Below are 53,155 nucleotides of genomic sequence, written 5' to 3'. Positions count from 1 at the left end.
AGTAAACCTCAGTTTTCAATTTGTTGTGTCAGATGGGATTTTTTTTTCATTCTGACATTGAAATACTAGAACTATATTTAGCAAAAACCCAGACCTGTAGCACAAGCTGTCTGTTAGGATTCTTTGTTTTTTTCTGCTCAAGCACTTATTATACGGACCACCAATAAATCCAGAAATAAAGTTAGTTTAGTTAGTGAGGAAAATGGAATTAAAGTGGAATTCTGCATTTACTGATGTTTTGTTTTGTTTTGTTTTGTCCCACAAGTTCACAGTACTTCAGTAAGGGAACGCAACCAGTGTAGTAAAGGCCTAATTATATCTAAATCAACTTCACTTATCAATTATTTTACACATACAAAGATTGAGATCAGTATATTTTTCATCATAGCTCATGTATGTCTGTAAATATTGCAATAAGGGTTATAAAGCACAGCTTTTGCTGAAATCGAGTTAAAGAAGAGCTGATTCAGCCTGAGTTGTATTCCATTACACCATACTGATGTGTATATGTTTAAATTTATACAGGCTATTTATCAAAGCTGAATGACTACTTTATTACTTGATTGGTCTAATTAAAGGAAATGAATCAGCAAACATTTTTATTGAGTCTGCTTATCTCGTCTTCCCTTTTAAAGAAACACCCTCTATGCATGTCAGTAATTTTTTATACTCTGTCTTAGATTTCTGACAAAATATGTATACCATCATATTATAAAATAATATAATAGCTAACCAGCAGTAAACAAAACAAGCAAACAAACAGCATTGTTAGCCTGCTGTAGCACTAGCTAGCTAGCTTACATTTCTGGCTAACTATCTGTGCTGATTGGTGATTTTGCATTATCTTTATGTCAGGAATTTAAATATTAATGATAATAAAATTATAGCAAAGTTGTGACTTTTGTCCTAGACCCATCATTTTAAAAAAAAATCTGCAATAATGAAGCCATCTAAAAAAACAAAAACAAATGAAAAACCATTTCTATACGTGTTATCTAACACTTAAAGTAAAAAAATATGAAAACAAAGTAAATGCTGTGTTAGTAACAGGGACTTCTTTCTTTCTTTCTTTCTTTCTTTATTAAAACCAAAGTTGTAGTCCAGTATGATTTACTTAGACATTCCAAATGTGTTCATTTAAGCATGCTTCTTGTTTACATATAATATGGATATTGTGTGTGTGTATGAGAAGAAAGATAATGTGCCTTCATTTATTTCATCCAAAACAGCCAAGAAAAAGCTGTAAAATGCTGCAGCGCCCTTTTATTGTCATTATCACATCAACAGAAAGTGTTCGTCCCAGAAACTTCTTCTTTTAAAGCAGAGATAATTAATGACTACTTACAGTTATTATCTCCGTCTGCATATATTAAAAAAACACATTCTCTAGTCCATAAATCTCTGTTCAGTTCTGTGTAATAAATCTAAATTCCTACATCTTTATTTAAACACATTTTTTCTCCAGAAACTGTCTCTCTATATATATTTATACAAATATTAGTTGGCAATAATCTATTACTTTTATATAATGTTCTTTGTCATTTAACATGTATGTTGCAGCTATAGTGATTGCAGCTTGACTGTTTTTTTTCTTTTGATGCTAATTAACTATATATTTTTTAACATACATTTGTCCACTCCAGCACGTTTACCCGCCATGCTGTTCTTCACATACACTGTACATGCAACAGCTCCTCAGTCACGGTGCTGCTCTTCTTCTGGTTCCTGTTGTTCAACGCGACATGTGAGTTCTTCCATCAACTCGCGAGATCCTGCGGCTCGCGGAGCTTCGGCTTGGCACGTGTGCTGCTCTTTTTTTAAGTGTGGCTCTCAGCTGCCGAGGCGGATGATGATGATGGCGGAGCTGGTTCAGGGACAGGCCTCGGTGGCTCAGCCCGGAACGAAAGATGACTTCGCAGACACGATACGCCGGGTCCGACAGGTAAAACGCTCTTCAGCGAACACGAGTGCGGTGCTTTCGGACCACAAACAGCGTGTCTGCATGCGAAGCAGGCCGGGACTTTGGTCGGGGCAGCCGGACCCCCTACTATAAACACTCCTCATGCAGCTAGCATGCTAACATTAAATAGCCCGAGACAGCATAGCTGAGCGGACAGATTAGAGTTTGCAGTGGACAGAAGACGCGTTAAGTCCGTGTCAGAACTGTCCAAACGGCCACACATGTCATGTCTGACGCAAGACGCGGAGGCCTCGTATGGTGTCGAAGTTTGTGCTACTTTAGTAAGTTAAGTCGATACACTGCAACCTGTTGTCAACTCACAGAAGTTGCAGTTAGCTTAGCTTGCTGACTTACTACCACAAGTTGGATGCCCCGCAGGTTGACCCACAACGTGACTGGAGCTAACATTTACTTTGGACACGAAGTCTGAGCAGCTCAACTGTCTGACACGCTGTCCACAAGCTAGCTGGCTAGTTTGAAGTCCCAAGTTAGCTTCAGTGTAACTGGTTGTTGCCCCAGTTAAAGAGACACCCGGAGAGCTTAGGAGCAAACGCACGCGCTGCTAACGTTTAAACCACCTAATTCCCCCCTCCTCGACTCGATCATAAGCTCGCGTATGAAACATGTGGCGTCTGTCGCACAGAACAACAACAACTAGTTAGTGAGTGTAGCTGCTGCTAGCTAAGCTAGCGTGTGTGTGGTACTGTGTGTCCTCGCAGGCAGCGTTGGAGTTAGGCCATGTAATGTAACGTCATCTGTTGAAATAAGCCCCCCTTTCCACTCCTCCTGTCGAGCACTCTTGGGTTTTTCCATTGCTGCCTGATAAACACCTGAAAAATACATGTCAATAAACCACCATCAGCATTTCACTGCCACCTTTCTGTGAGTGGCCATGTTCAGTGTCACGTTGTGGCCCCTGCAGACATGTCACTATGCTTAAGGGCTGCCATTAAGCTGGTCAAAAGTAGAGCTGTGTGTGTGTTTGCTGTGGAGGATAAGTACATCACTGACAACAGTTGCTAATATGTAAATTGGACTTTAGTCATATAGCTGCTACTGCTTTAGCTTCCGCCTGTGTGGCTTTGTCAACTTGCATGTTTTAAACCTTTAAATTGTGTCTGATGGGCTAAAATAGCTTGCAAAATTGTTAACTTTCCTGTAGGGCTAGGCGATATAGTTGAAGTTTAACTGTAATTAATCATTTTTAAATGACCTGTTTTACCAAAGGGCGGAGGGGAAAATAAAGGTTTATTTTGAGTTGAACCACTTTAGCTTATTTATTAAGGTACACAGGTAATAATTTGTATGTTAACACAGCAATGAAAAACAAATGCATATAAATAAATTTAGACATTTGTTATACAGATAAATCAAGAAATTCCAGAGCAATACAGAGAATGAGTACGGTGACGGTCCTGCACATTGGGCGAGGTTAAGGTTCACAGTAGATGGCTCACATGGCATCCCAACAGGCTCATCAGGCTGCCAGTAGTGTGTCTCTCAGGTGGAGGTGGGTGTTTGCAGGTGTGGACGGAGGTGGAGACAGGCCCAGGCAGTTGCGGGCTAATGGAATAAGGTGTTCCATTATCAGGGTGTGATGTGCAGTTTTTGAGCCGAGCAGGGAGCTTGGTTTCGACTTGGGAAAATCTGACATTATTATTTCTCTCTTTTCTAAATAATTTTTAGTCGCCCACCTGTCTTGAGCTGCTGCAGCGACTGAGTGAAGACAAGAGGGTTCTCTGTGCACAGCCACATAGCTAGCTTCTTCAATAGCCTGCATGCGAGTTGTTTTGGTAAATTGTGGCATCTGTCTGTAAGCAGGTGTGCAGGAAGTGAGGTGTTTTGGGTGCCTCGCGAAGACGCACTAAATTCAGGATAATCGAGATCTTAGTATTGATCAGTATAGTGGTGATTAGCATTTAGCATTAGTCATGCAGCCTTAGTCAGTTGAATGGAAATATTTTGGGCTACAGAACGAGTTTGACCAGAAACAGGTACTCTGTCAGCAGCGCCTTGCAGTTGTTGCAGCTACACGAGGCGGCGCGACGAATTATTTCAACATCTAAATCAGTATCACAAATCTCTGTATGACAAGTGCAAAGGCAGATCGGAATGTCGTACAATGCACAAAACATTTTTGACACCTTTGCCAGTGTTACATTGACTTTTAAACCGTGTTTTCCCACTTTCTTAAAATTACGTTCCATTTTCGTTGCAACTACGCTCCCCTTCAAAATCACCCCGATTATTTTGGAACAATTAATTCTTTCCAAGTTGACTTATTTGGGTCATTCAGTGATTTATTTTTTTTCCCATATTGCTATAAGTACTGGAGAAAAACCAATTACCACAGTGTCAGTTGTTCCCACTGTTGTGCGGTGCTAATTTTCTGTAACTTCAAATACACTATGATTTAGACTAAAAATAAGCAAATAACACAACAGGTATATTCTACTGTCCCAACAGCTGCTGCCATGGTGCCTATAAAGCCTCTAAGTTAACCTCCTGTCCTCCACTTGTTTGTGTGTCTGCTTACATCTTGTTCACTGAAACTCTTTCACTGAAATAAGATCCTGCCACAAGAGCAGGAACAGTTGGCTGCATAACAAAGTATGATTTGAAAGTTTTGTCTGTACGGGCTTCAGTTTCACTTCTCTGTCAATAATTGCAAAGAGCCACAGACACTGGTGTTCAAAGTCAACGATAATCATCACAATAAATCATAAATGAACCTGTATAAAAAGCTTGTTATACCTGGCACGCTGCGTTTATGGCTGATGTTAACTTGTGGGTCTGGGCCTGCACCTGACATGTGAGTGGCACCGCGTACTCTGTAGAAAGGAGAAGTCGTCCAGTGGGTTTTCAGTGTATCATATGACACTGATGTGGCATTAGCCTGAGATGTAGGAAGTGGAGGCCATGTTCTAGTAGTTCTTTACATTGTTGTGTGTGACGTGACCACAGCCACACTTGTATCAGTTACTTGCTTCTTCCTGCTCGAGGGCCGGCCTCTGAAAGCCACTGACACTGAAAGCTGCATGAGCTGAAATTGCTTTTTGGTGAATTTCATGTTAACAGCTTGTTGTTGTTGTTGTTTTTATTAAACAGTCAAACAAAGGGAATACCCACAATCATGTTTCAGGTCCATTAAATCCCTTGTCTAATTCACCTCTCATCTGCCAGTGTCTCAGTGTCGCTAATTGTACCCATCTTGATCCTGAATATAATCATTAACACTGACCCTCACGAACCGATAACAAACAGACAACCCACCAGCTCTTGTCAAATCAACAAAAATCACTGAGTAGAACCATGAACAGTATGGATCTGTCATACCATAGGGCTCGTGGATTTGGTGTTTGTGGACCATAAATCTAGATTTGAGAACAAATCTTGCGATCTCATTTGACATTTGAGAAAATGTTTAGGTCTTACTGTATAAGACCTTGCATTCAAGAAGTGAAACCGTCTTGGGGGGCCAGTCCAGCCCACAGTCGTGTTTACTTAGCGGCCCAAGTTAACACCGAGGGCATTCTGCTGCTGGACCGTTTGGATCAGACAGTTTCCAACAAAATCCCTCAGACTGCTTGACTGTAAACTCTCATTTACCCACTGCAATGAAGTTGAGAGATTTAAAAAAAAAAAGAAATGTTACAGACCCACAACAACCGCAAGTCATCATGACAAAGGCTTAAATCATCACATTACCGTGGGCCTGCATTTCCTTTCCACCTCATTTTTACAGATACCTCAGCTCACAGTGGAACAACGAAATAGGAAGATGGAAAATGTCTTTTTCTCTGCAAGTTTTTTCCACCTTTCTAAGATCATCTTTAAAGCACCTGATTTCACAGTGTAGTAGTTCTTGTGTACATATTTTTTACAGTTTAGTTGTCACAAAAATATCTGAAATTGTGTTTTAATTGTCTTACAGTTAATGTTGACGAGCTTTTAAGCTGCTGTGCTGATAAAATCCTTGTTTTGTAATCGTCATGTTGTCCTGCAAAGAAGTGAAGTAATGTAATGATAATGATACGCTGCTGCCAGTTTGCCCATGTTGACATTAAGCGTGTTTGCTCCAGAGGGGCAAAAGTTAAAGCGCCTGCCTACTAAAACACAACATTGGCAGTTTCACTTATCCATTGTGGACATTGCTTCTGAAAACCTCAGCTTTTGAGCGAGGGAGAACATCAGTTTTAGTGACAACGGAGGCCTTAAGCAGATAGAAAAAGACGTGCTTTAAAGTGTAACTGGATTAATGTGATTGTGCTTTTCCGTCTTCTTCACACTGAGCCGCGTCTGTGAGGCAACGCTTGCTTGAACACCGTAGCGACTTTGACTTGACTTGAAAATTGATGTAACAGGATTAGTTATTTTCTGAGCAAACTGGTGGAACTAAACTAAGTGCATCAATACTGTCAGAGCCGTGACAGCCTACCTCCGTACTGTGAGGATTTCATCAGCCAGGTGTTTTAGGAGATACTTGTCAGATACCTGTAGTGAATCAAAACTCAGAGGCGCTGATTTCACATTAAGCATTTTTCTTAAACGTTGACTTTGTCTTCGATGCTTTTTTTCGTGTTGCTTGACATGCACATAGCTGCGGCGATGTCATGGAAACAGCAACTCCACACCTGCTTCCTTTTATGCCTGCTTATTTCCATCGCACCCCTCTCGCTTCCACTGGTGGGCTCTGAAGTAGATAATCATCCCTGAAGGTGATGGGAGACTCTAATTTCCATCACTATATTTTCATATTGTGAAAAAAAAAAAAAAAAAAAAATTCCAGTCAGGCACAGATGTCAATTTAGTGTAATTTTCTGAAATGCTATACTTTGTGTGGAAGGAGAGATGGCAGATTAATGGGGAATGGAAAATGCTGTTGGTGCTCTCATGCAGCGTAACTGAAGATTTAAATGTCCATCATCGCGGAACGTGAGCATCTACTTTAGATCGACAAGTGACTCATTTTGAAAGTAGAGACGGATTAGTTTATACCTAAGCTAGAATGCAAATAGCTGCACTCTCCTTGTAGTTGTGTGGATGGGTTTGAACGCTCAAAAAGATGAACAGAACTGTCTGAGGAGAAATGTACAGGCCGCTGATCATTACTTGGGCCTGATCATTTAAATGTGTATGTTTATATATAGGTGTGTTGTCTGAGATGCACTAATATAAAAAAAACCTTCTTTTTATAGCACATAACATAATGCAGAAAGGAGGTGCTTGCTGGAATTTAAGCACAGCGCTCCAACTCCATCCTTGACGATACTTTCGGCACTGTCCGCAGCACATGTAGCAGAGTACACATCATAGCTCGGTAGACGGTGGTGCGGAGTCAAGCAGCATCTTTATGCTAATCTAGTTAGTTAAATACATTGCTGAAAAGATAATAAGCAGTGACGCTATCATCACCATAAAACTGAATTGGCACCGTTTTGGTTTTAGTTCGAACAAAACTAAATGTAAAATGTAGAATTTATGTTAGCAATTGTTGTGTAGTGTGCTTTTTGTTGTTGTTTACTCAGTTGTACTTTTAGTCACTCTGCAACTCACTGATGTTCAGGCACTTATTCATCCAAAAATATGTCTGTTCAATAACAAAAAAAAGTTTATATGAAGTTATATTTTGTTGTATTGTTGTTTACCTTCTGTCCACCTTTGCTCATTTACATACCCTCCTACTACTACAACACGTCAGATTTGAATATGGAGTTGGAAAAGTATTTTTTTTATCCGTTTTCAGTCGATGTCATACCTGTTGTAACTTTCAGGAAACTAATGTTTTGACAAATCTGGACAGGTCAGTTAGTTGAGATGTTTTTATATGGACTGTGATCTGTATCGTTTGTCAGTGAAAGCATGAAAAAAAGTTAAGTCAGATGTTTCAAGGGAATCATCGCCATCAGTAGTCTCAACAGGAACTGTAGCAGACTGCCTCAAGCTGCTGTAATATCGTACCGAGTGCAGTTTTCATGTGCTGTCAGAATGATGACACCCTGCACAGCAGATGGCTTTGTCGAGGCTGAACTTCACTGCAAACTCGATGCTTTTAAGCAAGCAGGACGAAAAAAGAGAGAAAGCGTCACACTTTCGCGCGGAGTTGTTGTCCGAGATTATGTCTCGCAACGGAAACGGCAAATGTTCAAAGAATTTTTAGCACTTATCCACTTTTCACCTTTATTCCATCTGTCCTTCTGTGTTGTGTGTGTGTCTCTCCAGATGGCAGCCAAGATGGGAGGAGACCAGATGCCCAACCTGAACAGTTCGTCTCCAGTCTTAGACCCCTCCCTCTATGGCTTTGGAGGGCAAAAACGTTCGCTAGACAATGGAGGTAAGCCCTTAGAGTACACACACACACACACACACACACACATACACACACACCACTGTGATATTAGATTTTATTGCACAGCCTCTTTTCTGTGGCTTTTTTTTAGCCACATGGACATCCCATTTAGCACATTATGCTGCTTCACAAGAGCTCTAAATGTTCATCAGTGTCACCGTAGAAAGAAGAAAGTTGTTATCTCTACAGCTTTCTGTCATGTTTTGCTCCATCCACCACAATCAGGCTGCAATGACAGAATGTGTGTCTCTTCATTATCCAATCAGGAGTGAGTGACACGTCTCTCCTTCCAGCATTTTTTAAGCTGACAAAGAAGCCGCAGCAGTGGTTGTTAGAAGCAGTTAATCGCTGTTTTTATTGATTGTGAGTGCCCCGGTGGCCAAACAGTTGCAGTTCATGCCATGTAGCTGTGATCTTTTTTTCTTTTTTTTCCCCCCTAATTGCTTCTTGATTAATGTCTGTCTATGAAGTGCCAAAAAAACTTCAGTTTAATTTTTTAATAATGATTAAAGAAGGGTGTCGATTTACATTGTGGTCATTTTCTTTCAATATTTTTGAGGCTCTGGCAACAGAACAAGACATCTGTACTCTCAATCATTGCTTCAAAGCTTTAGTTAATTGGTTATTCTTCTAATTCTGAAAGCATCCAGTGAATGCAGCATCAGACTAATTATAAAATAAATTGGCATGTGGGCAGTCGGGCTGCAACGATTAATCGATCAGTTGGGCACTATGAAATCAATCAGTGGACAACTATTTTGATAATCAATCAGAGCTTTTTAAGAAGAAAAAAGCTCTCTTATTGTTGCCTCATAAATTTGAATATTATCCATTTTTTAGATTTGGGTTATGGACAAAACATGACATTTAAAAGTCATCTTGGCCTGTGGGAAACACTGATTGACTTCTTTTATTTTAACAGACCTAACAACTGATCAACAGGTCAATCAACAATCAAAATGAGAAAATAATTAAAATGAAATTGAAATAATTGTTAGTTGCCGTTATAGTTGGCCGTGAATCGGAGGTCTGGAACAAGGAACGTGTAAAGTTTTGACATTTTAATGTGAAGAAAACCGAGTCACGGCTCACTGGATATCGACTGATATTAAAACTCTTTCCTCCTGTCGAGCTCCTTCACTGAGTGGTGAACAACTTTGTTTTCAGTCCCTCGTTAGCCACTTGAGCATCTGGTACGAGTTGTTACATATGATTCTGTGTAGATGTTGCCAAACTGTCAGTGTACATTAGAGCTATGAGAGAACACTGTAATCTGTGAAGTGAGAGCCACGGTTTTGTATTTGTGTGTTTGTGGAGGATTAAGTATGCGACACTGCAGTGTAGGGAAAAAAAATGCCATCCTATTCTGCTGTGCCTTGCAAACAAAACAAGGACTTGATCCATTTCATATCCACAAAGTGGAAACACTAGTCATTTATCCTGTCTTCCTCTTATCTTGTCACAGTTGTTTGTATGATAGTTCAGCCCTGAATGCATGGATAGGAAAATTGTATGCAATTCTGGTTTATGTTTGTTGGATGCACTGTGAATGTTGACAACAATTTGTCCTCAGTTTTTTCCTCAGTCAAGGTTGTCCCCAAAACATGTGGGAGCTGGTACCTGTGTACGCTGCAGCTCGCTCTCAGCCTTTAATTATCAAACAGTGTACAAATACTCGAGGCATTCCCAATTTATCGTCCAGTCTCGCCCTTGTATAAAGTCAGCACACGTCCCTTTTTTATATTCATAGCTGTTCCATTCTCAAGCGTTAACCCCAGTGCTTTTCCAGAAGAAGTGAAATCAGAGCAAACAACCATAAAATTGATTGAACCCGCGAGATATCAACTCAGGTGTTCACGTCCATGGCAGCACATCCTCCAGTGACCCTGCAGGACCCTTGCTCGGTGCTACCTGTCAAAATTCAATTCAGGACCAGCAGCCACTGACCCGGCTGCTGCCTCTCTCTTTCTGAGCGGCTCTGATTGAAACACTCACTCATACACTCGCGGGCCTGATTTCCATGCCGGTGAAAGCCCCCCACTGTGGGTCAGACACAAACATGAAGGATTGGCAGGACCATATCCATCTGCTCCCACCGCTTCCAGCACTGACTCATTCTTTCTCATTTTGCTGCCTCGCTGGCTATCGCTTTAGCAGATGTTTAAAATATTATGTGTTTTTTTTGTTTTTTTTTAAACCATGATCTCAGATTATCGCTCACATGTTAATTGCTTTCCCCTCTTTTTTTCTCAGTGGGGAACCATCTCGGTGCAATGGTACATCAAAGGTGAGCGGAACACACTCAGGAGTCTGCTCATATTAATGCACGTTGACTATATTATTCACATTTTAACTGCCTGAGTTAAGTAGTTTGAGGGCAGTTTTTCATGTTTTTTTTCCCTCTATATCCGTACAATCCAAATTATGTCTGTATCCTTGTGACCAAAGTTGACATTGGAGATACTTGCACGCTAATTTACTCTGTTATCACCAAGTTCTTGCTGGTGATTTCTTTTCATAATGGCTTTGACTAAATTAAATTCCTGATTTATTTCACTTTCTGAGTGAACCTGTCTAATTGTTAGATATCAGTAAATACTCTAAACTAAACGTGAGTGTTGTCACTTCAGAAAACACAGCCGACATATTCTTTTTTTCTTTTTTTTTTTTCAACCCAGCGGCCCAAGAACAATAGAAAAACAAAAAAGACAACAAATAATGAAAAGTGGACCATGTGATTTGAATATATCAACATAGGCAGCGGTCCCCGACCACCGGGCCGCACAGAAAGAATAAAACATTTTATTGGTTTGTTTTTATTTCCAGCGGAGTCTGCAGGGTGTTTTTATTTTGAAAACCGACTAGCTCGTCTTCCCGTCAGTTCCGTCTGTGCTTGTTTGTCTGTTAGTCTTCAGCCATTAAACGAAGCTGTCAGAATAACTGCCGCCGAAATGAATAAAAAAAAGCAAAGGAGAGCTTCTTTGGAAAGTGTGACAGACTCAAGACTGAGACAGAAGAAAAAGTAAAGGCATGTTTAGCAATAAAAAGTAATTTTATTTGTTTATGAAACTTTTAAATAGAAAAAAACGATTAAATTTTCTTATGTGTGCAATGAAAAATTTCTTGCTTAAAACCGGTCTGTGGTGCAAAGACAGTTGGAGACTGCTGCCCTAGAGAATGTAAATGTTTCACTGTCTGACATTTATTCGGCTAAATACTAAAGTAAATAAATAATTCAACAGATTGAACAATACAGAAAATGATCTTTATTTGCAGACCTAATATTTTCAGTTGTGTTTTTTTTTTTTTTAAAGATGTCGATGATTAGATATTGATCGTGTCCTAATCTCTCACAGGGCTCTTACAACAGAAGACTTCAAAGTGCCTGATAAGATGGTGGGATTCAGTAAGTAGCCTTTCAGTTCATTCTCATCTGTATTAATATTTGACACGTAATCCTCAGTATTGACATTCGACTCAGTGTTTTTGGGTCACCGCTCAGGGCGTCGGTCTAAATTCAAAAGAGCTGAAAACTGTCATTTTTCTTCTCCTCCCTGCTCACAGTCATTGGAAAAGGAGGAGAGCAGATCTCAAGAATTCAGCTGGAATCAGGCTGTAAGATCCAGATTGCTTCAGGTAAGTTTAGGCCAAACACATTGCATCAGTGAGGCCCTGAAGGACAGCAGATATTCCTGTTGATGTGCAGCAGTGTTGGAAATAATTAGCTCACAAGGACCTTGGAACATTTTAATCCCTCCTATTTAAAAAAATATCATTTGTGACATTCCTTTTCATATTTTTTTTGAACTGGAACCTGAAGAAAAGTCCAGGTCCATGTCTCATTTTGGCCCAAACCACCTATAAACTAAGTAATCACAGCATATAGTGCTTAAAAAAGGTTAATACAGAGAGTTAATAGAGCGTAAAAGCAGTAAAGTGATAATGAGTTCAGCCTTGTAGGATCTTGTGAGAGCAGCCTTCGTAGTGCTGGCATTATTATCTTCACCATGTTTTAAATAAGAGATGACGGTGGCTGTGTTGTTTGCTGGAAGATTATAAATGAGTAACCGGCAGCAGCTAAATATAAGCGAAAAGAAAAACTTCCTGCTGGCTCCAGCAGTACTCATAACACTCCACTAACCAATGAGATGTTGCTGCCCTCGCTAGCTGATATCAATAATACTTGTCACTTATTGTTGCATCTTATATGACGTCCTATAAAACTTGCCGGTCATTTTATGTTGGAGATAAGCATAGGTTTGTGTGTATGCTTTGGAATATAACCACATTCAACAAAGTCATGTGTTTGGATAGTGGGTTGTTGTCATGCATTGTAAGATCATGTGCCACATGTTTCAGCAGGATTTACTACAATTAACAGTTTCAAATGTCTTTTAGATGAATGTGTTTTAACTTTTAGGCAATTATTGATTAACTGGTGCTCAATCCTTGAACTGTTTTCCAAGTATTTTCTTACTTTTAGATGAGTCTCACTTCAAATTTCCGTTCAATTGACAGTGAAATTAGTCATTAGGAGGATATCTAGAAGGTTTGTTTGATTATACAATACAGAACTTCAGAACAGCTCAAACCTGGTTTTCGTTGATTTTGTGCTTCAGCTGCTCATAATGTCCTGCACCTCTTCCAGGTGTTTTTCTGAAGTCAGTTTATTTTTACAGTATCCATGTTTTTCTGATGTTTGACAACGCAGCTTCAGACATTAACAGTTACGGAAGTGGTTTAAATGTCATCCAATACAAAGGTCCTCAACTCTGTGCAGTTTGATCCATATATGTGCAATGTTTTAACCACCAAGTGTAATATTGCAATCTACCTTGCTGCTACACAAATACTTTTTGCTAAACAACTAATTGTGGATTTCTACTCTTAATGTTTATTTCTATTTTTTTGCTACACTTATTGCCATATTTTTTCTTTCACTTATATTTTGCTCTTGTTTTGTTGTACTTATTTATTAGGCTTTTTCTTTAAAAAAAAAAAAACCTGAGTACTAATTCCGTGCCACTAACATGAATGTGAGCCGGCATGACAAATAAAGTCCCTTGAATCCTAAATCGTACTTTCTAACTTACAAAGTTAGTCTGTTTTAGTTGGTAGAGAGATGTAATCTTATAAACCAGATCTTCCTTGAGATGATATGTGCCTTTCTTGCCTGTTTAGTTTTATTTTAATATCAATCAACACAATTTACTAACGTTTCCTCACCCTCATTCTTTGTATGTGTTCCACATATTGTCTGTATTGTCATCCTGATTTTCTGATTGTGAAGTTGCTTGAGGCCACTTTGTTTTATTTTATTTTTGATGAAGAAAACTGTCTTGAATATACAGTTTACAACACATCTCACATGCTGTGCTTTGTTCCAGACAGTGGAGGCATGTTGGACAGGCCCTGCACACTGACCGGAAGCCCAGAGAACATCGAGTGAGTCTCTTAACGTTGACAGATTTGCTTAAACTGCACAGATCATTAGGGAAAGTGTGCCCTATTGTTGCCGCACGGGGCACGAACTCGGATCTCTTTTCACATCTCATTAGCAGCACTGAATCACCTGGACACATCTTTCACATCTGACAAAGAGGAATGTGACTAAGACAGGTTTTGTGTGACTGTGGTGACGAATGCTTCCTCTCCGCTCCACCCTCCCAGGCAGGCGAAGAGACTGCTGAGCGAGATCGTGGAGCAGTGTCGGTATGGACCAGGCTTCCACAATGAGATGGACGGCAACAGCTCCATCCAACAGATCCTTATCCCCGCTAACAAAGTCGGCCTGGTCATCGGCAAGGGAGGGGAGACCATCAAACAATTGCAGGTCTGATAGTCGACCGCTCTGAAAATGCAGCTCTTAATGCAGTAAAATGAAGAATGTGACAAACTTGTATCTGCAGTCCGCCATCTTTTTTGTTTACTGACCGTCATTGTAGAGATTGAGCAAATGCAGACGATATTAGACACAATAGACTCAAAATTTAGACAAGAAGGATGAGTGTGTTTTGCTCACTGGGGGACAGCAGTATGTTATGTGTTTTAAACCCCATTTCCAGAGGATTTATCTCTTTAAAGGATTTGACTTCAGTATTTTCACAGTTTTAAACCTGTTTGAGGTGCATGCCTGTCATTTCTCATTCAGACAGATACAGTTAGGTAGTTAAATATTAGCTAAATAATGCCAGCAGTAAAATAATACAAAGGTCAGACAGAACATGGTCTTATGGCAGAAGCAGCTGCAATTATGTGTTATCCAGTGGCTGATGAACTAACCACTGAGTCACCCTGACTGCATTATCTGTTTAAGGTATCATCTCAAGCAAGAGTAGATAAGCAAAAATAGATTTCCTCAATCCTAAAACAATGGGATGTGTATGGATTTTATTTCAAATCAAAAACAGAATCCAAAAAAGTATGTCTTCAGTTTGCTGTCAGAACAACACTACAGGGTACTAATGGCCTAATGTGTCTTCGCAGAGGCTGGTTGGACACTAAATTACACTTCCAATTTATTTTTATTGACATTTTGATTAGATTAACACTTCATTTACTTGAGATATTGTTTTAAAATCATCCACACATTCCTTACTACAAATGGGTCGCCAGTACCACACAGAAAATCAAACCTGCTCTTTGAAATGTGACAAAATTTCTACCCTTCGGAGCGAATGGTCTTTTGGGCCCCAGGTAACTCTTTGGTGGTTGTTTTTGCCTCCGTCTGATTGTACCCCTGCAGGAGAGAACAGGAGTGCAGATGATAATGATTCAGGATGACCCGATGCCAACTGGAGCAGACAAGCCTCTGAGAATCACTGGGGATCCCCACAAAGTGCAGGTCAGTGTCTGAGGAGCTCAGTGTGTGCTGCTGGATTTTCTTGTTTACACTCAATTTTACACATTTTATGCCTTCAGTGTACATTTGGAAATGTTTTCTTCAGAGCACTTCAGCAGGACATTTGCTTTGTTTCATTTATTGTCAAAATGCTGATGAAGACTTGTACTGATTTTTGTTTGTTTAATTTTATTTTTTTGTAGCAAGCCCGTGAGCTTGTGGTGAAGCTCATCCGGGACAAAGACCAGGGAGACTTCAGGGCTGGCAGAGCAGACTTTGGATCCAAAATGGGGGGGAGCAGTCTGGATGTAAGAGCCCGTTTCTCTGCTTTTTTGGGTTTTTTTTCCCAATGCTGGACAGCCAAGTTAATGAGTATTTATTAGGGGTGGGACTCCATTTAAAAGAAATGTAATTAATTAGAGGCTTCGTAATTAAATAATCTCAATTAATCGCATAACTATTAAATGAATTATTGAATTTCCCTTCTGGAATAAAAAAAGTATTTTTCATAACAATATTTGCTGCAAGAAGAAAAATGTTTCAGTTTAAATGGATTTTGATGTATTACTAAATCAAATGATAGACACATGCATCCATTAAAACAACAAATCATTGTTTACTTTGCAACAGAGCGGTACTTGGTCCAGTGCGGACTGCTGAAACCGCTCGCTCGTACTCGGACCAGGACTGCTAGTGCTAACAGCTCCGGCGGTTTCTGTGCTCGCTGCAACATGCTTTGCATTCAGGTGGTAGTGGAAGCTTGTTGTGCTTCGGTGGTATGCAAATTCTTTTTTGCACAACTTGCACAAAACCACGCTCTTGTCAAGGCTTCCATCAGGCAGTTTGTTAAAATGAAACTTACCCTCCATCAGTCCAAACAATGCACTCTCATCGGATTCCTCCATGTTTGTTGTTGTTAGTGTAGCACTGATGCATCAGTGTGATCGGTGGACCATGAAATCGGGCGCTGACAAACGTTCTGTGTCGTCTGGATGCAAACTGCGATTAAATGCCTTAATTTTATTAACGCGTTTTTTTGTTGGAATTCATTCATTGTAATTGACGCCTTAAAGTCCCACCCCTAGTATTTATATATTTATTCAGGGACAGGAAAAAGTAGCCTTTGCTGAAATATCTCCTCTGTCCTTACCGTCCAGGTGGTTGTGCCCAGATTCGCGGTTGGCATCATCATTGGCAGGAACGGAGAGATGATCAAGAAGATTCAGAATGATGCCGGTGTCAGAATCCAGTTCAAACAAGGTAAAACTTTATTAAACAAGACCTAATGTTGCCACTTCAGGGTCGGTATAATACAATCCAGTCTTGAGATTTCAAACTGCCGTAATTTCCGGACTATTGAGGCACCTGAATATAAGCCACACCCACTAACTTTAAAAAGAAAACAAATTTTGTACGTATATCGGCTGCACTTGTCTATAAGCTGCAGGTGTCCACGTTGTAACATGAGATATTTACACAGATATTTTTTTTAAACTTTTAATTAAGTACATACCGGTAACATACACAAATACGTAAATGCTTTTTTTCCAAACAGTGCCTGTAACACGGCTGGATAAAAAAATACAGGAGCCTACCAGGAAAAGTCATTGATCGCTATCTTCGTCTTCCTCCTGCGCACTAAAACCACTAAAGTCGTCTTCTTCAGTGTCACAGTTGAACAGCCTCAGAATTACTTCATCACACACTTCCTCAGTCTCTCTGTCGTTGTCGCTCTCAGTGTCACGTCTCGAGGCAAATTTGTAAAATATCATAAAAATCCATGTGTTAGCCGCGTCATTGTTTAAGCCGCAGTGTTCAAAGTGTGTGAAAAAAAAAAAAAAAAGTAGCAGCTTATAGTCTGGAAATTACAGTAATAGTTTGGGCGTTTTCCTTTTACAAAAGTTACAGGAGATGACATTTTCCTCCACAAATAACACCAGCCATCCAGAAGAACTCCTTAGAAATGACAAATTACTAAATCAAACTTCATTGACGGAGTGATTTCTGTGCCACTTTGAACATCGAACATTTCCTAGAAACCATCAGTCGTCACGGAGATCCAAACCTTGCAGCTCATAGAGTTCGAAAAACTTAACCAGGCTTTTGCTCTATTTATGAGCTAGTTTTGAAATCACTTGTCAAAAAATATGCATGAAGTCTTGGAGCAGTTGAAGATCTTTCGTGTCCTTTGTTACTCAGATGATGGAGTCAGTCCTGACCGTGTTGCTCAGGTGATGGGCCAACCCGACCACTGCCACCACGCAGTCCACCTCATCAACGAACTGGTTCAGACAGCTCAGGTATGTGCTCAGCTTTCTTTTATTTATGTTTGCTCATTTGTTTTGACTTGGAAAAAAGGCAGTAATAGGCATTACTACTGTGATGTTCATTTGGGAGAAAGACATGCCACCAAACATAATTACTTTAACAGAAATCAAGCTGATGTCAACTTTCATAAGTTCCTCAAACGATTTTTAAAAGTATGAACAGTGAAAAGTGCCAAGGCTAAATCATTATCAGATAAAGTCTAAATTGGAAACAGTTTAGAGTCGCTTTATAATTTCTATAATTGATTTTTCTTTTAATTGCCTCCCCGTAGGAGCGAGATGGATTTGGTGGTGTAATGGGACGTCGAGGGCGAGGTGACTGTAACATGGGAGGCCCTGGAGGACTGCAGGAGGTCACATATGCAGTACCTGCTGATAAGTGCGGCCTTGTGATTGGCAAAGGTAAGGAACATGGTTTTGTGTGTGTGTGTGTGTGTGTGTGTGTGTGTGTGTGTGTGTGTGTGTGTGTGTGTGTGTGGTTTTTTTTTTGTTGTTTTTTTAAAATTTGTTTTGTTTTTTGAGTTATGTTCACTGATTCAACCCTCTGAAACCCAAACAGTTTCTGGGTGTTTTACTCGCTGTGGGCTTGAACCAATGTGGAAACAGTACAACAATATCTAGGAGTAAAAAAAACTCAAAACTGTCTTCTGTGCAGTATGTTAAAGTTGTCTGTGAAGATTCTAAGTCATCCAGGTCATGGTTATTCTTGTAGATTAATTGTAGCAACTGGACTTGCTTGAGTTCCTTGAAGACATTTCACCTCTCATCCAAGAGGCTTCATCAGTTCTGATTCTGGCCAGGGAGGACAGAGGGTTTGAGAGAGGGGGTGAAAGAAGTCATCTCCGTCAAACTGGAAAGACCATCCCTCAACAGAGGTGGAGGTCTGAGGCATCACCTCTCACCTGTTTACAATTCAGTCCTAAGAACTGATGAAGCCTCTTGGATGAGAGGTGAAACATCTTCAAAGAACTCAAGCAAGTCCAGTTGCTACGATTAATCTACGAGAATATGTTGAAGTTATAATGCCATAAATCATAAAAAAAAGAAAAGACAAAGTTACATTTCTTTAACAAATTAAAAAAATAAATAAAAGTATGAACGATACATTTTTAAGTGGCCACAGGTGTTGCTAGTACTGGGAAAAAATTGTAACTCTGCATACTATACAGTCGTCCTTAAATTTATTCATAGTCTCCCATTGAAGAAGGAAAAAGACAGCTGTCACTGAAATAAGTTGAAATTGACAAAAGTAATAATAAATAAAAAAATTTATGAACATCATGACATTGCTTTTGAATTGTGGTTCAACAGAAATATTTAAAAAACAAGCACAATGGGCCCGTAAACTAATATTTCATTAAACAATCCTTTGAGCCAATCACTGCAATCAAGTGTTTTCTGTAACTCTCAGTCAGACTTCTGCACCTGTTGACAGGTGTTTGGATTTCACTGCTCATCAGCAAAGTGCTCTAATTTGTCCTGAACAGTTTTGTTTGTTTTTGTTTTTTTAAATTATTCTTTTCAACCACAATTCAAAAGCAATGTCTTATTTCACAAAATTATAATTTTGCATTTTTTTTTAAATTTCTTATTACTTTTTTCAGTTTCTAGTTATTTGAGTGACTATTGTGAATTTTTCCTTTTCTTTAATGGAAGAGGATGAATACATTTGAGGACGACTGGAGATATTTAACTGGTCACAGTTTGAATTGGGTCCTTCTGCCCTTTTTAAAGTATCTGCAGTTCAGCTGAAAAGTTGCTGAATTTTTGTCAATAGACTGTTGGTTAAGTTGCTAATTTTCTCCTGGTTGTGAGCAAACTGTTTTTAAATGAGCCATGTGGAATAAAATGATTGTGGTGAAATGTCTTGAATTTAAGCTTGGATTTGGTCAAAATTTCCCAACTGAACATCACATCACAGATGAGTAGTTCAGGGACCATTGGTTAGTTCACAATCTGATAAATTCTGCTTTTACAATTCTAGCTCTGATAGATGTTGTCAGGATGGCGACTCTGTAAAGTGTTTCAGAGGGTTAAACACCTGTTGATATATACACACTTTAATGACCAATTGTGGCCATGATGTGCTTGTATAGTTAGGATTTCCTAGTTTGTATTTAAAGTACAAGCTGCTGGGACACATTTGTCGCCTTTAATTGGTTTCTCGCTGTGAGGTCTTCTCCCAGCTTGTGCTGCAAACTGGCACAACTTTGCTGCCTCAGAGAAATAGTTCATCAAAATGAACACTCTTAATAAGAGTGTATCCAACTCACCAGATTGCCGTTTCCCTTTTAATAACTGGACGCCGTTTGGCTGCATGAAACTGATGAGAAGAGGGAGGGGGGGTGAGTGACCACCCTCCTATTCTCTCTCCAGGGCTCATGTATACAGCACAAGTGGCATTCATTGGCTTCACTAAGGGCTTAATGACGGGGATAATGCGTGTAATGTGACATTAATTGTTAAAGGTGCATAATAACAGCCCTCAATCATGTGGAAGGCTGCCTGGCATCTAATGAGGGTCTTTCAGCCCAATAGAGTGCAGCGAGGGAATGAATAGGAGGAATTAGCTTATTGGCTATTCATGCCCACTCTATTGCCAGCTATTTAAAAGTCATTGACCATTGCATTGGAAGGAGGTGTGTGTATGTGTGTGTGTGTGAGAGTGCAGTATGCTGGCATGCATGTTGCCTTAGTGTGTGTGTGCAGCGGTGGGCGGGTCGATGGGGGCCTCTTTACCTAAGATAAAAACATGGCAATAGAAATGTCAAGTGGCTTTTGTGCATGTAGTGGGGCGAGGGAAACAAATAAACCTGGGCGTTGCGTCCCCCTCTCTGCGCATTAGCATATGAAGTGGGCCAATATGGTGGAGATGGCGGTGGGTCTGGGTGCTGTCAGCCATCCCTTAAAGGGTGCGGTGATTAATATCTTTACGATGCCATATGCAGCCCAGTGCCCCTCTGTTTTGACCCCATACACACACACACACACACACACACACACAGTCACACAGAGCTTGATGAATCAAGCCACCCACCAGCCAGCTCAGACTTTATTACAGCCATGAATTAAGTGCAAAACGCAGAATAAGCATCCTACGATTATACTCCAGATTTGAGCTAAAATATCTAAACATGAGGTCTGTTTACGTGGTTTCAGTTTTATAATACTGCTGAGAGGACAACGGTAAATGGAGTTTGTCTGGTTTAAAGTTGAAAAACTGCTCGTGAATGACTGCTATAGTTGTAAACTAAAGTATGAAGTACTCTGATACTTGAGTGTTTCTCAGATGAGTGAAGAAAGATGATGTTCTGTCTGAGCTGATTGTGATATTTATTAATGGAGTTGTTTTACACATTTGACAAATAAAGGTTTTTAGGTAGATTATAGTTAATCTGAGGTACCATTCCAGCTTTTTCATGTATCCTATCTATCAAAAAAACAACAAAAACTGCCCTAAAAACATTTTTCAATAAGATTCTGAGCTGGCTGCCAATGTGATCATCTTTTTTGCACTTTTTCTAATAGATTCAAGCTCAAGATTCAAGGCCTGTATTGGTCACAAACACAGTTATACATGGTATGAAATGCTTTGAAGCCAGTGTTTACCAGTGTGTCTCTGTCATATTCGATACGACGAGGACACAGCATGGTGAACGGCGTGCACAAAGATAAAAGCAAAAAGATAAATAAAAAACATTTTTTTAAAAAGTTGCAACTTTGCCGGAGCAGGTACGATATTTTTATTGACTCTCTCCATGTGGTCACAGTAGGAGATGAGACGAGTAGGATGTAATGATAGATTAAAGTTTATGTAAAGCAAACCCAATACAAAAGATTACAAGGGAGAATAAACGCAGATCCTCTGATTAATTTCTTGATTATTTAATTAAATGTCACTAAAATGTCAGTCTTCCCATCTTTGGAGGTGACTCATTTTGTCCACAAATACCCAGTTTGTGTCAAGATAGACCAAAAACAGAAAAATGGAAATAATCACAGTTGCTAAGCTTGAATCTATAAATGTTCCAGATACAAAAAGGACAAATGGATGACGTATTGCTGCAGATTAATTTGACTTTGTTCCGTTGTTTCAATCCCAAAACGTCTAATTATCGTGTTGAAAAATAGTCCAAACAGGCGAGTGCTCACTTTTCTAAATGTAATTTTACTGTATAGTGTTTTAATTGTTAGATATTTTAAAAAAAATATGATTCATACTGCTTTTTTCAGCCATATCACCAGTTTATTTCCCACTGACGCCTTTTGAGTTTTTTTTCTTTTCGCCACCAGCAGCTAACCAGTCCCTGAATGCCGTCACCAGTTGCACTTTTGTATCCCCTCCTTTTCTCCAGCTCACTAAACCAGTCTCATTAATAAGGCCCGTATTATCTGTCCTCACTACAGCCCAGTCCATGAAATGAATAGTCGGGGTCTTCATTGCTCTCTGCCGTCTGACTAGAAGAGCTCATAATGGCTTCATTAAGGCAGAAGTTTCATTTGGTTGACAATGGGTTAATGGCCCATGTGCAGTCTGTTGGCAGCAGGAATAGGCTACGAGAGGAGGAGAGCTTTTTGATGAGCGTTTTCATTCGGGGGTCAGCCAGGGTCATCAGAGTGTCAGCCACAAGTGAACAAATGTGTAATTGATGTTGGGACAGCCCCAGTGTCCCCCTCGGGAAGCACCCTCAGCACTACTCCCCCCCCACCGTCTCCCACCCTCGCTCCCTCCTCTCATCACAGAGGACAACACAGAGTCAAGAATGAAAAGAGTAAAAGAGACAAACGATAGCCCAGAAGGAGGATACGCTTCAATTTTGGCCCTTTTCTCCTGCCAGCTATGTTTCATTTCTCCCTGCTGGTGTAATTGCTCTCCCCACACGTCGGGAAGCTGGCATCTGATGCAGAGGAGGGGGTGGCGTGCAGGAGATGTCTTCTTTTGTTTCCTGATTTGCATGGATGTTACCAGAGAATGGCAGATAAGTGGTGAGACACATGCCAGATTTTTTCGTAAGGTAGCACCGTCGCACGAATCGAGTCTGACGCTGCGATCATGTCATGTGGAGAGGATAGTAAGGATGGGAAGTCGGATATCAGATAAGTGTGTCTCAGCTGTGTTCACGGTGTTGACGTGGACCTTCCCTCCAGGCAGAAACAAGCGATTACAGCTAATCTAATCTTACATGAGCATCATATAAAGGTGGAGTTATGGTAGAAGTGTTTGTTAAAGAGGCAGCTTGTACTGAGCTCCAAAGAGAAACTCTTGCTTATTTTCTGCATAACGCGGTCGTCATTGTTGGAAAACATGCAAAAATGCTTCAGCGTCGCCGCCCCCCAACCCTCAAAATTCTGAGGTTGGAAAAGTGTGGGGCGAAGGGGGGTTTGGCCGTCCAGCAGCAACCAGTTTAAACACCATAAAGGGAAATTCCACAGATTTTACTCATCAGTCTATTTACATGTCTCAGGGATTAGGGTTGTGTGTTTGAAGATGATGCATAAAGGCTTTCGTGGCTCCAGCAGGAACCCTGATAAATCGCCTCGAGTGACGATAGCGCGTCGCTTTTGTACCAAGTTGAAAATGTGAGCAAAGAAGAAGTGGTGTGAGGGGAGTCGGCTCATCAGACCTCGGCACCTAAACTCTGCTTGAGGGCAGCGACTTGAGGCTACAGGATCGGCTTCTAGCTTAATGCGTCCGCGATGGAGTTTGGGTAAAGCAGGTGCCAGCTTTTCACAACGAAGAAGGCTGGATATCTGGCGATGTAGATGTGTTATGCAAATCTCACTTGAGCTGCATACAGAAGCTAATATTTGTTCCAAATATGTCATTACTTGACAGGTGGCGAAACCATAAAGAACATCAAAGAGCAGTCTCGTGCCCACGTGGAGCTCCAGAGAAACCCGCCGCCCAACACCGACCCCAATGTGCGCATCTTCTCCATCCGAGGCACCCCTCAGCAGTTGGAAAAGGCCCGCCAGCTGATCGATGAGAGAATTGGGGTAGGTGGTCCGGCTCCGGCCCCCGCTCTGCTACTCCCCCCCTCTCCTCCCTCCCTCCCTCCCTCCCTTCTCCCGAGCTGCCATTGTCTGGCCTGATATTCATGAGCGCACATGTCAATGCGGGGAGCTGCTGGGGTGAGCTGGGCCGCTGTGGTCCTGGTGGCCAGCAGGATGTCACCAGAGGTTAAACATGAAGAATCCATCAAATGGACTTAATGGAGTGCATCAGCGCTCGGCCCTGCCCTCTGACCTTGCCTGTTGGCTCCCTTTAAACACAAGTGTGGTCTCTCGCTCACCTCCTCTTCCCTTTCTCTTCTGCAGGGCCCAGGAATGGGAGGCAACAGCAGCTTCGGTATGAATCCCTACAACCAAGGACCAACCACTCCTCCTCAACAGTAAGGCTCCACTTCTGTCTTCCTCATACGTCACAGTTGCATATATTTCTTCAGTAGGATTTGACCAGCAAAAACTCACTTTAAATTGTCTTGCTCAGTGGGCCTCAGACGTTCATGACTGGAGGATGGGGGACAACCTTTCAGATCTGGCAACCTCAAGGCCAACAGGACCACAGTAAGTAACCAACATCATGAACTGTGACTCATTCCCAGCTTGATGGCTACAGTCGATACCTATCAAGAGAACAGAAATATTCAAAATATTCATTATCCATAAACCTGACTGACATTTTGAGCTTTGTTGTCGAGTCCCCTGTTGCTGCGCCGCATTCAAAGTGCTCTGCGATGAGGCGGTCACATTCCCTGTGGCTAACCACGTGTTTCCTGCACAGACGAGTTTAACGTCCGCCGTCAATGGAAATCATTAGGAAGCAGAATCGCAGATGAGAGCAGAAGGTGGAAAAAGCAAAAAAAACGGCGCTCTCAGTAACTGGGGTGGTGTTATCTGTGTCTGGTTTCAGGTCACAATGGATCCCAGACGGGCCAGATGGACTGGGAGCAGTATTATAAAAAGTTAGGCAAGTGTCACTCGGGAACAAAAGAATATTTATCATCGGGCTCAGTCGCTCACAAAGTTTAGATTTAAATCTCATTAGCTTGTTCACACACACACACCTGATGACGTGTGTGTTTTTGTGTAGAAATAAAAGTGTTTATTCATGTGAGGGTTCAAAAAGTCAAGAATGGAAATCTGCATTTGTGTTGAACGAAATCAAACTGAAATGTGTGAGCATATGTTGTTGTTTCCTGTTTGCTTACAGGTCAGCAAAACCAAGCCCAGAGCACTGCTCCTGAATACAACAAAGCTTGGGGTGAGTTGTGTTGTGTTATGAGCACAACACAAACAGATTAAAGTTAGAACTCTGCTGCTGATTTCTGCACACTTGTTTCTTCTTCACTGGCGTTTTTTTTCCTCCCTCCTCCTCTTTTCAGGCCAGACAGCTGGTCCTGGATCTCAGCAGACCTCTAATCCTGACTACAACGCCTGGGTTGACTTCTACAGACAGCCGATGGCCTTCTTCAACCAGGGCGCTCAGCAGACACAAGCCCCGGGCCTTCAGGTGAGATCCAGCTCCACATGTGTCGCCCAGCTTAGTTCACAGAGCACATGGTTAAGGATGAGGCTGGTGTGTTTATCCTAATGTCAACAAAACGATATATTTCACACCGACACTTGTGCTTTAGTTGGTGGTTTATTGGGTCCAATGAGCTTCGGCTAATGCAGGCTAATACCAGTCCTGCACTAAAACCTGCTTTAATAGACGTTCAGTTTTTGTTTAGTTAGTTTTTAGATTTGTGGAGCCGTTAAACAGAGAGATGTATTCAATCTGCCCCACCTGGCAACAGTTACCACAAAAACAGAGTAACCGCCCCATAGGTCAGGTTCATGCTGCGCTACCTGTAGCAACGAGCAGCTAGAAGGAGCTCCAAATATATTGTTAAATTGTAAAGCTCAGTCATTGTAGTAAATTAGAATGTTTCCTGAGGAGTAAATAAAAAATAAGAAGTCAGGTAGGAACTTTTTTTGAAAGTTGATTCATAATTTTTTTTTTGGTTTTCTGAGAAAAAAAAACCCCAAAAAACCCAAAACAAACATTTGCCTGATGTGATGATTTGTTGTTACGTGATAGTAAATCTTTGAAGAGCTGATGATGTCATTTTGACTTTGCTGCAGGGTTGCCAGGTCTGTGTGACCGAACCTGCACAGTACTTCGAGAGGCAGGTGAACAATTTGGAGAAAGTATTTAATTGCGATATAAGTCAATGTGGTTTGCTCTATCGTTTTTAAAATGATGCCTCGCTTCAATAGTCACTGTAATAGATGTAGATTATCTGAAGTATTTCCACACAAGATGCCCTCAAAACCTTGACTGTTGCTCAAGGTGGACGGCGGGAATTTATAAAACCAGTGACAGCTCAAAGTCTGGGTCAGATGTGCTTCATAACATAGACTGTATTCAAAATTACATCCCTTGATAGCTGCTAATTGCATTTATACAATATGTAGTGTCAGTTAAAATCGACTATTTGTTCAGTTCTAGTGTCGCAGCTCCGTGTGTAGTCGGCAGGTTGATAGGAAATGAATAAGTTATTTATTTTAAACCCTTTTTTAGATGTTATTTATGGAATTTGCATCCAAACTAAATCTACCCAACCAGCTGACTTTAAAAAAGAAAATTCAAAAATGAGGTGCAGACCTGGCAACCCTGCTGTTGGAAATTGTAGCAGATGTTTTAAGATTTTTTTTTAATGCACAAAACAATTAATGTAGAAAATATTTGCGGCAGGATTAACTTGTGTGTTTGGGGGGGGTTTCAGGCATTTATTCATATTTTAAGTCGATCTCAAACATCATCCTGCTGCTACATAAACTACAATGAAGCAGCTCAGTGCAAAGATGTTCTTGATGGATTTGTTGACAATAAGAAAACCATAAAATATCACCAGATTTGTGCTAAATCTCGTGTTGTTTTTTTCCTGCAGGATCATTAGAGAAGTCGCCCAGGTTAAAGACTTGAATCACTGCGAGGATGGAAACGACCCTTTTTTAACAGAGGGGGTTCTAGATTTACAACGCCTTGAAGACTTTTTTTCTTAGTGAGAAACACTAGCTGTAGAATGACTTCTATGATAAAGTAATATTTCTAAAAATCAGGAACATTTATTTGTTACTAAATGCTTATGTACACTGTTATTTTGGATAGACAGTATCTGGGATCCCTTTTTGGACTTGAGAGAGCTGTTTCGTTTTTGTTTTTGTTTTGTTTCTGTTTTTTTTTTTCTATATTTTCCTGTCTTGACTCAGATTGTACCGCCAAAACGAACCCAAGAGTTGTAACATTTCAAAAGGCAATATGATCTATTTTTTCTAGTTATGTCGAAATGAAACCATGATTATGTGCTTAGCAGTCTTGAATACCCGTTGTTGTTTTTTTTTTTTGTCATTTGTCATGAGATGTTTAAAGAGTGTGTTTGAAATGTTTTCCTTTTACATAATTCAGTGAAATGAAACTGTGATGTTTTGTTACAGGAAATGTATTTTTGTTACAAGGTTAAAGATAAAAAAGCAGATTAATGTCAGCCAGTGGCAATAGTTCTAATTTAATTCCTGTTGTGCATTGTATGCTGTTTTTCATTGTCATTTTATTGTACTCTGGTTTAAAAGAAAAAAAAAAAGGTGCAATATCTTATTTCACTTTTGAAACAAAGATGGGTTCTCTAATATTTTGACAGACTTTTAACTTGTAGTTTTAAGATGATTTGTTTTTTTTTCTCTCTTTTTTTCAAATGGAAATGTCATGGATAATTTATTACAGTGATCTGATATGATAGGATTTAGGGGGATGTTGCAAATAGCTTTTTCGCCTTTGCTACCTTGTAAAACTATGTATATATGCTCATATATTTGACTGTTAATTTAAAATATATATGTTTCATATATATATATACACTTATATTGAAAAAAACAAAACTATTTTTTTTCCTGCGATCGGTGTTGCAGGAAAATTGTCCCTCTTTTTCTGTTCTGTTTTCATACTGAAAATGTTCAAAGATTGTGAATGTGTGATTTGAAATTTGATGTTGCATCTTGTTATGAAGAAAAAACAAGAAGTGGTAGATTTTTTTTTCTTTTTTTTTTCTCTCTCTCTCTCTCTCTTTTGTGTATGTTCTGTACCTGAACTATTCAAGACTGCTAAGCTTCTGTAATTCGTACCTGTGTAATAATTAATGTAGTATTTTTATGTTTTAAGTATTATGATCAAAAACTTGTCTTATTTGGTACCTCCCAGTTCACCGGCGCCCCACTGAGCCCGTCGCTGTGGACTCGGTGGGGCGTTGGACTCAGTCCAATGCTAATAACTTTTTAATTAATTTTTTTATTTCTTTGTGTGATCTAATATAAATGATATAAATGATGCATCATTATGGAAGATGATTCTGGTATTAACGTCATTTCTTAATGAAAAGGGATATAATTTCAAAAATGTCTAATTATGGTGTTTGTTTTTTTTGTTTTTGTTTTTTTTTTTTCTTTATGTGTACAGTTAACCATGTATTAAAAACATCCAGACTACCTTTATTGTGTACTGTTAAGCTGATTCTCTGTTTGATGAATGTTTTGGATGTCTTCTGTTGTACTCTGATACTAAAGTGTTGAGTTTCACCTTCTGAGAGCTCGATTGTGTAAATACTAACAGATAGAGGGTATCTATATATATATATAGGCCAAATGTATGTTTTCATGTTTTATAAGCAGAAAATCTATTTTCTATAGTCTACTGCCAGTTCTCAAATTCAAATAAATTTTCCGCAAGCCTCTCTTGTGGTTGACTTATACTATCGCCACCTAACGATAAACTGCTCCGCTGTTTAACGTAGTTCAAACATTACATCTCGTCACCGCTTAGCCGCCAGTTTAAAACCGCAAATTCTGCATCTTTAGAGATATAACTGTAAATTTGTTACATCTGTTTAAAAGCACGTGTTGGTTTCTGGGTTTTAGATTCAGAATAAGTCAGAGTTTTATTTAGTGGGTGAAGCTTACATGTTTGCAGGATCCAAAAGGGCTGAAGTTTTGCCATTTTTTTGAGAAACTTCTTCATATTTTTGTTTTAAATACCAGAGCTTTAAGGAGGATTTTGTGGCTTTCACATCATCTCAGGTGTGCTTTCAGGTGTCATGATGCCAAACTTTCCCAGCTGTTTGTTACAAAACCCATTTTCATTTTCAGTTTTTAAATTTCACCCCACTTCCCTGCCACATTCCCGTCCCTCCTCTCGTGGTAACTGCCCACACCCAGCGGCACCTCGTCCCTCCTGTCCGGTCCGATCTTCCCCACCACCCCCTCCTCCAGCTTTGTCACTGCACATCTTTGCCCTCAGCAGGGAGGCTCCTGCCACAGTGGACCCTGCGTGGCCTCGTTACCGGCCCCTGCTTTGATGCTGTGCAGCTGTTTCCAAATCCAGTCCTTGATTTTGATCCTCTTCCTCTTAAACGTGCCGTCCCTGTGGACACTTTGGACCTGCTGCTCCTTTGTGGCCGCAGTAATACAGTTGTACCAAATAGCTGAGTTAGAGAAACATGTTTATTATCAATATGAGCCACTCTGGGGTACGTTTTCTCATCCATGGGGTTATTTGCTGGCCTTGTTTATCTATTACACAGGGGCAGAGGGAGGTTTTACATTTCATAAACCTCATTTATGATTTTAAACCAAAAAACTAAAACTAACTTTATTCAGTAAATCACAACGTGGGGTCATTAGAACAAGCTGCATTTAAGATTTGTGTGAAAGGAAATCAAAGTGACATATCTTCTGCTTTGTTCAAATAATTCTCTGCTTGCTTGCAGGTCAGCAGCACTGCTCCTGAACACAGCACAGCTCAGGGTGAGTAGTGTTTCACTATCAGCAGACATGAGTTGGAGCTCTGCTGCTGATTTCTGGATCCTGTTTCTTCTTCACTGGTACTAAACAATCCACAAAAACAAAAGTAGATCACCATGAGTTTAAACACGTGGTTGTCTGCTGTTTTGGGTAATAATTGTGAGCAAAATATTAACATATTAGATTATTTTAATTGTTTATAATGTAGTTTTTGTGCATAAATATGTGTCCTGTTAAGTGATATAGAATGTGCTTGTAATTTACTGAGGTGTTCAGATTTTTTTGGCCATTTCAGAGGCCAGTCCCTGGAGTTGTGTATTCCACATGCTTTTTTAATTTATTTATTTGTTTATTTTGGCAGAGATATGACTTAGAATTTATATGATTAACATAAAATATAATCGAGGCATTGTCCAACATTATAAAGCAGAAAAAAGCTCCACCTGAACCACCAACAATAAAATACTACAGTAACAAAATACAACAACAACAGTAAGAATGAAGTGAGTCACATTTATCTGGTGACACTCCTGGACTTTTACTGAAGCATTTTTCTTTTAATGCAGGACTTGTGATAGAGTACATTTTATTTATTTTGTGTTTTACTTCACATAAAAATCTGAGCACTTGCATCATTCCTGCATAACCCCTCATAGCAGCAGTGAATGGATTTCTTATTGATTTGTTTGCTTTGTTTGTGCATGTTCACTGTTTGTAAAGAGCAGTAGGGAAAGATTTAATGAAGGCTTTTATACAAGTAAAATAGCAGTGCCACCATACTTCCGTTTGTCAGAATCTACTCAAAGTACCTAAAAGTGAAGGTACTCATGCAAAAAAAGGCCCATTTCAAAATATTTACTTGCTGATAAAGAGAAAGAAATTAAAATATCTTCGTTTAATTCATGCAGGAATTTGTGTTTTTGCATTGAATTACATCATAATGATTAAATTATTGCTTTAGTATCTGATAACTAAGTGGGAACATAAGATGGACCCATTTTTACAATTTAATATTTGTAGAAAACAAGGCGTGGGACGAGCCAAACAATTTAAAAAACGCTTTTCCTCGCTGCGTAAATGGCGGTGCTGCGCGCACCTCCACCTCCTCCACATCCAGCAGGTGTCCTGACTCCCCCCCGGTCCTGTCCAACAACAGAAGGGAGGAGGAGGAGGAGGGAAAAAGGAGCTCTTTAGGGAAAGGAGGGACCGCACCGCTCTCACCTTTGCAACAGATAAGCCGATCTTCAGTATCCAGCACACTGTGGCAGCTACCTTAATCTGTTTTTAATGACACCGCGGAGGATCCCGGGAGACTCTGCGCTCCTTTTTCTCTCCCCGCTTGCAGTTTGCAGAAGTGTGTGTGTGTGTTTGTGTGTGTTTCCCTGCAGCAGGCCTGACTCAGTTATTCTTAATGTGGATACTTGAGCAAGTGACAATTATTTTTACGCATTGTTTTTCCTGCAAAACGCACGAAATAAATGCACCTTTCGTCCAAAATTCAACCTTCTTCTACTGTTTTAACCATCTCAGCCGTCAACTCCTTTAAGTTTAAACGTTTAAATCTTTTTTTAAATACGTGCTCGAGTCTATTTGCTTCACTTTTTCTCCGGGCAGATTGCGGATAAGCGTAAAACTCTCCTATTTATCCACAAACAAACGCTTTTCTTTGATAGGTTTCCCAGCAGCTCTTTGAAATCCAACAATTACCGTATTCTTTGTGCAATAATTGTCAATCATCCACATTAAATTGATAAGCTTTAAATGGACAGAATAATAGCTTAAATTGTTTTACAATGGAACAGCTAAGCAGGATGATTTGCTATTGCTGACATGCCCGCGGCTTTACCAGCTCCAAATAATGCCATAGGTTAATGCATAAATAAGCAAATCAAATCCATGCGTTACCCCAATTCAATTCATTTAATTCCTCTTTAATAAAGAAGCGGCCCACCCCCCTGTCCCCGCCATTTACCTCGGATTTGTGCGATGAATGCTATAAATGTAAATCAATCTAGATGAGAAAGAATCCCATTGAAAGCGCGGAGAAATTTCATCTGGGAAAAGGAGACAAATGTAGGAGGGGCCCGCTCATAAAAAGCAGCTGTTTCACAGTAATCTTTTTTCGTGCCCTGTCACTCACCTTGCCTTTTCACTATCTCTGCTTGCTCAAAAAACCTCTCCGCTATTGTATTTACTTGCCATATCTTCTTTCCCATTACATTGCCATAGTCCATATTCGTCCAGGAGAGAAAGAGAGAGCACAACTTGCCCATTTTTTCGGACAATCCCCCTTGTAGTTGTTGGAGTGAAAAGAGGAGTGCATGGATGTCAAATTGCCCTCAAAACACCATGAAAGATTGATTTGCAGCACTTTTCAGGGCCCTGACATTACTTGGAGGGGAGCTGAATAGGAAACCTGTGAGCCGGGGATGGAATAAAGATGTCCTCTCTGCTGGAAAAGAAGGAAAACTGCCCATTTAGCCCCAGTCCATCAAGCCCGAAAAATAGGCAAGAGAGGAAAAAACACAGAGGACTGTGACTATAGAGAAGAAAAGGGCCATATATACTCATCTAAACGTTGCCACAATACCGAGGGGGCTCCGAACATCCATGAATATTAAACCGCTTACCTCAACAAGGGCTTGAAAAAAAAGAAAAAGAAAAAGAAAAAAGTGAATCACGTCAAAGCAGCTTTGCATTTTTTGCATGTGAACAATGCTGTAAAAAAAAAAGGAGAGAGAAACACCAGCACGTCGAGCTTGTTTCCATTCTTGTTATTCCCGCGCTAACTCCTCACAAAAAAAATTAATATTACCACCGCATGAATACCAAATGCCTGAGAAAAAAATAGGCGAGCAACTCCCAGACTCAATGACCCACTTCTGCGCACAGAAACTTCAAACTGACACTTTTCTGTTCTTTTGTCTTCACGTCTTTAAAAAAAATCATCCTGTTGCATTATTTTAACAAACAAAATGCATTTATTTTAATTGATTTTCATGCGTACAAACAGGCTGTTAAATATGTGTGCAACAATCTATTTCTTATTTTTATGCTTTTACGCACTTCAATTTTGAATCTTTTCTGTCTTTAAATAGTGAAAAATTACATTTCAACCAAGCATGCATGCGCAACTTTGCACAAAATCCTACTTTAATGTGCGTCTTTACGCGCAGATAATTAAAATAAAGTTTTGGCCACTCTTAACCCCCCCCTCTCCCCTCTCTCTCTCTCTCTCCTGCGCGTTTTTAATGCCTGTGCTGGTGCAGCAGGCAGGTCCACACGGCGAGGGGTGTGTCATTAATAAGTAATTAGACAGGGGTCACACTAGCCACTTATATAAAGAGACCCTCACAGCCAGGCAGGGCAGTTTTACGCGCACAGCTTGGAGCAGAAAGGACGGACTGAACAGCAGCTCTGCGTGTCTCCTTGCAGCTGCGCCACTAATATCATTTCTGGGGTCTCTCCGTTTCTCTCTCTCTCTCTTTCTCTCTCTCGCTCTTTTTTTTTCTGTGCGTCTTGCAACATGGGCTCCGTGCTTCCCGCCGATGCTTTGGCACTAAAGTCTGGATTTAAGTGTCCGAGTCGCTCGCTGTCGGACGTGATCACCTCGGACATCCTGCACAGTTTTCTGTACGGCAGGTGGAGGAACGTGCTGGGAGAACACCTGGCGGAGGAGCGCCAGAGCGGCAGCGGCAGCAACCCCAAGACCGCCTTCACCGCCGAGGTGCTGGCCCAGTCCTTCGCTGGAGGTAGGCTCACCTGCTGCTTTTACTTTTTAATGCTTTTATTTAAATGCAATCCTTAAGTCCAGACTGTGTGGTCACAGTTGTGTGCAGGTTTGGAAGTTTTTTTTTATTGCAGTTATTGATGCGTAAAGTAAGTGCCAACTGTGCGTAAAAGTGCGTCTTTAATTGCACTTTGCAGGGACAGATATCAGGATTTATTTAATAGAATACATATTTTCATAAAAGTACATTTAAATTGGATTAATGCATTTTTTAAAAATAAATTAATTGCAACAAATCTAAGAATCCCCACACTGGAAATTTCATTTATTTGTCCCCAACGTGACACTAAATTTGTACATTTTTCAGCAGAATCAACACATTTTTTTTGGATAAATTCTGAGACACTAAAACAACTTCCACTGGCCTCCCCTGGAATTTTTTCACCCCAAAGTTTCTCCCACGAACTCCTCGCTGTTTTCTGCGTTTTCCCTCATTTTTTTGCTGCGTTTATTTCGAGCCATTTAACGCGTTAACCCTTTCAGAGCTCTGGGACCTCGCGTTTAGAGGCTTGTTAGGCGTGTAACTGCCGCTGATTGAAAGACGCAGGGCATTAAATTCATTTGGTTAACTTTGTGCTTGACCTGGGAAAGTTTCCACTTAAACCTCGAGGAGAGAAAGGTTTCCTTTCTTTGAGATGTCCCGGGTTTTTATCCCGCATTCATCAATCTCCGGGCAGTCTCTTTTCCTCTCTTGGCAGCTATGGGGCTCCGGAGCTTTTCTCTTTCTCTCCCCTTAAAAGATTTGCTGTTCCTCGCATAATGCACCGTGAAGGCTAAATCTAATGCTATTCATTGCATGTCAACCATCTAATCGCCTTTCCATTTTTTTGTTGCAGAAATTCCTGAGTCTTTTAAACAAGTCCTCGTTTCATTCAGCGCAAATTTATTGCTACAAAGTTCTTAAAAGGATAATGAATTTGGAATTAGCCGTTTCTTTTCCAGTAAACTTTAATGAATATCACATCTGAAGCATGACAAATTGCTGGACCCTGGGCAATAGAGGACCATTTAACCCCTATTCGGCCGAGCTTTTTCGCAGCCTGAAATAAAAAAAAAAAAAATCTTTGATTTTGACATTAAAGACGCACGATTTTTTTTCTTTTCTTTTCCCCCCTTTCTGCTGCGGATGAAAATGCTTTCCGAGGGGGTTTTGCACAACAAAAACTTTCAATTCAGCCAGATAATCGAATTAAACGGAGGATAAGGTGTAGCTTAATATTTCGTGACTAAAATAAGATCCAGTTCATTTGCTGCTTTCAGGACTTTTTGCAGCTTTGGGCTTCTCTCACCCTCAGAACATCTCTGACCACTGAGTCGCTCTTTAATCTGCAGCTTCTCTCATTCACATGAAAACATTTTAAAATATGTCACTGCGGTTGTTATTTCTATCATCTAGAGTTCCCTGTCGTTATTTTAATCTCCATTCTTCATGCTCACGTTGCTTCTTTTTGTCTGCAGAGGTGCAGAAGCTGTCCAGCCTGGTGCTGCCCACAGAGGTGATCATCGCACAAAGCTCGATCCCTGGAGAAGGTTTGGGAATCTTCTCAAAGACCTGGATCAAAGCTGGGACCGAGATGGGCCCCTTCACAGGGAGACTCCTGTCCCCTGAACACGTGGACCTGTTCAAGAACAACAACCTGATGTGGGAGGTGAGCACAAGTTCGTCTGCAGGAAAGATTTTGACCTAATGTGACCCCAGAATCCTGAGTCAGACTTTAGGCATTTTTTCCTTCGTGTGTGTTTACATCGTTTGCTTTGTTCAGGTGTTCAACGAAGACGGCACAGTGCGTTACTTCATCGATGCCAGTCAGGAGGATCAGCGCAGCTGGATGACCTACATCAAATGCGCCCGGAACGAGCAGGAGCAAAACCTGGAGGTGGTGCAGATCGGCAGCAGCATCTTCTACAAGGCCGTGGAGGTGAGAATGCACTTTGGATTAGCTACTGCTCAGCAGTTTAAAAAGCAGGCCGAAGGACTGGAGGGATCGTGCAAATATTCTGCAGAGCAGCGCCGCCTGCTGGTTAAAAGAAGACTGGAACATGTGGTTTTTGTAACTTGGATTTTGCACCAGTTTTAAAGGAACGCATTGAAATTATATGTTAAAATACTGAGCATTTGCGCTCTGTCTTGCCACCACAGACCATCCCACCAGACCAGGAGCTGCTCGTCTGGTATGGAAACACCCACAACACGTTCCTGGGAATCCCTGGAGTTCCTGGAACAGATGAAGAACTCCAGAAGAAAAGCAGAAATGGTGAGTAAAGCTCGATTTGTTCAATTTTAGCACAAAGAATACAAATAAACCGCGGAGCAAGTATCATCCATATGAAGTTTTTAACCCACCTCCTCCTTGTTTCTTCTCCCAGATGACTCCCACCCCTGTGACGGCCCTTCCTCCTGCTCTCCCTCCTCCTCCTCCTCTTCCTCCTCCGCCCCCTCCACCACCGCCGGTCGGATGCGCTGCGTCATCTGCCACCGCGGCTTCAACTCTCGCAGCAACCTGCGCTCCCACATGCGCATCCACACGCTGGACAAGCCCTTCGTGTGTCGCTTCTGCAATCGCCGCTTCAGCCAGTCGTCCACGCTGCGCAACCACGTCCGCCTGCACACCGGCGAGCGGCCCTACAAGTGCCACGTCTGTCAGAGCGCCTACTCGCAGTTGGCGGGCCTCAGGGCGCACCAGAAGAGCGCACGGCACAAGCCGGTGGCGCCCGGCGTGGACGTGCCCTCCCAGGTGTCGCCTCCTCCCCCTCCTCCCCCACAGATGACCGCCATGCCCCACCAGATGCCCCTGGTGCACCACATCCCCACCATGGTGCTATGATGACAGACGCACGGAGGGACTGTGTGGCAGTTGCACTTTAGATCACAGCCGTAGTGGAGAAGCTCGTCATGAAACAAGCTCTGATTAAGGAAGAAAAGTTGATGTAACACCTTCAGATTTCTTGCCTTAATTGTGTTGCTTGTATCTTTGGCTCTCATGTGGTCAAAATTACAGCATAAAGATGTTTTAATGTTTGTATTTTGGAAATATACAGTTAAAAAAAAAAAGATCAACTCTATCCAGATTTTTCACGTCATCTGTTGTCAGTGCTTCTCTGTGGAATCATAAGAAGTTAACAAATGTCATATATAACTACAAACGTGAGACCAGACGGATATTTTCTACATTTTGATCCATGTTTGTTTTGCATCACCAGCTCAGGTGAAAAGTACCTTCAGAGATCAGTAGAGACTGAGGGACGTTGTTCCATCGCTCCACACTGTAAACCGAAATTGTCACTTTAACCTTGTACAGACCAGGTAGAAGTGTGTAACTGTAAAATTGTATTGTATGCTACTGTACATGTGAATGTAAATACATTTGTGCTTTCTTCTATTCTAAATAAATGATATGATATGATATTAAACACAGTGTGATGTTGTGTGACTTGCACTGAGAGGGTTTAAACTGAACCTGTCGAGGTGTGCTTGTGATAACAGAGTGCGCGGAAAGAAATCCAGACCACAAACTTCTCTGCTCGTAAACCACACTCAAGTAATTTGACCACTGTTGATGCAGAACGCTGGGGATTTCTTATAAAAGCTATAGAACAGTTTTCTAAACTAAAGAAGCCACAGATTCTCTTGAATTCACTTTGAGTAAGCAGTAAACAGTTTGCACAAGTTTCATAATTTTAAGATAAGATTCATCTGGGTTCTTGCACATAATAATAATTCACTATCAAAACTGATATTTACTATTTCACAGAGCTTCCACTGAGCAAAGCCAAAATCAGTGTATATTAGACAGGCAGCAGCAGATGCACTGGGCAGGTGAAGTGGTCGTGTCCTGGGTTTGAACTGCTGACAGCCTGGATGAAGTCTGAAGAGTTGTGTGTTTGTTCTTTATATATCTGTGTCTGAACATTTTAAATTCGGAGGTAGTTTGCCAGTGTTCATGCTACTACAGATCGCGTGTAACTCTGTTGCTGTACTTTACGACCAGGTTACATTAACAGTCTCCACAACTTTGGAAATGTGTAACAGGTGCACTGTTAACGCTGAAATGCTGCAGTTGTGAAAGTGCTTTTCTGTCTGTTGATCCTTTAACAGCAGTCAGTGCAGCGTCTGTAGCTGAATGCACACCTGCTTATAGGAGGACAACCAACGCTTTGTATCCAACAGATGGCATTTTGAATAATGTTGTTTGTTAACAATTCTATGTGCACCACGGTGTGAATGGCTGAGAATCTGTCACATGGGCTCTCATTTGGTTGTGTGCAGGTTTTTATGATTGCTATATGCAGTAATCTATTCAACATTAGTGGTGGAGGAAGTATTCACACCATTTCTTAAGTAAAACTACTAGTCTCACTCTGTAAAGGACTCTGTTAAAGGTAAAATTCATGCACTGAAAATGTTGCTGAAGTAAAGAAAGTGTTGACACAAAAATGAACATAAAAAGGAAAAACACATAATGCAGAACAATATCCCTGGTGGCTGTTATACTACTATATATTACATGATTACATTTTCACTCATGTATGAATATGAAAGCAGGATTTCATTGTTGTAGTTGGTTGAGGTGGAGCTCATTTTGAATTATTACCTGCAACTAATGATTCTTTATTTCCTTAAACAATTTGGTCAATATCATTTCCAATATTACTCTCTCAGTAGGATGTTTAGGATCAGTTTCGGTTTCATGTGCAAGTTTGTTTATTGTGATTTTTTTTAATCATGTGCAATATTGTTTTATTTCTTCAGTATTATTATCAGTATGACCTCTTCATTTTCTAATTTAGTTTTAGATTACTTATTTTAATTGTGAAATAATTAATCACATTTATATCTTTTTGTGATTTAGTATGGATCTGCATCTATTCTCAAGATATTGTGATTTATTTTTATTTCTGAGCAATAGCCAGAAATTTATCGTATCCTATCATATTGTATCTTATCTTGTCTTACCTTATCGTATCGTATCGTATCGTATCGTATCGTATCGTATCGTATCGTAGCGTATCTTAGCGTATCGTATCTCGTATCGTATCATATCGCATCGTATCGTATCGTATCTTTGTAGGTATCTATCTATTCAGTTTGAAACAAAAAAAATCCAAAAAGTGCTCTGTTATTCCTGTAAATTCACTCATTGAACAATCGACTGTTGGGTAGTTTCATTTATAACAAAGCATCTTGTTTTAGATGTTGTTCAGTTTTTTCTTTAAAAAAATTCATTTTTTTTAAAGTAACTAAATCTGTCGGATAAATGTAATGAAGTTAAAAGTACAATAGTGGAAATAAAGTATAATCAAAAGACTCAAGTAAAGTTCAAGTTTCTCAAGTTTGTACTTAGAAGTACTAAGTTACATTCCACCACTGTTTCTTGTAGCAATTAACACACCATTTCTTTCGTTATTTTTTTTCTCCACATGATGGCACCAGACACTCAGGAAAAAAGAGATTAATGACAGAAAAGCAAAGCTCCCTTGAGGAGACACTGAATTCCTCACTCAGACACTCAAATGCTCATCAGTCCTTTATTTAAGTCACTGGATCAGCAGGATGTGCTGAAAACATTACAGTGAATGTCGGATAGAGTAGAGCCACTGCTGCACTCGTCAGCTGTCAGACATCATCCGGCTTCCCAAAGAGGAGTTTTCAGACAAGTCATCATTAGAACAAGTACAGAGCAGCACAGAGTTGAGGCAAAGCAGATGTTAACACGCTGTGAGCAGATCAGCTGTCTGTCTTGTCTGTCCACGCTGCAGGGAGGACTTATGGAGGTTTGGGACTGGATGGTGTTGCATCATTACAGACTGTCCACACATTCTGCCCTGCACGGTGAGGAAAACAAAACAGCTTATTCATGAGATCTCTGCAAGTTATTATTTTAAAAATGGCATCATTTCAGTCAATGAGGAGCACCTTTACACTTGAATGTTTTCTCTGATTTCTCTGATGATGTTATCTCCGTCCCCGAAGAGCCACAGCAAGAAACTACCCAGTTGGCAGCATTGTACAGGGCTGAAGGAAGAAGGAGGAATAGTTTACTGTTATCTGTTTGTAGTATCAACCACGATGCTGGGTAACCTTTAGTGCTGGAATAAAGTAGTAGCAGGTAACCTGATCCCATCCCTATCAGGTTTAACACACTCTGTTTTACACACTAGCCTACACTGCATTTTCATGTTCTAAGTCTTTACTTCATTAACAACAACAATGAAGGAATAAGGTTGTCCAAGGGAAAATAAACATCATTATACACTTAAACAAAGTGAACAACGATGAAACATATTTGCTGTGACGTTGTCTGTCAAAGACTTGCTATGAATTGGTTTAAAAACTTACCAGAGAATATCCATCACAGCATCGTTCCACTTTATTTAGTTTTTTCTTTTCGAGTTGGTCTTGAAGTGCAGCTCCGTTGTACCTGGTCAGCGGCCAGCGTTATGTGTACAATGACTCTACGAGCCAATGACACAGCATTTTACAGTCACAGAGGCTCAGGTTCTCCAGTGACTGATGCTCATTATGGTGTCACTCGACCCAGAGCCTCCACACTCTTACACATTGTAAGAAATATATTACTTATTTTCCCATTTAGTGTTTACTTCATGGACATGAAAACAAAATGATATTAAGATCAAAACAACGTATAAATAAATGTTAGTTATCTTTTTATACAATCCATAATTATAACAATCATATGTTGATCATGAGTATGACACCAGCTGGCATCAGAGTGCAACAACTGAAGCATATTTGTAGGTTTTAGGAAGGAGTATTCACTCAGAGAAGTAAATTAATAAAATGATTATGTGCTTGTGGGTTTATTAAAATTTCAGCATCTTCTTCTCAATCTGCACTCAGTCGTGACCGTGTCAGTATAAAGTTGAAGTAAGGCTACATCAAATGAAAAGTCATTGCTGCAGTGTTTTCTTTTTGTTCTCCTCTTACACTTTTATATATTACATAGAAAGCGTTCGTTACTTTCTTTTTAAAGTTAATGCATAACACTCTATATGTCGCTCATGTAAACACTATATTTGTATTGTCAGAAAAACACAGAGGCTTATTTTGTACTGTCACTATCTTACCTCAAAACCAGTTCTTTAGATTTTCCTGACCAGTAAACTGATTTCAAGGCCATTGTCAACCAACAAAGACTTAAATTTGACTGTATCTAGTGATCAGGAGGGGGAATCAAAGGGAGTGTTTCAGACCCTATATTTTGTGTGGAGAAGTACAATATCTAAAATTAATGTACACGAAAAAAGGTCAAAGAAACAGAAAATGAACGTTAACCTTTCTACACTTTATATCTTAAGTCTTGAATCGATTGAGTTGGCCTTGCTGTCGCGATGATGACTCTGTTATCTGTTAGTCGAGCCTTGCCGCTTCACCGCTGCTGGAGGATTGTTGTCATTTTTCAGTAGCTAGCCGTTAGCGCTGGCTAGCAGTTTGATTTTTCTCTCCAACATACTTTGATCCAGCAGGTGGGTCACAGTTTGTCATCTGCTTTGTACGAAGCCAAGCTAGTTAACTCGTGCAACGAAAGCTTTAGTTTCTGAAAATAACAGCCTGCTGTCCAATTTAAGCGTCGTCAGGTGCAGCTAAAAGTTGAAAACAAATAACAGCTAACAGCTAGCTGTCTTGGTAACAAGTTAGCTAGCTTACCGCTAGCTTGACAGACATCTCTGTGTAGCGTAGCTGTAAACTGAACCTGTCATTGATTTTGATTGAAAAACATACAAACATGCTGTAGTTATCAGATATTTGACTGATTAGCGTGTCGGTTTTTAAGCAGTGAGACGAAACCTGTGTGCTTTCAGTGACAACACAGCGACTTATGTTTTTTTTTTACGCACAGCGAAAAATGTCCATGTTAGGTCATCTTCACACGACGGTGCGGCTCAGCAAAGAACAGCTGAGTAATTTTAGTAAGGAGTTACAGACGGTGACGAATATTTCTTATATAAAATTCAAATTGCATGAAACTCCTCATTTTTCACTACTTTTTTTGTTATCTTGTAAGTGAGGAGTTGCCACGCTAACATGGCTCTGTTCCAGCAGTGGCTCTCTGACGAGGAACTAAATGTGTCATTTGTTTGTCATGCTGCCTTTTTCTCTCTTACAGCTTGGAGAATAATGTACATTTAAGCTAACAGGGGAACTGCAGATTCACTGACATGCTCAACATGGTGAAAGTGTCTTAAATGGACTGTTCTGACAGCATGGCAGTGTTTGCGTTGTGACAGCTGTTAGCCTCAAGTTAGTCCCATTAGAGAGGGAGCCCCAAGTTATTTATGGGTGCACAGGGTTAAATAATGCTGCATGCTGACAGGATTCTTGGATAGTTTGCTCTTTTGTGGTACATTTTCAGTGTTTTTTTTGTAAAGATTTGTTTGCCACTGATGACAGCAAGCTGGGGTTGAATAAACCAAGAAATCTGATGCCGTAGCGTCAGAGTGTGACATGAATATTGTCAAACTGTGTATGATTTGAGCCACGTCTCAAGTGACTGGAGTCAGAGTAGGAGTTAAGGTCACACATACTGTATGCTTTGATCTCTAACTACAACTCAGCTCTTTGGTCGACCAGTTTTTACAGTTGTGTACGTGTGGCTTTCAAAGGATTATTTTATTATCTAGTGGAGACTCAGAATTTAATAAAGATATCAAATATGTAAGATGGATTTTAGGCGAACCTTAACATTTCCGTTTGATTGAATGGTGCGCCCATAACAACATGGACTCTTGGGTTGTAACGTTTCACATAATATGCTTTGATGACAGAGAATTTATGTGTGATGCTGCTGACTGTACAATGCAAGTATTGTACCAGATACAGCTGAAAGCTGAAGAGCTGGCTAACGGCTCATTTTCCCTGGGCGGAGGCCACTAGTGATGCGCTGCTTAAAGAGATAATAGATAACATTCACTTGTAGTAAATCCAAATCACACACTCTGGAGGAAAAAAACAGACACCAAAAGCAATTAACTGAAACACACGTACTATCAGCAATCCCATCACTGCTGAACACAGACTGTTTATCAGGACTGAATGACCAGACGCTAAGCACCACTGCTGCTACATCCAGTGTCTCTTAACTGAGTTATTTCAAGCAGGAGTATCTGTCAGCCATTAAAAAAGTGGGGCTGCAGGGTGGCGCAGTTGGTAGCACTGTTGCCTCGCAGCAAGAAGGTCACCACTTCATGTCTGCATGGAGTTTGCATGTTCTCCCCGTGCAGCGTGGGTTCTCTCCAGGTTCTCCGGCTTCCTCCCACACAGTCCTAAAACATGTTGAGGTTAATTGGTGATTCTAAATTGTCCGTAGCTGTGACTGTGAGTGTGCTTGGTTGTCTGTCTCTAAGTGTAGCCCTGTGATAGACTGGTGACCTGTCCAGGGTGTCCCCTGCCTTCACCCTGAGTCCAGCTGGGATAGACTCCAGCCCCCCACGACCCTAGTGAGGATTAAGCAGTGTATAGATCATGGATGGATGTTTAAAAGTATTGTACTTTTGTCATAGTCAAGTAGGGAATTCCACGTCCAAGCTGGCTGAAGTGAAAAGCAGTTTTGCCCAAATGTTGTCAATGGAAATGTAACATAACAGTCCCCTCTAGTGGAGGCTCTGGTTAACCTTGAACCGTCACTATACAGTGTAACAAACTGTTCGCCAGCTTGAATACTCCTACACAGGAAACCAGCATTTGCTATCAACAGAACATTTTCAGATGCCAAAAATATGCTATGTAGCTATATTCCAATAATGATGAGAGTAAGGTTTTTGTATTTTCATTGTCAGCTTATGCTACTATTCTGTATGTTTCCATACATTACCACCTGATTGGCTCATTTTGTAACACACAACCAGAATCTACGTTCAGCAACAACAGGAACAGGGAGTGAGAGAAGCAACTGAGACAGACAGTCTGGAACAACCTACCTTACTTGGAAACAAAAAATGACGTTGTTCTTGAAAGCATTCTTTACAGCTTTTTCCCAGCACTCTACTTAAGGTGTGTATGTGTCACTCAGGATGTTAGGATGGAGTGGGGCCCAGCTCTGCCAGACAGCCTGGTGTTGGAGATCTTCCTGCGTCTGCCCCACGATGCTGTGCTGAGAGCCGGTCTGACCTGCAGACAATGGCTTGCTGTCTCCAGAGATGAGTTCCTGTGGCGCGAGCTGTTCTACAGCTACTACCGCATACCACGCTGCGTCCCCCGACACCCAGGTTCATGTTTGTCGTCGTATACGTGTTAGTGCTTGAATTCAACTCCGCAATTAGTCCTCACAGAAACACTAATTCCACATCTTGCTTGTGTGTGTGCAGCGGCTGTGTCGTGGTACAGGGAGTTCAAACGTCTGTTCGACTGTATCCCATGTGTGGAGGTGCAGACTCTGAGAGAGCACAGCGACCAGGTCCTCCACCTGGCTTTCTCTCATAGGGGCCACAGGTTCTCCTCCTGCTCCAAAGACTGCACTGTTAAGGTAAACATCAGAAAAGGATTGAGGTTGCTTTCATTAGTATCTGTGTGACAGGTGAGTGTGTTCAGTGTTGAGGCCCTTACCAAACAGTACAGCCTTACTTTACCTTTGGGTTGCTGCACCTGCTTTAAAGCACATATTTCAGGGCCAAAGCAATAGTTTTCTTTTTGACAATTTCTATTCTTATTTACTGTGTTTTTACACATCTATTAGGTGTTTTACCCTTTGTAATATATCTTATTTTGGTTATATTTTTGGTTTAAAATGTTAGAGCTTGCTTTGGTGGTTGAGTGTATCTGGGGAAGCAGCAGCACTAGGCGGGGTTAGGGTAGATAAAAACATTAATAACAGTCAACAATTTGGCAAAAACTAGCTACAAAAATAGGGTGAAATTAAAGCATGCATAGTAGAGTCTTGGGGGCATTTTTATTAAGTCCTTATAGAGTCCTGCTTGTTCGTTAATATTATTTTTCTTCCAGATCATTTCAGTATAAAGTTCCTATTATTACCAACAGCTGCCATCTTCCTCATCATCTGCTTACTTATTTCCAAAACTGTCCTTCTGCTCCTTCTTGTGTACAGCTGTGGGACACTGAGCGCCCAGATGGTAATATCTCGCTGGTGCACAGCTCCAGCATGCGGCAGTTTAACTGGGGCTACACCCAGTTCTCCCAGTTCAACGCTGACGACAGCCTGCTGCTTGTGTCTGGCGTCTACCTGGGCCCGCACTCGTCTTCTGGGGAAATCGCTGTTTTTAGTCTGGGTAGGAACAAAAAAAAAAAAGTGTAATCGTTTCCTGTTGTTGTCTCTCCAAGTTCAGTTATTTTTAGGTTTCACATTAGTTAGGAGTCTCTTGTGCCACACTGCAGGCGTTACAGGTAAATGCAGCAGGATTTTAATTTGGTTCAAGGTTACACAGTTGTGCACAAACAAGGCTGATGCAGGTAAATGTGAACAATAGGTTATATTCAAGAATGATCATCATCTATTTTGGTTGCTGACATTGAGCAAAACATGCACCAGAAGTGACTACATTGTTTTCCAGAAGTCCGTTAGATGGTCTGTATTAAATGAAAACATACACTTTTGTTTAATTGTAATTCTGAGTCTCACTGCAGTATTCAAAGCAACTTCCCCAACAAAGAGTTTCTGTATATTTCTTCATTAATGTGTGTTTCCATGGCTCTGACTTTCCTCATTTGATGCGCAACTACAGAAAATTACACGCTGTTGTCACGGGTTAGAAACAAGCCATATGATGTGTTTGGCTGCTGGCTGAATGAGACCCATCTGATCTCTGGGAACCTACACTGGATCGGCAACATGACGTCCTGCTCTGTGCTTTGGCTCAATAAAGCCTTCCAGGTGAGGCCCAGCTGGACACGTCATTCAAAATGCTGAACAGAGTGCAGTGGGGGAATAATGTAGTGTGAAACAGGACACAACACATTTTCAATACACAACAATGTCTCCTCTCTTCTCTTCCCTTTTCTCCGACAGGATATTGAATCGGAGAACGTCAACGTGGTCAAGCGCCTTTTCAAGATCCAGAACATTAACGCCAGCACCATTCGCACAGTGATGGTGGCCCACTGTCGTCGCCACGACAACCCGGACTTGCTGCTGGACTACGAGGCGCAGTCTCAGACTCGGAGGCAGAAAGGACAGCAGCAGCACCACCACCAGCCTCTCCTCTTTGACCTGGGAACCTCCGGCAGTGAAGAGGAGGAGGAGGAAGAGGAGGAGGAGGACGAGGAGTGTCAGAGGGAAGCCAAGAGTCGCAGCCTAACGTCTGCCCGCCTCCCTCAACCCACCATCTCAGGCCTGGAACACGTTTTACAGGCAAGATGGGTTTGAAACTCCGGCATTTTGCTCAGTGTTTTTAAGGTAATCTTATTCTTCATTCTACTTTTTTTGTGCTTTTTCTTTCTTCCACTCAGAGTTGTAAAAATGTGGGTCAGACGGAGCTGGAGATTGAGACCCAGGTGGCTCAGATGATGGGCAGAGCCCACACAAAGGCCCCTGACTCCGGCCTCATAGAGCCTTCTGAGCCCAACGAGGGAGAGGACAAAACTTATTTACTCTTCACCACCGGCAGCCTTACATACTCTCCTCACCAGATAGGTACGATTGTTTACAAAGTGCTGCAATGAAACTAAAGCTTGCAGATATAACACACTGCAGCACATCCTTAAAATGTTGTCGTTGCACTTGTTTTCTAGGCATTAAGCGAATCAAGCCCGACCAAATGACCACTTCTGGTCCTGTACTTGGGGAAGAGCGGAGTTCGGATGAGTTTTTCGATTCCCTGGACCATGTTATTGACATCCACGGCCACATCATCGGTATGGGCCTTTCACCAGACCACAGGTAAACACAACAAGGCACACGTATGCGATTGTGTCTGAATGGGGTGGAGTTCTGAGCTTCATCACAGCTGTTGTGATATTTTTATATTACTGCTTTTAAAGTAGTAGTTAGAATATCACCACACCGAGACAGAATTTTTGGCGATTCAGAAAGTCATAAATAAACGAGGCAGTTAGTTATTTGATCAATTTGATAAGCCTGGTGTAAGTTTAGATTTAGTCTTTTGTTTATTGGTGCATTACTGGGTATTAGAGATCACTTGATGTACCGTCCAATCTGGCGTTGCATTCATGACAAATGTCACCGTGGCCGTCTCTGCCACTGTGGTGAGTATGTGTGAATAAAGCCGTGAAGGGAATCAACGGAAATGTGGCTTATGTCTGAGTGACAGAATGCAGTCACTTTACCAGACTGATGAAGTTAGAAATGGTACATACGTAAATGTTATGTCTGCAGAGAGCTTAACATACATACATGTGTGTATATGTAAATATTATCAGATAATATATAAAATAGCTAAACTCTAGGATTGATTCAGCTCTAGTTTTTGCTATATTTTCAGAACCCTAAAAGTCTTGTAAACAGACCTTAACTCAGACATCAGTGTCTGTGAACTGATGTAACATCATGTGTCAACTCTGCAGATAAGTTATGACAAACTTCACTTCTGCCGTTTTTCAGATACCTGTATGTGAATAGTCGAGCTTGGCCGGCCGGATGCGTGATCTCCGACCCCATGTCTCCGCCTCCGATTGCCGAGGAGATAGATCTGCACGTCATCGACCTGAAGAGTTTGAGAGAGGAGAGAAGAAGTCTACGTGCTCACCGAGCCTTCACGCCTAACGATGAGTGCTTCTTCATCTTCCTCGATGTCAGCAGAGACTTTGTTGCCAGGTTTGTTCTTTTTCCAAACAATATTTTCCCTCTCAGACGCAGCTTTCACTTTGCATTTTCCCGCGTTTGGTATTTGGTGGTCATCTATGAAAATGGAACTGATACCGCAGTGGTAGTAGATCTGTTCACTATTTGACTGCCCATGACGTAGTGAAATTTCTGTTTCCATACTGGCATATTTTGTAGAAATAAGCATCACGATTCTCGTTTTTGAACATATGACGTTCATTTTTCGCAGCAGTGTTGCTGTGGGCACATAAATCTAACACAGTGCTAAGCTGTAGTTAGTGTGACTGGAGATGGCACTTTCAGACACTGAGGTGTCATTTAGGGGTTTTCTAACTTCATGCTCAGGACCTGCTTAGTCATAAATGTGAGAAAAACAAAAACAAGGAGATAAAAATTACATGATTCTTTCAGACAACGAGGAACGATGAATCTGTTCAGTGTTCAGAACACATTTCTGAAGATATTCCACCCAAAACTACTTTCAGTTTAAAACTGATCCACCTGCTAAAATATCCTGTATATTATTCACCTACTTTATATACATATATATGTAAAAATAAAACACTTGCCTGGTCGGTGGTATCGTTTACTCGGAGTAATGCTGCTGTTTCAGAGTTTTGGGGGATTTTTAGCTGTTGAATGACAGTGAAAACTGGAAAATGTCCAAATGAGTCAAAACAGCTGACTGCTGGTGTCTTGAGAAGTACCTAATAATGATTTACAGGGTTTTGGAAAAGAACCTAAAGCACCTGTAAGATTTGTAAGAACCAAGTGTTTGAATGTAAGACTACGAACATAATAGACCGACCAGACAAAAGACCAACTTAAATCAGCGCGTATGTGAAGCTTCGCATGACAATATCAAGCCTTCATTCATGATCGTATTTCACTGTGGTGGAATATAAATAGTTGGTAATAAACAACACCTGGTGTTAGATTGAATATTGTTTAGAATACTAAAAATAGGCCTGATGACCTTCAGATGTTCTAACAGAAATCAACACATTCTAGAACAATTTCTGCTCGAACCAGCTCTAATATGCCTGAAAGTTTTATAGCACAAATTATGAATATATATAAAGATAGACATTTTTGCTTGAAATATAAAATCCTTTTCCAAAAATGAAAAATTTACATAAACTTATGAAGACCGTTTATTATTATAACAGTTTTCAATGAGTCTTATTCTAAGATGAAATCCTTGAAACTGCCGTGTTTTGCTTTGTCTCAAAAAACAATGATGATTTAGATTCTTTCATTGATTTATTAAATATCGGTTATGGTGATGTAGAAAGCTGTGTTAATCAGATTTTCTTCGTGTCATGGCCTCTGAACCTCTTTTGAGTGATTACAACTGCCTACAGCTGCTGACTTCTCTTACTTTACAACTGGATGTAAACTTTTGTTTGTAGAACCATTTCTGAAACGCAAAATTTCTGCTTTGCTTTGATTGATTTGATAGTAAAGGAAATATCTTTGGGCTGTTGATCAGCAAGACATCAGTTTTTGCTCTAGAAATGTCGCCATTTTAAAAAAAAAAAAAATAGTTCCGTGGGCCAAATCATTGAGAAAGTTATTGACAGATAATTCAACAATGAACGTGCACAGTGTTGAAATGAACTCCTTCCCTAACTTTTCCACTCCTCTCCCACCTGCAGCGGGGCAGAAGACAAGCACGGCTACATCTGGGACCGTCACTACAACATCTGCCTGGCGCGACTGGCCCACGACGACGTGGTGAACTCGGTGGCGTTCAGCCCCGCCGACCAGGAGCTGCTGCTGTCGGCCAGCGACGACTCCACCATCAAGGTGTGGCGTTCGCCGCGCATGGTCCGCCTCGCGCAGGCCCCCGCCCGGCCGCTGAGGCCCCGCAGCCTCCTGCCGTCCTGGCTGAGCCGCAACAAGAACTCCTCGTCTGCCGGCAGCGTCAATGGAAAACCATGAGTCAGGTTGGGAAACACTCAGAGCGGGAGGGAGCGGGGTGAGGAAAGTTTGATCTGTTTTCCTCTGTGGTATGAATATATATACACTCCATGTATATGTACAGTGTGGTTACAGTCAGTGGTTTTTGCTTGACTCACGGTGTTGTGACCTAAAGCAGCGATCGGGTGTCTTCAGCCGTCAAGGAGACTCAGGTTCAGACAGAAGAGAGCGCTGTTGCACCAACAAAGAAGAGAAAAATCACGCAGACTCTGTGCTGCTGCTGCTGCCGCTGCCGACAGAGAGAGATATGCAATGTTACCACAGATAGAGCTAGTGTAGAGCCGACTCCTAAATGCACAAGACACATGTCCAAAACTGTTCCCCGAGAGATGGTTGTTGTCTGTTTGTTATCCGTGACGTTGCGTCTGGACGGGTCGGACGCAGGACTCCTGGACCTGACGTGTAAATGTGTGTAAATGTTCTGCAGAGGCGGCATCTTGTGATGTCGGTTGTCGTGTCCTCCTCATCAGGGGCAAAGTGCAGTAACTGAGAATCCTTTAAAAAGTGTTTTTTCTTATTCATGGATATATCCAATTGATGTCTTGAGTATAAACCTTTAAATGAACCCTGATTTTTCAAGAATTATCAAACAGTTTAAAACCAAAAGAGGGGGGGAAGAAAAAAAAAAAAACATTGAGCTGCATTTAATGTAGCCTGCCTTGGTTTTAATGTGTCCCCTTTGTTTTTGTGCCCCCCACATGTAGAATTATCGATTTAATATAGTTGATTTGTTGAGGAGCAGTTAGCGTGACGCATGACTGTGAACAGAACCTGTTGTTTGTGTAGCTAATTGTTATTGGACCTATATGATGTAGAAAAATGTATTTAAACCCTTTTCCTTCATTAGCAGCACAACGGTGCTCCCTTCAGTTTTGTCCAATCATTCTCTGACTCATGAGGAACAAATGGAGGTCAGTTAGACTTTATGAAAATTGAAAAACACATTTTATTTTTTTCCCCTAGAATTGACAGAAGGGTTGTTTTCTTTGCGAGCAGAACTTTCCTACAATCCCAACATAGTTCACTGTTTCAGTTCACTGTTACTGAACTAGTCCTCCAAATTTCCAGTTTATCACCTCACCACCGCTTTGAGTCTGTTTGTTCTGGGATGTCTTGTTTTCTATTAAATAATGTGCACATTGGACACACTGCTCCACAAGCAATGTTACACCACTTATTTGTACACTTTAAATCCCCAAATTGGTGTTGAAGGCATTATTTTAATACGGCACAGATTTGATTATTTAATTCACACACTTTTGTTTTTTTTTAATATTGGTAGGCTGTAATGCTAATAAACACATTTAGTAAATTGGCAGTTTGATTTCAAAGAACACATTGTACACCATTGTTTCAAATAGAACACTAAGTACAAGTTGAGTAACAAAAAAAACTCACACACGTCACCCTGTCCTTTAATTTATCTGTAATGTATGAATGATGCACATCTTCCAAGTTCCCCAGGATGTCCTGGCGAATATTGCTGAAATGTGATCAGTTTAAAAGAACAACAGACAAGATTCAAACTCGTACAGACTTTTCAAATTATGTTGAGATGTTTGCATTTACATTCACATCATGCTTTCTTTTTTTTCTTTTTAATTCTAATGAACTGGTCTCAAACAGAGAGCTTGTTTTTCTTTTTCAGTTGCGGTTTAACCTTCATGAGGGTCAGGTACTTTACCTGGTACATATTTGCATTTCCACGCAAAGTGGAGGTGGTGACTGATTATAAAACCTTTTATTTCTCATTGTGTGTCGTCTCATCACTTGTCAAGTTTTAGAGAAAACCCGAGACTTCATCGGCAGATCTTTCACCGACTGATCGGTATTTTCCACGTTTTGAAATGTGTGTGTCAAGTCACGAACTTTCTCCTAAGCTCCCTTCGACAAACTGTCACGATGTTGTTTTGAATTAAGCTCCATCTTTATGATCACCTTTCCTGTTCTCTGTTGTTATTTTTATTCTCCCCCTTAAATAATAAAAAAAAGCATGCCCCTGCAAGGCCTGAAGTCTGAACAAGTGTCCGATTAAATTCTTTTCTACTTGAAAACTTTTGTTCTGGTGCAGTGTTGTGTCCCAGGGTGCAGTTGTTTACTCCTTAAATATAATTAACAAATGAGGTGTGTGGGTGTTGTGAAATCAGCCAAAGAAATCAATTAAAAGAGCAAACAGTGCCAAGACTTTCCAAGTAAACATTCAATTCAAATTCTAAGCCTGGGTGTAGCAAACAGAAATTCAAGAGAATGGGTGTGGTGGATACCTCGGTCTGGCTCAGGCTCCAGGCTGCTTAATGATTTAAATACACAAATTAATACAAAACTCTTTAATAGGCGCAGTCAGTCGTACGTACCTGCGGAACACGACGACCACAAGCAGGCACAGAATATACAAAAACAAGGAGACGCACAGATGAGTGCTGCCGACGCCAACTCACAGCCAGGACCAGGTGTAATGTTGAACCAGGTGTGGTGCAGTTTGATTGGATCAGGGGACGAGTCAGGGGTCCAATCAGCCACGAGGGAGGGGCGGTTCCTATCTTAGATGAGCCCCCATCATGTTACAACCATAAAGGAAAAAGGAAGTGACATGAAAACAGTATTTTAATATATTTTACATTCAAATGAGCAGGAGTTTTTGAGTAACAATGCAAACAGGCAGAGGACACATGTCAAGTCATTATATATATATTATATTGCATGCTGGGTAATTTAAACATTGAAGCCAAGTCTCTACAACATTATGTGTAATACAAATATACCTGAATGATTTAAATGTAAAGATTAAAACCATGGAATTCTTTTTATTGTACAAATATGCTTGACTAATGTAAATGTTAAGGTTTAGGCCTTACAATATCATTATTGTACAAATTGACCTGACTAATTTCAAAATAAGAGCCTATAATGGGGCTGCAAGGTGGAGCGGTGGTTAGCACCGTCGCCTTGCAGCTAGAACGACGCTGGTTCGTGTCCCAGTGAGGACACCCAGAATCTTTCTGCGTGGAGTTTGCATGTTCTCCCCGTGCAGCGTGGGTTCTCTCCAGGTTCTCCAGCTTCCTCCCACACAGTCTAAAAACATGTTGAGGTTAATTGGTGATTCTAAATTGTTTGTAGGTGTGAATGTGAGTGTGCTTGGTTGTCTGTCTCTAAGTGTGGCCCTGTGATAGACTGGTGACCTGTCCAGGGTGTCCCCTGCCTTCACCCTGAGTCAGCTGGGATAGACTCCAGCTCCCCACGACCCTAGTGAGGATTAAGCAGTGGATAGATGATGGATGGATGGACCCTATAATGATATTTATGATAGAAACTACAGTCAGGTATGCAGGTATAAGCAGGGCTACAACTAGTGATTATTCATTATCTATCAATCTGCACATTGTTTTCTTGAAAAATAGAAAATAGTGAAGTTTAACAGTTTCTTGAGGCCAGAAAGACATCTTCCGATATCACATTTTGTCTGATCAAAATCCAGATATATTCAATAAAGAAACGTGTCCTGAGGCAAACGTGAATTTATTAAGATAAATAAAACTCATCACATAAAACGTCTCTAAAAAAAAAGCAAAACAAAAAGTAGCACAAACGGCCCTGACTTCGTATTTATAGAGAAAATAAATTTAAGTTGCTGAGATATTTTATTAAAAAATGACATTTTGTTACTGGAAGAGCTGGGAAAAATCTAGCAAGCGTATCCTAAATATATATTTTTATTTTTCAAAATCTTAACCTTAGTTTTATAATTTTTAAAAAGAAGATTATCATCAGATCCACTCCACTCATCTTTTAAGCATGTGCCGTCCCTTCTGTAGGGTTTTTCTCCTGAAACTATGTCGTGTTATCTGAGTCGACGGCGGTATGATGATGATGAGACATTTCTGCTGTCTCAGTTCATAGGTCACATGTGAAGCATCAAACGTTAACCGGTGTCCACTGTGGTTAACACATGAGCAAAATCAGACGTCTGTAGTGAATAATGCAGCACCATCACTTTGGTGCAGCTGTTTCGTAATGAATCACTGTGATATCAGGGAGAAAGGAAAAGACAATGTGGTCAAATCAGCAGCAGCAGCAGTGATTTGAAGCTGCAAAGAATATCCTGCAAACGGAGTAGAAGGGGATTTCTAAAGCGATTATAGAAATAAAACTCAACTAAAGCCGCAAACGGCGATGGACAGGTCCTCGCCCTACGCTTGTTGGCCTTCGCGCACGGCGGGACTGTGATCCGGCATGTCGAGTTTGGGGCAGATCGGAGCAAGTGTGGCCTAGTTACGAGCCCAATGTCCTCAAAGCGCATCAGGATGTAGTATATAGTG

At 40.8% G+C, this 53,155-nt stretch overlaps 3 protein-coding genes and 1 long non-coding RNA gene across 5 annotated transcripts; 3 read left to right on the top strand and 1 right to left on the bottom strand.

Annotated features, from left to right (window-relative positions):
• Positions 1–1,797: 1,797 nt before the first annotated feature.
• On the top strand, positions 1,798–26,924 carry fubp3 (far upstream element (FUSE) binding protein 3). The gene is made up of 19 exons (XM_008306495.1): positions 1,798–1,942; positions 8,183–8,294; positions 10,563–10,596; positions 11,666–11,715; positions 11,874–11,945; positions 13,697–13,754; positions 13,980–14,142; positions 15,055–15,153; positions 15,354–15,458; positions 16,308–16,410; positions 17,350–17,450; positions 17,750–17,879; positions 23,314–23,474; positions 23,796–23,869; positions 23,968–24,044; positions 24,391–24,447; positions 24,691–24,741; positions 24,863–24,990; positions 26,414–26,924. The coding sequence occupies exons 1-19, from the start codon at positions 1,847–1,849 to the stop codon at positions 26,420–26,422; spliced, it is 1,680 nt and encodes a 559-aa protein (XP_008304717.1). The 5' UTR covers positions 1,798–1,846; the 3' UTR covers positions 26,423–26,924.
• Positions 26,925–32,841: 5,917 nt separating this feature from the next.
• On the top strand, positions 32,842–35,930 carry prdm12b (PR domain containing 12b). Its single transcript, XM_008306494.1, has 5 exons — positions 32,842–33,067; positions 34,564–34,754; positions 34,869–35,024; positions 35,246–35,360; positions 35,473–35,930. The coding sequence occupies exons 1-5, from the start codon at positions 32,842–32,844 to the stop codon at positions 35,928–35,930; spliced, it is 1,146 nt and encodes a 381-aa protein (XP_008304716.1).
• Positions 35,931–38,617: 2,687 nt separating this feature from the next.
• LOC103376125 (uncharacterized) lies at positions 38,618–39,534 on the bottom strand. Its single transcript, XR_521284.1, has 3 exons — positions 39,443–39,534; positions 39,020–39,118; positions 38,618–38,928 (listed from the first exon to the last, which is right to left on the bottom strand). It is a non-coding gene; the product is annotated as an uncharacterized LOC103376125 (long non-coding RNA).
• A 1,053-nt stretch (positions 39,535–40,587) lies between these two features.
• On the top strand, positions 40,588–50,859 carry fbxw5 (F-box and WD repeat domain containing 5). 2 transcript variants are annotated; one of them, XM_008306493.1, is made up of 10 exons: positions 40,588–40,590; positions 43,134–43,329; positions 43,429–43,586; positions 44,166–44,346; positions 44,800–44,948; positions 45,084–45,425; positions 45,524–45,707; positions 45,806–45,953; positions 46,635–46,847; positions 48,515–50,859. In XM_008306493.1, the coding sequence occupies exons 2-10, from the start codon at positions 43,143–43,145 to the stop codon at positions 48,798–48,800; spliced, it is 1,848 nt and encodes a 615-aa protein (XP_008304715.1). In that variant the 5' UTR covers positions 40,588–40,590; positions 43,134–43,142; the 3' UTR covers positions 48,801–50,859. The 2 variants fall into 2 exon arrangements, with proteins under 2 accessions (XP_008304715.1, XP_008304714.1); XM_008306492.1 differs by lacking the exon at positions 40,588–40,590 and having other exon boundaries at positions 42,596–43,329.
• The last annotated feature ends 2,296 nt before the right edge of the window (positions 50,860–53,155 follow it).

Source organism: Stegastes partitus, unplaced genomic scaffold (genome assembly GCF_000690725.1).
Source record: "Stegastes partitus isolate 25-593 unplaced genomic scaffold, Stegastes_partitus-1.0.2 Scaffold3674, whole genome shotgun sequence".
NCBI classification, from domain to species: Eukaryota; Metazoa; Chordata; class Actinopteri; family Pomacentridae; genus Stegastes; species Stegastes partitus.
Note: the sequence above shows the minus strand (reverse complement) of the source record. Positions and strands in the feature narration are given on the sequence as shown.

Excerpts from the sequence above, each read along its gene's own strand:
- fubp3 (XM_008306495.1), top strand. The coding sequence starts at position 1,847 with ATGATGATGATGGCGGAGCTGGTTCAGGGACAGGCCTCGGTGGCTCAG. Across the intron at positions 1,943-8,182 it reads CGATACGCCGGGTCCGACAG|ATGGCAGCCAAGATGGGAGG; the intron begins GTAAAACGCTCT and ends GTGTCTCTCCAG. Across the intron at positions 24,742-24,862 it reads TGAATACAACAAAGCTTGGG|GCCAGACAGCTGGTCCTGGA; the intron begins GTGAGTTGTGTT and ends TCCTCTTTTCAG.
- prdm12b (XM_008306494.1), top strand. The coding sequence starts at position 32,842 with ATGGGCTCCGTGCTTCCCGCCGATGCTTTGGCACTAAAGTCTGGATTT. Across the intron at positions 35,025-35,245 it reads TCTTCTACAAGGCCGTGGAG|ACCATCCCACCAGACCAGGA; the intron begins GTGAGAATGCAC and ends TTGCCACCACAG. Across the intron at positions 35,361-35,472 it reads CCAGAAGAAAAGCAGAAATG|ATGACTCCCACCCCTGTGAC; the intron begins GTGAGTAAAGCT and ends TTCTTCTCCCAG.
- fbxw5 (XM_008306493.1), top strand. The coding sequence starts at position 43,143 with ATGGAGTGGGGCCCAGCTCTGCCAGACAGCCTGGTGTTGGAGATCTTC. Across the intron at positions 43,330-43,428 it reads CTGCGTCCCCCGACACCCAG|CGGCTGTGTCGTGGTACAGG; the intron begins GTTCATGTTTGT and ends GTGTGTGTGCAG. Across the intron at positions 43,587-44,165 it reads CCAAAGACTGCACTGTTAAG|CTGTGGGACACTGAGCGCCC; the intron begins GTAAACATCAGA and ends TCTTGTGTACAG.